We start from the raw sequence: 55,473 nt of genomic DNA on the forward strand, positions 1-55,473 counted from the left end.
ACAATTTGAAAATGTTTTACAAAAAATTGTGTATAAAAATGTTGCTATTTGTGTAGATTCTGAATAATAATGACTTTCTTTTATTTCCAATTATACCAAGGATGGCCGAAGAACCAGCAGAAATTGAAGGACTGGAAGAAATGTAGGCAATGTAAGTAATATTAAGTAATTTTGCTGTTTGTGGTGTTTCCTTTAATGTAGCTGGTTACCTCCAAACGGGACGACAGTCATCGATGTTGAGATGGCCTCCGTCGCTGACTCGCGAGGACGGGCGGCAAAAAGATGTTCGCAAGCGACCTACGACTGCTACAGGCTTCCTGCCTATGCCTGTAGAAGGGGACGTTGAGATATCATGCTGAAGTTTTCTGGAGATTATCTGGTTTTGTTTTTTGGAAACAGTCCACATGGAAAGACGATGCAGCCAAACTAAAGATACGCTCACTGGTAGAAGTGTGAGGATGGGTATTGCCCGTTGAAGTAGATTGTTTCATTGATTGTTTCTTTCTGACGTCCCTGTTGAAGAAGCAGAAAAATAGAAAAAAAAAGAGAGGGAAAATGTCAAATATACTCGGTATACAACAAAGAAATCCTTTTATGTTTATTGCTGTTCTTCATAATCAAGTTGACAGACAAGACCTTCAACAATTTGAAAATGTTTTACAAAAAATTGTGTATAAAAATGTTGCTATTTGTGTAGATTCTGAATAATAATGACTTTCTTTTATTTCCAATTATACCAAGGATGGCCGAAGAACCAGCAGAAATTGAAGGACTGGAAGAAATGTAGGCAATGTAAGTAATATTAAGTAATTTTGCTGTTTGTGGTGTTTCCTTTAATGTAGCTGGTTACCTCCAAACGGGACGACAGTCATCGATGTTGAGATGGCCTCCGTCGCTGACTCGCGAGGACGGGCGGCAAAAAGATGTTCGCAAGCGACCTACGACTGCTACAGGCTTCCTGCCTATGCCTGTAGAAGGGGACGTTGAGATATCATGCTGAAGTTTTCTGGAGATTATCTGGTTTTGTTTTTTGGAAACAGTCCACATGGAAAGACGATGCAGCCAAACTAAAGATACGCTCACTGGTAGAAGTGTGAGGATGGGTATTGCCCGTTGAAGTAGATTGTTTCATTGATTGTTTCTTTCTGACGTCCCTGTTGAAGAAGCAGAAAAATAGAAAAAAAAAGAGAGGGAAAATGTCAAATATACTCGGTATACAACAAAGAAATCCTTTTATGTTTATTGCTGTTCTTCATAATCAAGTTGACAGACAAGACCTTCAACAATTTGAAAATGTTTTACAAAAAATTGTGTATAAAAATGTTGCTATTTGTGTAGATTCTGAATAATAATGACTTTCTTTTATTTCCAATTATACCAAGGATGGCCGAAGAACCAGCAGAAATTGAAGGACTGGAAGAAATGTAGGCAATGTAAGTAATATTAAGTAATTTTGCTGTTTGTGGTGTTTCCTTTAATGTAGCTGGTTACCTCCAAACGGGACGACAGTCATCGATGTTGAGATGGCCTCCGTCGCTGACTCGCGAGGACGGGCGGCAAAAAGATGTTCGCAAGCGACCTACGACTGCTACAGGCTTCCTGCCTATGCCTGTAGAAGGGGACGTTGAGATATCATGCTGAAGTTTTCTGGAGATTATCTGGTTTTGTTTTTTGGAAACAGTCCACATGGAAAGACGATGCAGCCAAACTAAAGATACGCTCACTGGTAGAAGTGTGAGGATGGGTATTGCCCGTTGAAGTAGATTGTTTCATTGATTGTTTCTTTCTGACGTCCCTGTTGAAGAAGCAGAAAAATAGAAAAAAAAAGAGAGGGAAAATGTCAAATATACTCGGTATACAACAAAGAAATCCTTTTATGTTTATTGCTGTTCTTCATAATCAAGTTGACAGACAAGACCTTCAACAATTTGAAAATGTTTTACAAAAAATTGTGTATAAAAATGTTGCTATTTGTGTAGATTCTGAATAATAATGACTTTCTTTTATTTCCAATTATACCAAGGATGGCCGAAGAACCAGCAGAAATTGAAGGACTGGAAGAAATGTAGGCAATGTAAGTAATATTAAGTAATTTTGCTGTTTGTGGTGTTTCCTTTAATGTAGCTGGTTACCTCCAAACGGGACGACAGTCATCGATGTTGAGATGGCCTCCGTCGCTGACTCGCGAGGACGGGCGGCAAAAAGATGTTCGCAAGCGACCTACGACTGCTACAGGCTTCCTGCCTATGCCTGTAGAAGGGGACGTTGAGATATCATGCTGAAGTTTTCTGGAGATTATCTGGTTTTGTTTTTTGGAAACAGTCCACATGGAAAGACGATGCAGCCAAACTAAAGATACGCTCACTGGTAGAAGTGTGAGGATGGGTATTGCCCGTTGAAGTAGATTGTTTCATTGATTGTTTCTTTCTGACGTCCCTGTTGAAGAAGCAGAAAAATAGAAAAAAAAAGAGAGGGAAAATGTCAAATATACTCGGTATACAACAAAGAAATCCTTTTATGTTTATTGCTGTTCTTCATAATCAAGTTGACAGACAAGACCTTCAACAATTTGAAAATGTTTTACAAAAAATTGTGTATAAAAATGTTGCTATTTGTGTAGATTCTGAATAATAATGACTTTCTTTTATTTCCAATTATACCAAGGATGGCCGAAGAACCAGCAGAAATTGAAGGACTGGAAGAAATGTAGGCAATGTAAGTAATATTAAGTAATTTTGCTGTTTGTGGTGTTTCCTTTAATGTAGCTGGTTACCTCCAAACGGGACGACAGTCATCGATGTTGAGATGGCCTCCGTCGCTGACTCGCGAGGACGGGCGGCAAAAAGATGTTCGCAAGCGACCTACGACTGCTACAGGCTTCCTGCCTATGCCTGTAGAAGGGGACGTTGAGATATCATGCTGAAGTTTTCTGGAGATTATCTGGTTTTGTTTTTTGGAAACAGTCCACATGGAAAGACGATGCAGCCAAACTAAAGATACGCTCACTGGTAGAAGTGTGAGGATGGGTATTGCCCGTTGAAGTAGATTGTTTCATTGATTGTTTCTTTCTGACGTCCCTGTTGAAGAAGCAGAAAAATAGAAAAAAAAAGAGAGGGAAAATGTCAAATATACTCGGTATACAACAAAGAAATCCTTTTATGTTTATTGCTGTTCTTCATAATCAAGTTGACAGACAAGACCTTCAACAATTTGAAAATGTTTTACAAAAAATTGTGTATAAAAATGTTGCTATTTGTGTAGATTCTGAATAATAATGACTTTCTTTTATTTCCAATTATACCAAGGATGGCCGAAGAACCAGCAGAAATTGAAGGACTGGAAGAAATGTAGGCAATGTAAGTAATATTAAGTAATTTTGCTGTTTGTGGTGTTTCCTTTAATGTAGCTGGTTACCTCCAAACGGGACGACAGTCATCGATGTTGAGATGGCCTCCGTCGCTGACTCGCGAGGACGGGCGGCAAAAAGATGTTCGCAAGCGACCTACGACTGCTACAGGCTTCCTGCCTATGCCTGTAGAAGGGGACGTTGAGATATCATGCTGAAGTTTTCTGGAGATTATCTGGTTTTGTTTTTTGGAAACAGTCCACATGGAAAGACGATGCAGCCAAACTAAAGATACGCTCACTGGTAGAAGTGTGAGGATGGGTATTGCCCGTTGAAGTAGATTGTTTCATTGATTGTTTCTTTCTGACGTCCCTGTTGAAGAAGCAGAAAAATAGAAAAAAAAAGAGAGGGAAAATGTCAAATATACTCGGTATACAACAAAGAAATCCTTTTATGTTTATTGCTGTTCTTCATAATCAAGTTGACAGACAAGACCTTCAACAATTTGAAAATGTTTTACAAAAAATTGTGTATAAAAATGTTGCTATTTGTGTAGATTCTGAATAATAATGACTTTCTTTTATTTCCAATTATACCAAGGATGGCCGAAGAACCAGCAGAAATTGAAGGACTGGAAGAAATGTAGGCAATGTAAGTAATATTAAGTAATTTTGCTGTTTGTGGTGTTTCCTTTAATGTAGCTGGTTACCTCCAAACGGGACGACAGTCATCGATGTTGAGATGGCCTCCGTCGCTGACTCGCGAGGACGGGCGGCAAAAAGATGTTCGCAAGCGACCTACGACTGCTACAGGCTTCCTGCCTATGCCTGTAGAAGGGGACGTTGAGATATCATGCTGAAGTTTTCTGGAGATTATCTGGTTTTGTTTTTTGGAAACAGTCCACATGGAAAGACGATGCAGCCAAACTAAAGATACGCTCACTGGTAGAAGTGTGAGGATGGGTATTGCCCGTTGAAGTAGATTGTTTCATTGATTGTTTCTTTCTGACGTCCCTGTTGAAGAAGCAGAAAAATAGAAAAAAAAAGAGAGGGAAAATGTCAAATATACTCGGTATACAACAAAGAAATCCTTTTATGTTTATTGCTGTTCTTCATAATCAAGTTGACAGACAAGACCTTCAACAATTTGAAAATATTTTACAAAAAATTGTGTATAAAAATGTTGCTATTTGTGTAGATTCTGAATAATAATGACTTTCTTTTATTTCCAATTATACCAAGGATGGCCGAAGAACCAGCAGAAATTGAAGGACTGGAAGAAATGTAGGCAATGTAAGTAATATTAAGTAATTTTGCTGTTTGTGGTGTTTCCTTTAATGTAGCTGGTTACCTCCAAACGGGACGACAGTCATCGATGTTGAGATGGCCTCCGTCGCTGACTCGCGAGGACGGGCGGCAAAAAGATGTTCGCAAGCGACCTACGACTGCTACAGGCTTCCTGCCTATGCCTGTAGAAGGGGACGTTGAGATATCATGCTGAAGTTTTCTGGAGATTATCTGGTTTTGTTTTTTGGAAACAGTCCACATGGAAAGACGATGCAGCCAAACTAAAGATACGCTCACTGGTAGAAGTGTGAGGATGGGTATTGCCCGTTGAAGTAGATTGTTTCATTGATTGTTTCTTTCTGACGTCCCTGTTGAAGAAGCAGAAAAATAGAAAAAAAAAGAGAGGGAAAATGTCAAATATACTCGGTATACAACAAAGAAATCCTTTTATGTTTATTGCTGTTCTTCATAATCAAGTTGACAGACAAGACCTTCAACAATTTGAAAATGTTTTACAAAAAATTGTGTATAAAAATGTTGCTATTTGTGTAGATTCTGAATAATAATGACTTTCTTTTATTTCCAATTATACCAAGGATGGCCGAAGAACCAGCAGAAATTGAAGGACTGGAAGAAATGTAGGCAATGTAAGTAATATTAAGTAATTTTGCTGTTTGTGGTGTTTCCTTTAATGTAGCTGGTTACCTCCAAACGGGACGACAGTCATCGATGTTGAGATGGCCTCCGTCGCTGACTCGCGAGGACGGGCGGCAAAAAGATGTTCGCAAGCGACCTACGACTGCTACAGGCTTCCTGCCTATGCCTGTAGAAGGGGACGTTGAGATATCATGCTGAAGTTTTCTGGAGATTATCTGGTTTTGTTTTTTGGAAACAGTCCACATGGAAAGACGATGCAGCCAAACTAAAGATACGCTCACTGGTAGAAGTGTGAGGATGGGTATTGCCCGTTGAAGTAGATTGTTTCATTGATTGTTTCTTTCTGACGTCCCTGTTGAAGAAGCAGAAAAATAGAAAAAAAAAGAGAGGGAAAATGTCAAATATACTCGGTATACAACAAAGAAATCCTTTTATGTTTATTGCTGTTCTTCATAATCAAGTTGACAGACAAGACCTTCAACAATTTGAAAATGTTTTACAAAAAATTGTGTATAAAAATGTTGCTATTTGTGTAGATTCTGAATAATAATGACTTTCTTTTATTTCCAATTATACCAAGGATGGCCGAAGAACCAGCAGAAATTGAAGGACTGGAAGAAATGTAGGCAATGTAAGTAATATTAAGTAATTTTGCTGTTTGTGGTGTTTCCTTTAATGTAGCTGGTTACCTCCAAACGGGACGACAGTCATCGATGTTGAGATGGCCTCCGTCGCTGACTCGCGAGGACGGGCGGCAAAAAGATGTTCGCAAGCGACCTACGACTGCTACAGGCTTCCTGCCTATGCCTGTAGAAGGGGACGTTGAGATATCATGCTGAAGTTTTCTGGAGATTATCTGGTTTTGTTTTTTGGAAACAGTCCACATGGAAAGACGATGCAGCCAAACTAAAGATACGCTCACTGGTAGAAGTGTGAGGATGGGTATTGCCCGTTGAAGTAGATTGTTTCATTGATTGTTTCTTTCTGACGTCCCTGTTGAAGAAGCAGAAAAATAGAAAAAAAAAGAGAGGGAAAATGTCAAATATACTCGGTATACAACAAAGAAATCCTTTTATGTTTATTGCTGTTCTTCATAATCAAGTTGACAGACAAGACCTTCAACAATTTGAAAATGTTTTACAAAAAATTGTGTATAAAAATGTTGCTATTTGTGTAGATTCTGAATAATAATGACTTTCTTTTATTTCCAATTATACCAAGGATGGCCGAAGAACCAGCAGAAATTGAAGGACTGGAAGAAATGTAGGCAATGTAAGTAATATTAAGTAATTTTGCTGTTTGTGGTGTTTCCTTTAATGTAGCTGGTTACCTCCAAACGGGACGACAGTCATCGATGTTGAGATGGCCTCCGTCGCTGACTCGCGAGGACGGGCGGCAAAAAGATGTTCGCAAGCGACCTACGACTGCTACAGGCTTCCTGCCTATGCCTGTAGAAGGGGACGTTGAGATATCATGCTGAAGTTTTCTGGAGATTATCTGGTTTTGTTTTTTGGAAACAGTCCACATGGAAAGACGATGCAGCCAAACTAAAGATACGCTCACTGGTAGAAGTGTGAGGATGGGTATTGCCCGTTGAAGTAGATTGTTTCATTGATTGTTTCTTTCTGACGTCCCTGTTGAAGAAGCAGAAAAATAGAAAAAAAAAGAGAGGGAAAATGTCAAATATACTCGGTATACAACAAAGAAATCCTTTTATGTTTATTGCTGTTCTTCATAATCAAGTTGACAGACAAGACCTTCAACAATTTGAAAATGTTTTACAAAAAATTGTGTATAAAAATGTTGCTATTTGTGTAGATTCTGAATAATAATGACTTTCTTTTATTTCCAATTATACCAAGGATGGCCGAAGAACCAGCAGAAATTGAAGGACTGGAAGAAATGTAGGCAATGTAAGTAATATTAAGTAATTTTGCTGTTTGTGGTGTTTCCTTTAATGTAGCTGGTTACCTCCAAACGGGACGACAGTCATCGATGTTGAGATGGCCTCCGTCGCTGACTCGCGAGGACGGGCGGCAAAAAGATGTTCGCAAGCGACCTACGACTGCTACAGGCTTCCTGCCTATGCCTGTAGAAGGGGACGTTGAGATATCATGCTGAAGTTTTCTGGAGATTATCTGGTTTTGTTTTTTGGAAACAGTCCACATGGAAAGACGATGCAGCCAAACTAAAGATACGCTCACTGGTAGAAGTGTGAGGATGGGTATTGCCCGTTGAAGTAGATTGTTTCATTGATTGTTTCTTTCTGACGTCCCTGTTGAAGAAGCAGAAAAATAGAAAAAAAAAGAGAGGGAAAATGTCAAATATACTCGGTATACAACAAAGAAATCCTTTTATGTTTATTGCTGTTCTTCATAATCAAGTTGACAGACAAGACCTTCAACAATTTGAAAATGTTTTACAAAAAATTGTGTATAAAAATGTTGCTATTTGTGTAGATTCTGAATAATAATGACTTTCTTTTATTTCCAATTATACCAAGGATGGCCGAAGAACCAGCAGAAATTGAAGGACTGGAAGAAATGTAGGCAATGTAAGTAATATTAAGTAATTTTGCTGTTTGTGGTGTTTCCTTTAATGTAGCTGGTTACCTCCAAACGGGACGACAGTCATCGATGTTGAGATGGCCTCCGTCGCTGACTCGCGAGGACGGGCGGCAAAAAGATGTTCGCAAGCGACCTACGACTGCTACAGGCTTCCTGCCTATGCCTGTAGAAGGGGACGTTGAGATATCATGCTGAAGTTTTCTGGAGATTATCTGGTTTTGTTTTTTGGAAACAGTCCACATGGAAAGACGATGCAGCCAAACTAAAGATACGCTCACTGGTAGAAGTGTGAGGATGGGTATTGCCCGTTGAAGTAGATTGTTTCATTGATTGTTTCTTTCTGACGTCCCTGTTGAAGAAGCAGAAAAATAGAAAAAAAAAGAGAGGGAAAATGTCAAATATACTCGGTATACAACAAAGAAATCCTTTTATGTTTATTGCTGTTCTTCATAATCAAGTTGACAGACAAGACCTTCAACAATTTGAAAATGTTTTACAAAAAATTGTGTATAAAAATGTTGCTATTTGTGTAGATTCTGAATAATAATGACTTTCTTTTATTTCCAATTATACCAAGGATGGCCGAAGAACCAGCAGAAATTGAAGGACTGGAAGAAATGTAGGCAATGTAAGTAATATTAAGTAATTTTGCTGTTTGTGGTGTTTCCTTTAATGTAGCTGGTTACCTCCAAACGGGACGACAGTCATCGATGTTGAGATGGCCTCCGTCGCTGACTCGCGAGGACGGGCGGCAAAAAGATGTTCGCAAGCGACCTACGACTGCTACAGGCTTCCTGCCTATGCCTGTAGAAGGGGACGTTGAGATATCATGCTGAAGTTTTCTGGAGATTATCTGGTTTTGTTTTTTGGAAACAGTCCACATGGAAAGACGATGCAGCCAAACTAAAGATACGCTCACTGGTAGAAGTGTGAGGATGGGTATTGCCCGTTGAAGTAGATTGTTTCATTGATTGTTTCTTTCTGACGTCCCTGTTGAAGAAGCAGAAAAATAGAAAAAAAAAAGAGAGGGAAAATGTCAAATATACTCGGTATACAACAAAGAAATCCTTTTATGTTTATTGCTGTTCTTCATAATCAAGTTGACAGACAAGACCTTCAACAATTTGAAAATGTTTTACAAAAAATTGTGTATAAAAATGTTGCTATTTGTGTAGATTCTGAATAATAATGACTTTCTTTTATTTCCAATTATACCAAGGATGGCCGAAGAACCAGCAGAAATTGAAGGACTGGAAGAAATGTAGGCAATGTAAGTAATATTAAGTAATTTTGCTGTTTGTGGTGTTTCCTTTAATGTAGCTGGTTACCTCCAAACGGGACGACAGTCATCGATGTTGAGATGGCCTCCGTCGCTGACTCGCGAGGACGGGCGGCAAAAAGATGTTCGCAAGCGACCTACGACTGCTACAGGCTTCCTGCCTATGCCTGTAGAAGGGGACGTTGAGATATCATGCTGAAGTTTTCTGGAGATTATCTGGTTTTGTTTTTTGGAAACAGTCCACATGGAAAGACGATGCAGCCAAACTAAAGATACGCTCACTGGTAGAAGTGTGAGGATGGGTATTGCCCGTTGAAGTAGATTGTTTCATTGATTGTTTCTTTCTGACGTCCCTGTTGAAGAAGCAGAAAAATAGAAAAAAAAAAGAGAGGGAAAATGTCAAATATACTCGGTATACAACAAAGAAATCCTTTTATGTTTATTGCTGTTCTTCATAATCAAGTTGACAGACAAGACCTTCAACAATTTGAAAATGTTTTACAAAAAATTGTGTATAAAAATGTTGCTATTTGTGTAGATTCTGAATAATAATGACTTTCTTTTATTTCCAATTATACCAAGGATGGCCGAAGAACCAGCAGAAATTGAAGGACTGGAAGAAATGTAGGCAATGTAAGTAATATTAAGTAATTTTGCTGTTTGTGGTGTTTCCTTTAATGTAGCTGGTTACCTCCAAACGGGACGACAGTCATCGATGTTGAGATGGCCTCCGTCGCTGACTCGCGAGGACGGGCGGCAAAAAGATGTTCGCAAGCGACCTACGACTGCTACAGGCTTCCTGCCTATGCCTGTAGAAGGGGACGTTGAGATATCATGCTGAAGTTTTCTGGAGATTATCTGGTTTTGTTTTTTGGAAACAGTCCACATGGAAAGACGATGCAGCCAAACTAAAGATACGCTCACTGGTAGAAGTGTGAGGATGGGTATTGCCCGTTGAAGTAGATTGTTTCATTGATTGTTTCTTTCTGACGTCCCTGTTGAAGAAGCAGAAAAATAGAAAAAAAAAAGAGAGGGAAAATGTCAAATATACTCGGTATACAACAAAGAAATCCTTTTATGTTTATTGCTGTTCTTCATAATCAAGTTGACAGACAAGACCTTCAACAATTTGAAAATGTTTTACAAAAAATTGTGTATAAAAATGTTGCTATTTGTGTAGATTCTGAATAATAATGACTTTCTTTTATTTCCAATTATACCAAGGATGGCCGAAGAACCAGCAGAAATTGAAGGACTGGAAGAAATGTAGGTAATGTAAGTAATATTAAGTAATTTTGCTGTTTGTGGTGTTTCCTTTAATGTAGCTGGTTACCTCCAAACGGGACGACAGTCATCGATGTTGAGATGGCCTCCGTCGCTGACTCGCGAGGACGGGCGGCAAAAAGATGTTCGCAAGCGACCTACGACTGCTACAGGCTTCCTGCCTATGCCTGTAGAAGGGGACGTTGAGATATCATGCTGAAGTTTTCTGGAGATTATCTGGTTTTGTTTTTTGGAAACAGTCCACATGGAAAGACGATGCAGCCAAACTAAAGATACGCTCACTGGTAGAAGTGTGAGGATGGGTATTGCCCGTTGAAGTAGATTGTTTCATTGATTGTTTCTTTCTGACGTCCCTGTTGAAGAAGCAGAAAAATAGAAAAAAAAAGAGAGGGAAAATGTCAAATATACTCGGTATACAACAAAGAAATCCTTTTATGTTTATTGCTGTTCTTCATAATCAAGTTGACAGACAAGACCTTCAACAATTTGAAAATGTTTTACAAAAAATTGTGTATAAAAATGTTGCTATTTGTGTAGATTCTGAATAATAATGACTTTCTTTTATTTCCAATTATACCAAGGATGGCCGAAGAACCAGCAGAAATTGAAGGACTGGAAGAAATGTAGGCAATGTAAGTAATATTAAGTAATTTTGCTGTTTGTGGTGTTTCCTTTAATGTAGCTGGTTACCTCCAAACGGGACGACAGTCATCGATGTTGAGATGGCCTCCGTCGCTGACTCGCGAGGACGGGCGGCAAAAAGATGTTCGCAAGCGACCTACGACTGCTACAGGCTTCCTGCCTATGCCTGTAGAAGGGGACGTTGAGATATCATGCTGAAGTTTTCTGGAGATTATCTGGTTTTGTTTTTTGGAAACAGTCCACATGGAAAGACGATGCAGCCAAACTAAAGATACGCTCACTGGTAGAAGTGTGAGGATGGGTATTGCCCGTTGAAGTAGATTGTTTCATTGATTGTTTCTTTCTGACGTCCCTGTTGAAGAAGCAGAAAAATAGAAAAAAAAAAGAGAGGGAAAATGTCAAATATACTCGGTATACAACAAAGAAATCCTTTTATGTTTATTGCTGTTCTTCATAATCAAGTTGACAGACAAGACCTTCAACAATTTGAAAATGTTTTACAAAAAATTGTGTATAAAAATGTTGCTATTTGTGTAGATTCTGAATAATAATGACTTTCTTTTATTTCCAATTATACCAAGGATGGCCGAAGAACCAGCAGAAATTGAAGGACTGGAAGAAATGTAGGCAATGTAAGTAATATTAAGTAATTTTGCTGTTTGTGGTGTTTCCTTTAATGTAGCTGGTTACCTCCAAACGGGACGACAGTCATCGATGTTGAGATGGCCTCCGTCGCTGACTCGCGAGGACGGGCGGCAAAAAGATGTTCGCAAGCGACCTACGACTGCTACAGGCTTCCTGCCTATGCCTGTAGAAGGGGACGTTGAGATATCATGCTGAAGTTTTCTGGAGATTATCTGGTTTTGTTTTTTGGAAACAGTCCACATGGAAAGACGATGCAGCCAAACTAAAGATACGCTCACTGGTAGAAGTGTGAGGATGGGTATTGCCCGTTGAAGTAGATTGTTTCATTGATTGTTTCTTTCTGACGTCCCTGTTGAAGAAGCAGAAAAATAGAAAAAAAAAAGAGAGGGAAAATGTCAAATATACTCGGTATACAACAAAGAAATCCTTTTATGTTTATTGCTGTTCTTCATAATCAAGTTGACAGACAAGACCTTCAACAATTTGAAAATGTTTTACAAAAAATTGTGTATAAAAATGTTGCTATTTGTGTAGATTCTGAATAATAATGACTTTCTTTTATTTCCAATTATACCAAGGATGGCCGAAGAACCAGCAGAAATTGAAGGACTGGAAGAAATGTAGGCAATGTAAGTAATATTAAGTAATTTTGCTGTTTGTGGTGTTTCCTTTAATGTAGCTGGTTACCTCCAAACGGGACGACAGTCATCGATGTTGAGATGGCCTCCGTCGCTGACTCGCGAGGACGGGCGGCAAAAAGATGTTCGCAAGCGACCTACGACTGCTACAGGCTTCCTGCCTATGCCTGTAGAAGGGGACGTTGAGATATCATGCTGAAGTTTTCTGGAGATTATCTGGTTTTGTTTTTTGGAAACAGTCCACATGGAAAGACGATGCAGCCAAACTAAAGATACGCTCACTGGTAGAAGTGTGAGGATGGGTATTGCCCGTTGAAGTAGATTGTTTCATTGATTGTTTCTTTCTGACGTCCCTGTTGAAGAAGCAGAAAAATAGAAAAAAAAAGAGAGGGAAAATGTCAAATATACTCGGTATACAACAAAGAAATCCTTTTATGTTTATTGCTGTTCTTCATAATCAAGTTGACAGACAAGACCTTCAACAATTTGAAAATGTTTTACAAAAAATTGTGTATAAAAATGTTGCTATTTGTGTAGATTCTGAATAATAATGACTTTCTTTTATTTCCAATTATACCAAGGATAGCCGAAGAACCAGCAGAAATTGAAGGACTGGAAGAAATGTAGGCAATGTAAGTAATATTAAGTAATTTTGCTGTTTGTGGTGTTTCCTTTAATGTAGCTGGTTACCTCCAAACGGGACGACAGTCATCGATGTTGAGATGGCCTCCGTCGCTGACTCGCGAGGACAGGCGGCAAAAAGATGTTCGCAAGCGACCTACGACTGCTACAGGCTTCCTGCCTATGCCTGTAGAAGGGGACGTTGAGATATCATGCTGAAGTTTTCTGGAGATTATCTGGTTTTGTTTTTTGGAAACAGTCCACATGGAAAGACGATGCAGCCAAACTAAAGATACGCTCACTGGTAGAAGTGTGAGGATGGGTATTGCCCGTTGAAGTAGATTGTTTCATTGATTGTTTCTTTCTGACGTCCCTGTTGAAGAAGCAGAAAAATAGAAAAAAAAAGAGAGGGAAAATGTCAAATATACTCGGTATACAACAAAGAAATCCTTTTATGTTTATTGCTGTTCTTCATAATCAAGTTGACAGACAAGACCTTCAACAATTTGAAAATGTTTTACAAAAAATTGTGTATAAAAATGTTGCTATTTGTGTAGATTCTGAATAATAATGACTTTCTTTTATTTCCAATTATACCAAGGATGGCCGAAGAACCAGCAGAAATTGAAGGACTGGAAGAAATGTAGGCAATGTAAGTAATATTAAGTAATTTTGCTGTTTGTGGTGTTTCCTTTAATGTAGCTGGTTACCTCCAAACGGGACGACAGTCATCGATGTTGAGATGGCCTCCGTCGCTGACTCGCGAGGACGGGCGGCAAAAAGATGTTCGCAAGCGACCTACGACTGCTACAGGCTTCCTGCCTATGCCTGTAGAAGGGGACGTTGAGATATCATGCTGAAGTTTTCTGGAGATTATCTGGTTTTGTTTTTTGGAAACAGTCCACATGGAAAGACGATGCAGCCAAACTAAAGATACGCTCACTGGTAGAAGTGTGAGGATGGGTATTGCCCGTTGAAGTAGATTGTTTCATTGATTGTTTCTTTCTGACGTCCCTGTTGAAGAAGCAGAAAAATAGAAAAAAAAAGAGAGGGAAAATGTCAAATATACTCGGTATACAACAAAGAAATCCTTTTATGTTTATTGCTGTTCTTCATAATCAAGTTGACAGACAAGACCTTCAACAATTTGAAAATGTTTTACAAAAAATTGTGTATAAAAATGTTGCTATTTGTGTAGATTCTGAATAATAATGACTTTCTTTTATTTCCAATTATACCAAGGATGGCCGAAGAACCAGCAGAAATTGAAGGACTGGAAGAAATGTAGGCAATGTAAGTAATATTAAGTAATTTTGCTGTTTGTGGTGTTTCCTTTAATGTAGCTGGTTACCTCCAAACGGGACGACAGTCATCGATGTTGAGATGGCCTCCGTCGCTGACTCGCGAGGACAGGCGGCAAAAAGATGTTCGCAAGCGACCTACGACTGCTACAGGCTTCCTGCCTATGCCTGTAGAAGGGGACGTTGAGATATCATGCTGAAGTTTTCTGGAGATTATCTGGTTTTGTTTTTTGGAAACAGTCCACATGGAAAGACGATGCAGCCAAACTAAAGATACGCTCACTGGTAGAAGTGTGAGGATGGGTATTGCCCGTTGAAGTAGATTGTTTCATTGATTGTTTCTTTCTGACGTCCCTGTTGAAGAAGCAGAAAAATAGAAAAAAAAAGAGAGGGAAAATGTCAAATATACTCGGTATACAACAAAGAAATCCTTTTATGTTTATTGCTGTTCTTCATAATCAAGTTGACAGACAAGACCTTCAACAATTTGAAAATGTTTTACAAAACATTGTGTATAAAAATGTTGCTATTTGTGTAGATTCTGAATAATAATGACTTTCTTTTATTTCCAATTATACCAAGGATGGCCGAAGAACCAGCAGAAATTGAAGGACTGGAAGAAATGTAGGCAATGTAAGTAATATTAAGTAATTTTGCTGTTTGTGGTGTTTCCTTTAATGTAGCTGGTTACCTCCAAACGGGACGACAGTCATCGATGTTGAGATGGCCTCCGTCGCTGACTCGCGAGGACGGGTGGCAAAAAGATGTTCGCAAGCGACCTACGACTGCTACAGGCTTCCTGCCTATGCCTGTAGAAGGGGACGTTGAGATATCATGCTGAAGTTTTCTGGAGATTATCTGGTTTTATTTTTTGGAAACAGTCCACATGGAAAGACGATGCAGCCAAACTAAAGATACGCTCACTGGTAGAAGTGTGAGGATGGGTATTGCCCATTGAAGTAGATTGTTTCATTGATTGTTTCTTTCTGACGTCCCTGTTGAAGAAGCAGAGAAATAGAAAAAAAAAGAGAGGGAAAATGTCAAATATACTCGGTATACAACAAAGAAATCCTTTTATGTTTATTGCTGTTCTTCTTAATCAAGTTGACAGACAAGACCTTCAACAAATTGAAAATGTTTTACAAAAAATTGTGTATAAAAATGTTGCTACTTGTGTAGATTCTGAATAATAATGACTTTCTTTTATTTCCAATTATACCAAGGATGGCAGAAGAACCAGCAGAAAGTGAAAGACTTGAAGAAATATAGGCAATGTATGTGATATGTTTGGTTAACGCTATCAGTTCTTATTTATGTGAAAATGGGTTTGCAAATAAACAACATGCAATATTTTTTTGTCAAATTTTAAATTTACATAAGGAAAAAATTTTGCTATTCTTTTTCTGTTTTTTTTTAATATTCAATGCATCATGATTGTCAAATTGTAGAACAACATAAATCTTGAATTGAAATTGATTTAAACTAATGGTTTAAAGTAGGATTTTGTAACAGAACATTAATTTGTATCTGAAAAAAGTTTGCTATAGACTGAACAAATATCAAATGATCATTTCAGAAATACATTGCGCTTCTTGTGCTGCGTCTTTACTAACATTTAACATAGTTGTTCTTTTGAGCTAGTTCTGATTGGTCAGGTTTTATTGTCTGTTTGTTGCTTTTGTTCTATGGATGGTTCAGTGGTTTCTATGTATTCAGGATATGGTGTTTGTTATTCAAAGGGATCTTTTAATGTTATTCTGAAATGATATACATTTGATATTTGGTTGTTATTGAGATCGAAAAAAAAAAACAATATTAGAGCATTAAGCTTTTAATTTTGTTTATAATTTTCAAAATGAAGTTGCAAAACATTTTATATCAAAATCTAGTTGTATTTGACACATTATGATGCATCGTAATCGAAAAAGAAGGAAAAAAACAAACGCACTCTGAATATTACATTAAATTTAAGCCTTCTAAGTAAAAGTTAATTCTGTACGGTATATTAAATTGAATTTAAACACAAGTTGAAAAAATCCAAAAAGTATATATTTACATCGGCTTTTTATTTGGTTCTGAAAAGCCAAAATGGCCACGAAGGAAGAAGACCTGCAGTAAAAATAATATTTAATAAGTTTACATAAGTCTTATGTGAATTATCTGGGTACTTCACATATTTTCTATTGCTTCAACGGAATAGATCTAAAATTTCCAATACTTTCAGTCATCTGAAACTATCATCTTCCAGTAATCTTTATAATTCACACATGAGTTATCTCAAACCTTGGGTTAAATTTCAACTTTTACCTTCAATACTAGGCTGCCATCTATATTTTCTCCATACATTAGATGGAACATTTATTCAGGTATTATTTTGAAATTAAACTTGTGTATGATTCTCATTGTGAATAGTTCCTTAAACCATTTAACATTGTGAATGTTGAAAATGTTACATAACCATTCTTAAAAAATCCCCCAGGTTTAAAATTCAAAACTTGAAGAAATATAGATTGTTCCTTCGAATCAAATCTGAGATGACATTTCTCCACTTTAAACAGTTATTTTTTTTATTTTAAAAGTGAGGCTTGAAATTTAAAGTTTCACTTTGTTTTCAATATTTTCTGCAATTGCCAAGTTAAAGGTTTAAATTTGATGCATAAATTTTCATACTGGAAATCTATTTTGTTATTTGTTTAAAATTTTTTAGGCAATGTCACTAATCCTCTTTTGTCATATTTGAAATTGATTATTTTTAAGGAAATTCATGTTTAATGTTAAACCTGTTTGATGTTTTTTAAAATTATTTTTACTATAGAAGTTGTAATAGATTCTACTCTTAAATTAACTACAAATCCAAAGTTTAAAGTAAACTTATTTCTTTTTTTCTTTTTATTGGGGGAGGGGGATTGTAGGGTTATACTAAAAACTAGTTCACAGGAGGTAAGTCATCAAAACAAGGAATTATTTGAATCTGGAATAATTTTGAAAATTGATAAGAAATGTATGATGAAAACTAACCTAAATAAATAGGTTAGCCATGCGTGTATGGTAAATTTTACTTTCACTGATATTTCAGTATGAACTAACTAACCCCCCTTAGCCTTGCATGCATGGCTAACCCGCCTAAATTGTGATAGTTTTCATCATACTTTTCTTATCAATTTTCCAGAATTCAAAATTATTCCAGATTCAAATAATTCCTTGTTTCAAGGTTTCAATTTTATTCCGTGTGTTTATTTTCACATTATATTTTGCTGTAATATATGAAGTTCAAAACCACTTTAGATATTTCCATTCTCATTGGTACCAACTTGCATGATTTAGGCGTGCATTACAAAATGTTAACCGCTTGTCCCAATTGCACTATCTTGATCATAACAATAGCCCTGAAACATAATTTTGTAAGATCTACATGAAAATGTTGATTTCAGATTTTGAATAATTTGCAAGGGAGATAATCATGATCAGAGATAATAAGTCAATCAAACCAGTTTTCCTAGATACTTGATTTCATATTTCGTAATTTTGACAAATTCTGCATACAAAAAACAAATCAAAAAGGCAAATTTTATTTTGTTTCATAGTTTCATCTATATCCACAAAATATGTAAAACTAAGTACACTTAAAAAAAAGTGAATCCACAGTATTGTTTTTGCTATCAAACTTTATTTTAAATCTGGAAAATTTTATACATTTTTAAAGAAATAATTTTTATTCCCCTGCTGTAGCGGAAGGGGGCATATATGTTTACCCTTGTACATCCGTTTGTACGTCCCAATTTGGTTTCAGTTCTCCAACTTTAGTTTGCCTCATCCAAATGTTATGAAACTTATACACAATGCTTATTACCACAAAAAACAGATCAAGTTTGATTTCAGTTGGCATCACTTTTACAGTTCTTCAGTTATGTCCCTTTATAAAGTTGTATGCAAGTGGGGGCATCATCTTTGTCCCATGGACACATTCTCCATTTATTTGTTTATTTTTTGAAGTAACTTAGACTGCTGTTAATCACTATGTGGTAAGGGAGATAACTTGCTCATCATGCAAATAAGTGAACCACAACAATCAGGAAATGTGTTTAATTACCATAGGAACCATTTTAAGTTTGTTGAATTTTAGAATAAGAAATTTGTTAGTTTTGAATACATTTTGTACTTTGATCTTTTAAAGAAAGCATATTATTCTCAGAGCATAAATAATTCCTCCTTGGAATCCAAACCAATTTGTCTTTTTAATATTATTGCAAACTATTTTGTAATGTGGATTTTTGATATGACTCTAATTTCAATTTTATTGACACTTTATCTCTATATTTGTAGAAGACACAATTTATTCATGGCTATACCATGAGTATGCAGCACAAAATTATATCTAAGTGCAGTATTTATCAATCAATGTTAGTACTACTGAAAGGCAGAGGTATTGTATTTAACTAGGCTTCAAAATTTAAGAAATGGTTGATGATTTATTTTGAACAATTTAATTTTGCTGTGCATTTTTTTTGTCTAGTCTTGAAAATTAAAGATACATTTAGAAAGAGACGGTCAACAAAATTAATGATTTTTAATTTTTAATTTCATACCATCACCGACATGTTACTGACTAAATGTATCATACAAAAGCCTATCACTACAGGTACTGTGTTTCAGTTGTGATGGATGTGGAGTCCTAACAGGCTGAAATTAAGGGCAAGGGGAGGTAATACCCTTATTTAACTCCTTTTACTGGAAGTTCCTTCAGTGTAGGCAATAACGATGTTTATTGATTATGTCTATCATATGTGTATAAGTATTTATATATCAGATGTCTGCTAACTAGTCTATTGCTATATTATATAGAGATAAAAATCACTGTAAGCAGACATAGATAATAGTATTAAAGGGTGGAAGAAATTGTGGGTTACAACCAACTTTTCGGAAATTTTCAAAATATTTTATATGTTTTAACGCACATCTGGTACTTAATAATTGCTATAATAATCCAGTAAATCATCTTTATCGGAAAAAAGAAATTATTGTAAGAAAAGAAATAAACATTTTTGTGACTAACTACTATATTATTAGATATTGTGATTGAAGCAGACATTTCAGTTATTCAAATGGACAGTGGATTTTGATATCATAAAAACCAATGTTGAAAAACACTTAAAAGCAGTAAGGAATCAATAGCAGCTCCAAGGAAGAGATGGTTAAATAGATCTTCAAACCAAGTCGGAGATTTTACCATAACGAAATCAGGCAAGTTTATGTAAGCCCTACAATTTTTTTTAGATTCTATACAAATGAACATGTACATTCAAGTACAGTCTAGACAACAAACAATATGATTATTTTTATCTTTCTCGTTCATAACATCAATATCCAGTTCATTTACCATTTTCATATATTTTATAATAAGTTAAAGAGGTATATGAAAACAATTATAATATCAAATTATCTTTAAGGGGAGACAAGTACAACAAACATACAAACAATGTTTCATTCAATGGGAGATTACTCAGATAATTTTTGTGCAGTTGGAAATAAAATCAAACCTTTTCCCAGCTCTTAAATTCCTACACAGACAGGACTGATGCTATATTATTGGGTACTAAGAAACAGAAAAACTTTTATAAAGTTTAAGGATGATAGTTTAGTTAAATTGGAAAAATATATATGTGTTAAATTTTAATTCCTTTTAGGTTATTTCTGGGACATGTTTCATGGTATTGGGAGTAAGGCTTGGTGGCTTACTACAGCTAAGATATAAGTAGGTTTATAATTCCTTTTTTTGAAAAAAATGATATGTTCATTATACTATAAAAAATAAAATATAGGGAAAATAATGTGACCTGAGGATTGAAAAAATATGTAATCAGGTTACAATAAACCTTTATAAATAAATATAAGGAGATGTGGTATGATTGCCAATGAGACAGCTATCCATCCAAGTTTAAATGAAGTGGATGTAGCAAATTCTAGGCAACCAAATGGCTTCAACAATGAGAAAAACCCATACTGTATAGTCTGCTGTAAAAGGCCAGACATGAAAAAATGTGAAACAATTCAATAGAGAAAACTAATTGCCTAATTTATAACAACAATTTACTATAAACAAATATGACAGAAATAACAAATACTGCCCGTCAATAATTTTAAATTAGAATAACTCAAATAACACATAGCTGTGATGTAGATAATGCAGATTGTCACTACTTAAAAAAAAACATGGTCATCTTTGGCTTTTCATTGGTTGACAATGTTATATTCTGACAGCTATAATGTCAAATAGCTGTGAAAATATAACAGATCAATTGCAGCACCGATAGATTTCTTTAACAAGTATGTGTTATTAATATACTGTTTTGTTAAAGAAATCTATCGTGCTTGGATTGGTCTGTAAAAGGAACATTTCAAATAAGTGTATTTTTTTTATTATTTGTTTTTAGGCTGATGTAATGACAATGATTTCATGGTGTTGGGAGTAAGAATTGGACATCTGATACTTCTACATATAATATGTTGGTAGGTATACAAACATTTTTTAATCTTAAAGTGTTTGATGTCGCTTTAATAGTGGTTCAGGTATCAGAAAAGATTGAATGACATGGAGATATTCAGCTCCAGAGGAAATAGGGTACATAATTGTCCAAAATGGTAAAAATACTGCCAAGCTTAGAAAGAGAAATTGTTTTTGACGTTTTTTCTATTTGTCAAGTTTTAAACTGAATACCATCTGGATTTTGTGAGTAATAGTGAACCACAAATTTAAATGCAACGAAGTACCAATTTTCTATCAATCAACTTTCAATCAAATATCCACAGAAATCCATTTTCTCCTCAATCCCCGTTAAATTTAATGAATCCACAGAAATCTGATTTTTTCTCTCAATCCCCATGAAAATCAAATTGAATCCACAGTAGATTATTTGGAAGAGTTTAAATAACTGATTCAACTTTGTATTACAGGTTAGCATCACAGCTTGTCCTTAGGGGTACTGGCTGGGGTAGCAATTGGATATGCTTCGAGGTGAGACTATATTTATTTGCCACACACAAATTTAATTAATTGATGTAATCCTATGGACAGTTTAAATTTCTATAAATCTTTATTGTTTGCAATTATATTTCATCTTTATATTTTCTACTGTAACCTTAATAGATGTAAATCAGATGTTTTTATAGTTCAGAAGGTTTATAGTCCTTTTTAACTACTTTCTCTTATTCAATCTTTAAACTTTTACCTAATGACCATGTACTGAATCATAAAGAGAACCATTGTTTTTATGACAATAAAGAATTGTGTTTACTTGAAAAGGGGAGATACCCTCACATTCATTTACAATGAAATGGCAAGTGCTGTCACAAAGATAAGATGTCTTTATTATATTAAACTTTGCTTCTTGTTCAGTTTTCTATTTCTTTCGATACAAATTTCCAAAGAATTAATTTTTTCAGTCAATATATGGAGAAAACAAAGTAAATGTCATAAAACTTGAACCAAACAAGGATAGTTTATCAAAATAGCCTGTATAATTTTATCATGTATGTAAATATGCAAATTTTCAGTTTAAAAGCTTCTGCACTTGTCTGACACTCAATGAATGATTAATGCGATATCGGTAATAGTGATTTTAACACCTTGAAAATCAAAATTGGTATATTAAGATGGCTTTCCATTTTATAACAAATTTAGCTGCACGATTTCTATTGCAATATTTTTTGGTAAATCAATAAATTTGAATAGAAGAAAACAAGTATTTTTTGCATAAAACAATATCTGTCTATTTAAAAAAAAAATTGCCACTCTTAAACATTCCATAATTCATATATTTTAACATTACTTAATTACTATGAATTGTCAACAAATGAAATATTATTTTATTTCTTTTACAGGTGTATTCCTGCTGCTGCCTTGTGTGGTCAATCCTGTGGACAATAATCATGCCAACCACATATATATTGTGTTTTTGTTTAATAAAATTCTTAAATAATAATTCTCAAAGCCAAATGATTAATTTTTTAATGCTATTATTTTTTTCCAATTGCTGTAAATTCACAATTTTTTTTTTAATGCTGTTATTTATTTTCCAAGAACTGAAATTCACAGATTTTTTATTCCTTTTTTTACTGAAAATTGCTACACCAGGATAGATTTCGCAAAAACAAAATTATATTTAAAATTTTGATAGCTGCATTATTTATTTGCAACATGTCCTTAAATGACAATAATTAATTTAACCTTTTTGTCCAATGTTTAACAATCCCAAGCAATGAATGCTTGCAATTTTTTTTTTTTGAATTTACAGTATAAATATGTTTTCATTATATATATATTCATGATAGTATTGTACATTGTATTTTGCTTTATAATAAACAAAAAAAAAAAATTGTATAAAAATTGTTAGTGTACTGGTATACAAAGCATCCATTAGACTTTCATCAGTTTACAAACGTCATTAAAGTTTTGCATGTTGGCACAATGGAACATGGTGTGTCCGTTGAAGGTGACGGCGTTTGATATGGGTAGGCTTTAGTTTAAAATAAAATGTTCCACAGGGCGCAGCTTGATATGACCTGAACAGTTGGAGCAAGTATGGACACAGCATTTAAGTTTGATACAGCTCTGAATTAGGATTATGATTAAATATTTGACACAGCATAGGTTTCTGACACACAATGAATGTGATCTAAGAACTTAAAAATTTGAAATTGGACATTTACTTATTATGGTCCAATATTCAAAATCTAAATGCATGGTTTAGAGTCGGCATATCAAAGAACCGAAAGAATTCAATTTTTGTTGACCCCTTGGACCTCAGTGTGAACCAATTTGATAGCGGTCCCAAAATCTAAATACATGGTTAGATTCAGCATATCAGAGAACTGCACATATTCAATTTTTGATGAAATCGAACAAAGTTTAATTTTGGACCCTTTGGACCTTAATGTAGATGAAATTGAAAACGGTAGCAATAATTCAAAATCTAAATACAGGGTTAGATTCAGCATATTAAAGACCGCAAGAATTCAAGACTTTGAATTAAACCCAAGAAATACTGTAAATTCAGAAATTATTGCGTGCATTTATTATTGCGAGTTTTTTAAAATGGACAAAATTGTGATATTAATTATTGCGGTTTCAGGAAAATCTGCATACATATCTTTGTATCAGATATAAGAATGTGAGTTCTTATTATTTCAATCCTCAATCAGTTGCATTATTCGCATTAATAAAAACTTCGCAATTATTTCTGAATTGACAGTAAGCAATGTATACAAAGTATTAGAAAAGTATTGTTTTTGGCCCCTTATTCATAAACAGTCAATCCCCAAAATCAATCCAAACTTTTCTGTTTTGGTATGGAACCTTGTGGTACAAATTCATAGAGATCCATAGACTTATACTCAAGTTATTGTCTGGAAACAAGAGAATCCTTGTTTTTTTTGCCCCTTTTTGTACCTTTAAATTCCTTAACAGTTTGGGCCATTACCCTCAAAATCAATCCCAACCTTCCTTTTGAGATATAGAACTTTGTGGTACAATTTCATAGAGATCCATTCACTTATACTCAAGTTGTTATCTAGAACCCAGATGTCTGTGGATGACAACACAGACATTGCCATACCATTATACAGCAATTTTTTTCTAAGAATACAATACTGAATAATTGGCAAAAAAAAACACTTTCAAGTAAGAAATCCTGTTTCAGGCATCTGTATTGAGTAACTTCTATAGTGTCCTATTGTGTAAGTACCAACCTTTGAAGAGTTCTATATTTTGAACAATTATTTTTCAGTCAAAAGTCTAATGTGGCCTACTCTTCACCTTCCTCAAATTTCATTTAAATCTCGCTTTGACTTTATATGCTGTGCTGGATGTATAGATACACATCCACATCCGATCAGGAGGGAAACGTTAAATCCAATGCCTCATCCAGGCGATTGCCACACACACTGCACGTTAAAGAATCCTTGCAATATCTGCTTAAGATGTCTGTAATTATTGGTGGCCTGTTGAAAGGCAAAATTTCTGCCCTATCTCACACATCCTCTTTCAAAAGAGGCAGTTTATTGTCTCGCCTTGCTGAAGTCAAAAAGCGAGACATAGGTATGCTGTTTCCGGCGTCAGCGGCATCACATTGTATTAGTTTGTGATTAGGTCTAGTTCATGGTGAACCACTAGTGGTAGGTCAATGATATTTGGTATGCAGTTGTATTAGCATTGGCACATCCCATTACCATGGAGAATATTTGGCCCCGCCTCCTCAGTCAAGGTCTATTGACTTTGAAACTTTGCTTAGTTTACATGTATTAGTTTGTGATTAGGTCAGTTTATGGGGAACCACTAGTGGTAGGTCAATGATATTTGGTATGCAGTTGTATTAGCATTGGCACATCTCATTACCATGGAAATTATTTGGCCCCGCCCTCTCAGTCAAGGTCCATTGACTTTGAAACTTTGCTTAGTTTACATGTATTAGTTTGTGATTAGGTCAGTTTTTGGGGAACCACTAGTGGTAGGTCAATGTGCAGTTGTATAAGCATTGGCATATCTCATTTCCATGGAGATTATTTGGCCCCGCCCCCTCATTCATGGTCTATTGACTTTGAAACATTTGCTTAGTTTTCATGTATTAGTTTGTGATTAGGTCATTTTAAGGGGAACTGTTGGTGGTAGGTCAATGATAATTGGTATGCAGTTGTATAAGCATTAGCACATCTCATTTCCATGGAGAATATTTGGTCCTTACCCCTCAGTCATGGTTTATTGACTTTGAAACTTTTGCTTAGTTTACATATATTAGTTTGTGATTAGGTCAGTTTAAGATGAACCACTAATGTTGTCAATGATATTCAGTACGCAAATGTATTGGCATTTGCAAGTTTCATTTCCATGGAGATTATATAACCCCACCCCCTAATTATGGTTCATTGAATTTGAAACTTTTACATAGTTTACAAGTTACTGTTTGTGTTTAGGTTTGTTTAAAGGGAACAACTTATGAAAAGTCCATGGTATTTGGTATGTCAGGCATTTCCTTTTGTAGAAAATGGTGCGTTAAACCTGGTTTCATTTTTAACTAAGAAATACCTACTAAAAATGATATATCTAGGGTACATAGACATGTTTTGACTGAAAAAAAACAAGGAGTGCCACGCTGAAATGTCTTGCCTGCTTTACTGACCATTGATTTTATGTTAATAGTCCTGAATATAAAGCTTTATTACAAGTATCACATAAACTTAACATGATCCAAGAAAATGAGGTCAAGGTCAGAATAACCAAACCTGAAATACATGTACATCTTACAATCATTCTGTACACCAAATATAGTTGACCTATTGCTTATAGTTTCTAAGAATCAAATTTAACCAGGAAAACTTAATATTGACCAATGAATAGATATAACTTGCCCGTAGCAGGAGATTCCAAGCTGAGGTCGGAATTCCGAGCTATGACCTCGGAGTTCCGAGCTACATAATTCGGAGAATTGTACTTAGTTTTTTTTTAGCTTGGAAAAAGTTCGGAAATTTGTACTTTGTCAATTTTTGGCTCGGAAAAAGCTCGGAGCTTTTGACTTTGCCATTTTTATATGTCGGAGATTGTTCGGAATTTTGGACTTTGTTGTTTTTATAGGTCGGAGATTGTTCGGAATTTTGGACTTTGTTGTTTTTATAGGTCGGAGATTATTCGGAATTTTGGACTTTGTTGTTTTTATAGGTCGGAGATCTTAGAGATTATTCGGAGTTTTTGACTTAGTCATTTTTATAGGTTGGAGATTGTTCGGAGTTTGGGACTTTGTCATTTTTTGTAGGTCGGAGATGATCTGGAGCTTTGGACTTTGTCATATTTGTAGGTCGGAGATGGTTTGGAGGTTTGGACTTTGTCATTTTTGTAGGTCGGAGATGGTTTGGAGGTTTGGACTTTGTCATTTTTGTAGGTCAGAGATGGTTTTAAGGTTTGGATTTCTTGATAAAATTTTAAAAGTCATACATCCCATGAAAAGATTTTTTTTCATGATTAGATGTGTGTAACGTATTGTCCTCCTGGTATTTCTTGCGATTTTTCAATAAACATTAAACATAAAACATTTCAATGAAAAAAATTTAATAATTTCATATTAAATCATTCAGTTTATACAATTACCATGTTGATTGAAACCTTTCAACACACAAATTAATTCATATATACAATATAGATGTACCATAATCTTTATACTTTTGCCAATTACCTCTTCTCCACAACATACATTCAGTCAAATACACACACAAACACACACAATCACACAGCTTTCCATAAAAATTGCATGTAAATAGTTTTTTCTCTTTCTAAGCCAGTATCTTAACTACAATATATATAAACACTTTATAATATATTTTAACTATATAACTCTTTAAATAAATTTGCATTGAGGTGGTTATTCACAAATTCAGATTTTGAATTTTTGCCTATGTTAGAAATCATTATCAATTGAAAAATCCTTTTAACAAAAATTTATAATCATTAACCAATTAAAGAACATGTTCAAGTTCAACTAAATATAAAAATATTCCAACTGGGCAGTTAAAAGGCCAATATTAAATGGATCAATAATAATAAAAAAAAAATCACAATGGCTGACCATTTTCAACAGTGTTTGGATCAAATGTAATATATAGTGTTTTTTTTTTTCCAAAATGTAAAACATGTTAAAATGTTAGTATCTTATAACAGTTTCCTTAAAATTAAATTAATAGATCTTAGTGACAGGTTAGATTAAAATAAAAGACAATTGTTAAATCAACATCAGCATTTAACATGTTTAAATAGCAGAGAATTTTCAAATTATAAATATATATGAAACTAAAAGACAGCCATTAAAAAAAAGGAAGAAGCAATTTGGATATCTGACTCGTCATTTTTTTATAATCTTGATAATACATGTACATGCACATTGCAAAAAATGCTTTAATACACATCTATTATTCAATCTTTTGTGACCACATGATGAAATCACAATATTTTTTTTTAAATGGCAAGTCTAATAAAAATAATTATTTATTATAACAGAATGCTTGGTACATTTGACAGGTTTTTTTAATAAGAGAACTAATTACATTGTGCAAAATACAGAATACCCTTTTCTAGCTTTGATCATATTAAATTTATATTTTGTAATAAGCAAATTTTTAAACTTTTCTTGTCAAAGTATGAAAATGACTATTCTAATAATTATCCAATGAGGAAAATTTAATTGAAAAAATAGCTTGTTTATAGTATTTTATATATCTGGTACATGTATTTTAGCTTTAGAAGAGAAGAAACAGCTAGAAGACAGTCTTAAAGGTGACCAGTTCAATCAGCTTGTCAAGAAGTATGTCAAAAAAGATAAAGAGAAAAGAACAGAAAAGATCCCTGACAAGGTTTTTATCTTTAATATTGCATGGAAAGTCAAGTGTCAAGTTTAATTTTTTCAGGGTTCACTTTAAATATAATCATTTACATCCGTTACAATATTAAGCACTAAAATAAACATCATATGCAAATAAAATTATTAATATACAGCTCTCACAAGCTTTCATGACCAACAGAATTATAAACAAAAGGTACAAATATTTAAAAGAAATTTTTTGGGGATTATTGACCATTCGATTTTCTAATCTCAAAATAAAAAAAAATGCATTCTATATAAGTAAATGAGACATAGATATAAGAAGATGTGGTATGAGTGCCATTGAGACAACTCTCCATCCAAATCACAATTTTTAAAAGTACCCAATAATAGGATAAAGCATGGTCTACAACTAGGAGCCTTGGCTAACACCGAATAGCAAGCTATAAAGGACCACCAAAAATGACTAGTGTTAAACCAACGGTCTAATCTAAATATAGAAATGAGAAACGCTTATGAACCACATCAAAAAACTACTGAACATCAGATTCCTGACATAGGACAGGTGCAAACAAATGCAGCAAAAAGTTATTATCATATAAAACATTATTTTTTGTATCTTTTTTAGACATCTTCCAAAACTTCTGTAGTTGAGAAACCTGCAGTTCCTGCAAAAAAGCGCAAGACACAACAAGAAAAATCAGCACCAAAACCAGTACAGGTATGTGTTTTTTCGTATGTATGTTGAATCAACAGAATATTTTTTTCCTTATGGTATGATTATTTTTGTTGTAAACAACACAAGTAACAAACTTACCCAAGTAATTGGGTGTTAAGACATATGTGAAAGTTTCATTAATTTATCTTCTTTTTAGTCCCCTACCGACGAAGTCGAAGGGGACTTTAGGTTTGCACTCTGTCAGTCCGGCAAATCAGTTTTCCAGACTTTTTTTCTTCATGCTTGAAGATATTGATTTAATATTTGGTGTAATGTTTTATTATGACAAGTTACAGGTCAAGTTCGATTTTCACGATTTAAGATTTTCTCCTTGTTCAGTTAAAGCCCTTTCCCTAGAAATACTTATTAATTACTAGATTTCTGTTCAAAGGGAAATAAATAGATTTGTAAAAGACACTGTATTAAGATAAATGACATGTTGGATTTTTTTCCTTTTCTTTAGTAAATTGTTTGAAGAATTTCGTGGTAGGTTTAATTTGCTCCATTACAATGAATTTTTAACCAGTAGGGGACTATGTATTGCCATGCAATACTCACAGAATGCTTGTTTTTTTCTATTCTGGCACTATTTTGATGCTAGAATTGCATAATTGATTATAGTCTTTTTAAAAATAAGAAAATGTGCCATGAATGCCAATGCTCTATCCAAGACACAATATGAATAAGAAGATGTGGTATGAGTGCCAATGAGACAACTATTCATCCAAGAAACAATGTGTATTATGTTATCAAAGTAAGAATTATAGCTTTCAATGCAGCCTTTAATCCAGAGCCTTCGCTCACACCAAACCTCAAGCTAGAAAGGACCAAAAGAGACAATTCAAACAAGAAAACACACTGTCTTATGTACAACAAAAAGATAAACAAAAAACACCATTGACCTATATCTTAAATTTTCAGAAAAACCTTGAGACAGTTGCCAGAGAACTTGAAGTAACAGAGCTTCACCAGCAGCTTGAGGAAAACAGGTAAGTACATTATTTGTAGATATGTCCAACCCACAACAGTAGGACATAAATTGATTTCTTGTATGTATGGGTAACTCCACACTGACATAAATCAACTGAATTTTATTTGAATAAATAAAAAAAAATTAAAAGGAAGACATTAATTACTGTATGGTTACACTTAAGGATCTTTACTGAAAATAACTGCATGCTTAAAACAAAAACAGTATGCATCATCTCAACTATAAAACCATAAAGACATTGTCAGATCTTTGATATCATTGAATGTCAATGAAAATCAATAAATTGATTTTAATATATATATATATATATATATATATATATACATATGTAACATAACACATCTATAAAAGTTTTTATCTATTTAAATAATATTTTATTTTAGATCCAAATCAGCAAAAAATGCTGTTGCTCTATGTTTTTGTCCCAACATAACAATTTTAAAATTTTGTAGGTACTTACCAATCAGCCAAGTTGTAAGAGAGTCGATGGATATTTTGGTATCGGATTGTAGGCCTGGAACACCGGAGCGTGACGTTTGTATTGACTGTACAGTTCTACAGGAGCAGGTACAGTCCAACACCAACCAGATATGTGGTCTACAAAACCAGCTTCAGTCCTTTAATAGCAAGCTCCTTTCAACAAAGAGCCAACTGCAGTCTTCACAAAACCTCAACCAGAGCTTACAACATCAACTTAGTAATCTCCAATATTATGTGCAGATAATGTGGAGTAAGAATCAGGTTAGTTTTATTATGTATCTTTATACCAATAATTCTTTTCCTCAGATTTATACTTATAGAAATAAAAAGTTCCTCCATAGTACCCATCTTGGTGAAAATAACATTATTAGAATATTTGACAAATGATTTCATGTTAAAAAAAAAGACCAAATATTTGTAAAAAAAATTAGTGTGTCTAATAGGAACATAAATATTCAATTATGTATTTTCAAAGCTAAAGCTTGAAAATGTGTCATAAAAAGCATTGCAGCAACTTTATAGAGATATCAAAATGTACCAGGCTTATAATTTTTGTGCATGTCAGACACATGTTTTGTCTATACAAGACTCACTAATGACTCTCAAATCAAATTAATTGAAAAATATACTACAAGTCATTTAATTGATCAAGTCAAATTTTAGGTTGAATATCTAAATATGGATGATAAAAGCTATTTCAGGATCACTGTATACATGTTAAATAATTGAATATCATTATTTTATTATTTTTTTTAGTTAGATGTGCCAGAGTTGTACAGATTATTAAAATAATTATTTATTTTAGTTAGATGTGCCAGAGTTGTAAAGATTATTGAAATAAGCAAGTTGCAAGTATTATGGTTATGAATTGTATTTTATATTTTTCTTTTATATTTCAGGGTTGGCATAATTCCTCATGCAATGAGCCTGGTACTAGCAATAGAGGTGACAGTAGCTATCAACAAAATAGTAACAACAACCAACAGATATCAACAACTCAGTCATCAACTACTCAGTCATCAACTACTCAGTCATCAACTACTCAGTCATCAACTACTCGGTTATCATCAACTCAGTCAACTGACCATCAATTATCTTCAATCTCAAACCAGCAGACATCTTCAAACAGTATTGCATTGGCCACATCGCATGATGAAACTCTTGACATCAGTATTCCAGATGATACAACACCTATAGAATCTGCCAATTCATCATTTATTCAGGTATCATATCAATTACAATTTTTGAAAACCTTGAAAAAATTTGTCTATCTTTTAAATGTTAAAATTTTCTTATAAATCAAGAATAATTATAATGGAAACTGGTAAAAATTATTAATGAAAATGATCATTTCTTTTTTAATACAACATTATTTACACTGAAATAATTAAGTGCAAATGCTATATATAAAAAGGAGGATTTGGTATGTTTGCCAAAAGAGACTATCCAAGAGACCAAATGCCACAGAAATTAACAACTATAGGTCACCGTACAGCCCTAAATAATGAGCAAAGTCCATATCTTTTTGTCAGCTATCATGGCTATAAAAGGCTCTAAAATGCTTGGAATAAGAAGGCTGCTGGTATCACTTGTGATGCTTATTTTTAGCAACAACAAAAGAAACAACAGTACTAATTTGAAAGAAACATACTTTTGAACTCCTTGAATTGAAAATGCAATCTTTCTGATTTTTTAACAGTTTATTTTAATTTATAGGATACAGCAGCCTCTTCCACAGTTGCCTTTTACAACAACTACACACAGGTATTATATTTTTTATGCCCCACCTAGGGACATCATGTTTTTGGGTCTGTGAGTCTGTTTGTTCGTCTGTCTGTCCCGCTTCAGGTTGAAGTTTTTAATGAAGTTGAAGTTCAATAAACTTGAAACATAGTACACATGTTCCTTATGATATGATCTTTCTAATTTTAATGCCAAATTAGAGTTTTAAACCCAATTGCATGGTTCACTGAATATAGAAATGATAGTGCAGGTGGGGCATCTGTGTACTATGGACACATTCTTGTTTATAAAGATATTGGTAGAAATCAATGCGACAGCAACCAAACTTAACATTAAATAAGAAAAGAGATATGTTAATGTATCCATAAAAAATAGTCCACATGAAAATATTGCTTGTGTCTGATTTAATAGCATATATTAATACTAATGAAACTATACATTTGAAACAAAATGCATTTTGATATATTTAGTAATAGTTTCTCATTGTATTATACTTTAAGTAAGTCATTTTCAAAAAAGCATTTATATATAAATCAATGTTATGTCGTTGATAGTTATATCTCATTAGTTAAATTATGATTTAACATGATTATGTATTAATAAGCTTATGACTACAATATTTTTTTTTAACTTCAGGAAATCTTAGAAGCCAAGGTTTCGAAATTAAAAAACTATAGTAAATGTGCAAAGGTATTACTGAGGCTGCTATACAGTGACCAGGAGCGCCAGGGGAGAAGTATATCTGGTGTTGCTGCTAATTCTAAGTATGAGGCCAAACCAGCCCTACAACACCCTAACCGAATTCAGGTTATTTATGGTATGATTGAAGTTTTTATCAACAAGAATTTATTTATATAAAATTATTACTGCTGTGAAGTCTTTAAACAAAGTAACTAAAATCTATGTGCTACACATTAAAACTGCTTTCTACAGCTATACTGTATTGTGTTCTGATGTTTTTTGTACAAACTTTAAAAATACACAAAAGGACCTTGAACTTATTCAACTTTCTGGCCTCTTCACAGATAATGCATTATCCTGTGAAAAATTCTGCAGTGTTATATAACAATTTAAAACCAATTGACAAGGGAGACATGATAAATAATTCTCATCCTAGTACATTGTACAAGACAGAATAAAAGGCAATATGCAATATTTCTGATATTTGCAGTATGATTAGCTATGCAGATTTTTTCTTGAAATGAATTCATAAATTGCTTTTTATATGGTTACAACATCTTATAAACTTGATTTATATTGATTTTTAATTTTTTCAGATATCATATTCAAGAAGTGGCCCAATGTGTCCAAAAAGGATATCAACGGCAAGCTAGCCGAATGCCTAAAACCAAGTGCCAGCATTGCCAAGTAATCCAGTTTGGAAGGAAAAAAATGATTTTGTTTCCATGGTTGATGATCAAACTGTCTTTTTCAAATAGTGCGATTGATGATTAAACTGTCTTTTTCAAATAGTGCATTACTTTGTAGACATATATATATATTTATTCATAGTACTTGACATGTATAAGTCATTTTCAAATGTATGTTAAAATAGAGCTTCCCTTTTAGTAATTTCTTATGTGACAATTGCTTGTATTTATTTTTCTTGTATGTGATATTGTTATCAGATGTTGAAGTTTAATAAATTTTATTTTTCATAGAATTGTTTCTCAATAATATTGAATTATGGGATAGATATATTTTATTTCATATTGATATCTTCAAAAATCATGACAGAACGAACAAACTAATTATCAATTATTCCGAAAAATTGTCAAATAATTTGGATTGGTTCAGAAATTCTCTACAATGTTGGAAAAGTTTTTCCGAATGATTTGGAGAATATTTCCGAATGATTTGGAAAATATATCTGAATGATTCGGAGAAATTTTACGAATGATTTGGAGGAATTTTTCTAATGATTAGGAGAAATTTTCCGAATGATTAGGAGAAATTTTCCGAATGATTCGGAGAAATTTTCCGAATGATTTGGAGAAATTTTCCGAATGATTCGGAGAAATTTTCCGAATGTTTCGGGGAAGTTTTTCCAAATGCTTCAGCAAATTTTCCGAATGATTTGGAGAATATTTCCGAATGATTTGGAGAATATTTCCGAATGATTTGGAGAATATTTCCGAATGATTTGGAGAATACTTCCGAATGTTTCAGTGGATTTCCAAACTAATAATAATTTTCCGACCTTACTTCGGAGTATTTGGACAACTCCAACAGATTTTCCGAGGTCAATTCGGAGTATTTGGACAACTCCGACCTATTTTCTGAGGTCAGTTCGGAGTTTTCTCACAACTCCGAATTATTCTACGAATATAATGCGGAATTTTAAATAAATCTCTGAATAAAAGTTTGGAATTCCGAATAAATGCGGAGAACAGCTTGGAAATTTTTTAAAAAACTTCTTGTTTCGCATGAAAATATTTTTTCGTAGCTCGGAAAAGTCCTAATACTCCGAACTTATATTTCCGAACTAACATTCGGAATTTCCTGCTAGAGGAGAAGATGTGGTATGAGTGCCAATGAGACAACTCTCCATCCAAGTCGCATTTATAAAAGTAAACCATTATAGGTCAAAGGACGGTCTTCAACATAGAGCCTTGGCTCACAACGAACAGCCAGCTATAAAGGGCCCCAAAAATTACTAGTGTAAAACCATTCAAACAGGAACCATGAATATGAGGTCAAGGTCCAATGATACCTGTCAGACAGACATATACACATCATACCATACACCAAATATAGTTGACCTATTGCTTATAGTTTAAGAAAAACAGACCAAAAGTGAAACCACAAAAACCTTACACTGAACAAATGAACCGTGAAAATGAGGACAAGGTCAAATAAAACCTGCCAGATTGACATGTACATCGTAAAATATTACCATACACCAAATATAGTTGACTATTACATATAGTATTAGAAAAAAAAACCAAAACACAATAAGATGCTCCGCTGGGGCGCAGCTTGATACGACCGCAGAGGTCAACCCTGAACAGTTGGGGCAAGTATGGACACAACATTCAAGCTTGATACAGCACTGAATTTGGATTGTATTTAAATATTTGACACAGCATAGGTTTCTGACACATAATGAATGTGGTCTAAGAACTTAAAATTTTTTAATTTACCTATTCAAACCATATCATTATTATTTTCTTTTATATATAAATCAGAAATAACCAATTTAAAATGGAAAATTTTAAAGAAAAAAAGAAAAAAAAATCCCCCCCCCCCCAATTTTTTGAACCCCCTTATGATTCATCACGCCAAAACTCAATCCAAGCCTTCCCTTTGTGGTATGGTACCTTGCAGTACAATTTCAGAGAGATCCATACACTTGAACACAAGTTATTGTCTGGAAACTAGAAAAATGCTTGGTTTTTGGCCCCCAAATTCCTAAATGTTTAGGGCAATTACCCCCAAACTCAAACCCAGCTTTCCCTTTGTGATATGGAACCTTGTAGTACAATTTCATAAAGATCCATACACTTACACACAAGTTATTGTCATGAAACTAGAAAAATGCTTGTTTTTTTGCCCCTTTATGGCCCCTTATTCCTAAAATTTTGAGGGAATTACCCCCAAAATCAATCTCAGCCTTCCCTTTGTGGTATGGTACCTTGCAGTACAATTTCAGAGAGATCCATACACTTGAACACAAGTTATTGTCTGGAAACTAGAAAAGTGCTTATTTTTTGCCCCTTTTTGGCCCCTTATTCCTAAACGTTTTGGCAATTACCCCCAAACTCAATTCCAGCTTTCCCTTTGTGATATGGAACCTTGTAGTACAATTTCATAAAGATCCATACACTTACACACAAGTTATTGTCATGAAACTAGAAAAATGCTTGTTTTTTGCCCCTTTTTGGCCCCTAATTCCTAAAATTGGGAGGCAATCACCCCAAAAATCAATCCCAGCATTCCCTTTGTGATATGGAACCTTGTGGTACAATGTCAGAGAGATCCATACACTTACACACAAGTTATTGTCATGAAACTAGAAAAATGCTTGTTTTTTGCCTCTTTTTGGCCCCTAATTCCTAAAATTTGGAGGCAATAACCCCCAAAATCAATCCCCGCATTCCCTTTCTGACATGGAACCTTGTGGTACAATGTCAGAGAGATCCATACACTAACACACAAGTTATGTCTTGAAGTTACAAAAATGCTTATTTTTGGCCCCTAATTCCTTAACTGTTGGTACCATAACCCCCAAAATCAATCCCCACCTTCTTTTTGTGGTATTGAACCTTATGGTAAAATTTCAAAGAGATCCATTCACTTAAACTAAAGTTAGAGTGCGAAAACCAATGTGTCTACGTCGGACGACGACGCCATCATCATACCAATATACGACCGCAAAATTTTTTGCGGTCGTATAAAAACTTAACTTTAACCACTGAACCATGAAAATGAGGTCAAGGTCAGATGACACCTGCCAGCAGTTGGACATGTACACCTTACAATCATTACATACACCAAATATAGTAGACCTATTGCTTATAGTATCTGATACTTGGACTTGACCACGAAAATTTAACCTTGTTCACTGATCCATGAAATGAGGTCGAGGTCAGATGAAAACTGTCTGACAGGCATGAGGACCTTGCAAGGTACACACATACTAAATATAGTTATCTTATTACTCATAAGAGAGGAATTAACAGTACAAAAATCTTAACTTTTTTTCAAGTAGTCATTGAACATTAAAATGAGGTCAAGGACAATGGACATATGACAGACGGAAACTTCATAACATAAGGCATCTATATACAAAGTATGAAGCATCCAGTTCTTCCTCATTCTAAAATATAAAGCTTTTAAGTAGTTAACACTGCCACTACCGGATCACTATCCATATGTTGAGCTTTCTATTACAGATAGAAGTTGCAGGCTCCTTTTCATTCAACTAAAAGTAAATTATCAATGGCAATAACTTTTAAAAATAGTGTCAGTGCATCTGTTTAAATAGGGGGAAAATAAACATGGGCAATAGCGAAATGAATATTAGTTTACTACTATAACATAGAGGGTGGATTAGGGGGCTGCCTTCATAAATCATCTGAGAACGATTAAAAAAATTATAAAATGTGTCAAATATCTATGATAAAAGTAAAAGAAATGCAAATTTAAAGTCACCTAAAGGAATTTGGAAATTGAGTCAAACAAATATTTAATAGGATTTGAATTTGTTTGTTACAGTTACATTTTTTGTATCCAAACACATACTAAATTGATAATAAGTTTTAAAAGTATCAACAAAATCAATAATGGCAAAATGAAATATCATAATGATCATATTTATAAATTTTTGAGAGTCAAAGATTTATAGAAATGTTTTTAGTCAAAAAGGAACAATAAAGTAGGTATTGAGTAAAGGGTTGAATAGAAATAAGAACATGTGGTATGAGTGCCAATGAGACAACTCTCCATCAAAGTCACAATGTGTAAAAAGTAAACAATTATAGAAGCATTTATTTTATACCTCAGAGTAAATTGTGAACCTAATAGAACGCATAGCAACGTGTAATTACATTGAAACTATGGATTCATATGTACAACTATATCACTGGATGTACCTGTAGAATAAATATACTGTCCGTGGTAGTATATATAGCCAGGCCATGCTTTCAATGGGGATGACAAGGCTTTTTAGCTTGACATATATATTTATTGTTGACTTCATAATCACCATGAAAAATGCCATAAGTGAGTGTTTACTGTGAATGACATATGGTCAAAGTAAAGTGCAGAACTTTCTTTTTTCAGGGGGGAGCGGGGGGATGTTGAAAATTTACACCGAGATCAAATGTCCATGGGATTCAAAATACCATATATGACAAATATTTTATCATGACATCACTAATTGACAATTTTGTTCAAGTAAATGATGCTGGAATTGTAGACCAATGGTTTTTGTGTAATATAATAACTTATTTATACTGGACCCTTATCTGGACATACTTAAAAGTCTGAACTAGTAATCGGCCAGTCTGTTATAGTCTTAACCCATTCTCAACCTGTACTCAACCAGTTTTAAATATCAGAACCATACTTGACCAAATGTTGACCTGTATTCAACCAGTTTTACATTTAAATTTTGTCAATCTTGATTTTGTATAGTCTGTTATAAATAATTAAATTATCTGAAATTTTAAAATTTGAATTTAAAAAAAGACCCCATTGTAAATCAATCGCAATGCCATTTTTAACCAATGGCTAATACTTAACCAACCAAAAAGTACTGGCTAATTTTATCCAGCGGATAGCACGTTTTATCCACTGGATAATTTTTCAGCAATAGAAATAATCCATTGGTTTAAAGTTAACCAGTGGATAAGCAGTTCAACCACTGGTTAACACTATCCAAAGTTTTGAGCAACCCAATCAAATTGTTAGATTGACTTATTATAAACAGCACATCATTTAAACTCTCCATTCGTTCATAAGTTTGTTCCATGTTAAATTCGATTTCACAATTGGACAATGTATTGAACTTGTGTTAAAGAGGTACTAAAACGCTAAAATCATGTTTGTCTTATTCTAAAGTTCGTATTTAACGTTTAAGAATGCAAAAAACCCGATAAAATTCCGTTTTGTAATTATCGAGATATTTGCAAATTACTGTCAGTTTGTCATTTGAACACCTGAACGATTTAGTAAAACACGCCACTACAACTCACTACTTATATCCAACGGAAGTGACGCATAGTGGGTCATATACATTAGAGACAGATTGTAAACAGGTCAGTTCGCAAAGTGAAAGTACTATCGTAAAGGTGACATTGCATTTAGAATATTTATTGACGTTTATTAATTTGTTATATTCCCATAATTAACCATGGGAAATATTTTTTACCATACAAGGGATTAAACCAAAGACTTGCAGCTGTTATAATTATATGACTCTAACATCACTGGATAGCACTGTGAGGTACTGGTATAGAAATGAAGACAAAGAAATGCTATTATCTTTCATTTATTATGTTGTCAAATGGAGAAAAAAAATCAAATTTGATCATTAACAATAAAACACACTTTTTAATACTTCAGTTACACTATTATAATCATTATTTAATAAAAAAAAAAACAACATAGGCTACACTTAAATATATTTATTTCCTTAATATTTTTAAGGAGGTAGACAAAAAGCAAAAAGAGATGTTCATTAGTAAATCGAAAGTTTTTCCAGGAAGAAAAAGAAAGGTAGCATGCTCTTGAAAATACTTGAAACTTTGTAATTCAGCAGTAGAAAATCAAAAACTTGCTTTATTCATTGAAACAAGTCTTTTGTAAAAGTTTTCCTTCTTCAATTGTAAGAAAATTATACAGAGGATTCATTAACCCAAAACAAAATTCAACAACTGAAACCAAATAGTAACTAAAGATAAAGTATTTGTGGCCTATATCTAAAATAGCAACAATTATCTGACTGTACAATTGTCATTTCAAAATGAAAAAAAAATATCTGATTAGCTTAGTGTAGTAATATATGTGATGACAATCAATTATACTGCTTCATAATTCTTGGCCTTTTCAGATAATAAGTGAAACTTAACAAGCTGTGGAAAGTAATTTTTAAACTGTTTTATATGAGAACAAAATGAAGGTAGTTGCATCAGACAACAGGTTCTGATTAAGAACTTAAGATATTCAAAAGAGATTAAAATTTTATCAATATTTGACAAAAGGAAAAGGTCAAATGTGTTTGCTACAACCTAAGGGATGGAATTCAAGGTAATTCAAGAGTACAGTAGGTACCTCTGTTATCATGCTAGTTTTTGAAGTTTCAAGCTAGGACTTTAGTTGTGTTTTTAGTTTCAAGCTAAGACTTTCATTTTTGTTTTTAGTTTCAAGCTAAGACTTTCATTTTTGTTTTTAGAGTTTCAAGCTAGGACTTTAGTTTTGTTTTTAGTTTTAAGCAAAAACTTGAGTTTTTTGTTTTTAGAGTTTCAATCTAGGACTTAATTTTTGTTTTTACAGTTTCAAGCTAAGACTTTTGTTTTTAGAGTTTGAAGCTAGTACTTCAGTTTTGTTTTTAGAGATTCAATCTAAGACTTTAGTTCTGTTTAAGAGCTTCAAGTGAAGACTTTTTAAAAAAAAATGTGAAATCAGTATAAAAGTAGTTAAAAAGCTGCAGTTTGGTAGCATTAATTAAGTTACTGAAATATTGAAAAAATAGAAGCTAGATTTTAATAAGTTGATCAAGATTATATTTCAATGGTTGTGGCTATTTTGAGCATTACAATTTTCTGACTTTCAATCGGAAACACATGTCTCCTAAATTACGCAGACAAGTAATACCATCATCTGTGTAATAGGAACTCAAATGTTAGTAGAAATCACTTTAGAGATGACGTAGGAAACAGGCTTAAATATATTAATTAGATAAACAAGGTAATCAGTGTCAAAAAATCTAAAATGATGAGTGGTTGAAAAACTTGATCATAATATTTTAGGCAGAAGCTACAGTTATCTGCAGTTATCTGCAGCCAAGATAGATTTATCAGAGCCTCCCTCATTAGGGGGGCACCAAAAGGCAGCCTACTTCCATATCTTTTTAAGTGATATTTGAGGAATAACAAATTTGCCTTCATCTCACACATTTTATAATAGACAGTTTTGTTGCAAGGACATTGAAGATAATGCAAATTCAGTCTATGTACATCTAGTATTTACAGTATGATACTGATTGACTTCTGGTTACTGTTACACAATGTTTGCTGTAAAAAATTTAAATGGAATATTACAAAGTTTCATAATTTCTGAATTCTTATTACAGTCTTAGCTTGAAAATTTATGTATATAAACACAGATCTTGTACCCATTTCAATTCCCTTGAAGAAAAATTTCTATTAACTAGCCAGGACAGGACTGCATTTGGTCTTTTTTTTTCTTTTTTTTTATAAAAAAGAGGTTCTATTAGTGTATTGGTAATTTAAATTCTTTTAGCTGTAAAAATGCCATGAGGTTACGGTTCACATATAAACCCTAGAAGCACTTAGGACTCTCATATAATTTCAAAAATGATGCTTGGATAAGGGGAAAAAAAGGTACAGTTAAAACTTTAAATTTAATTCTAAATCTTTTACATGATAATTTATAGATGCCAATGAATTCAATCATTCATACACATCAATTTCATTAAAATTAAGACAAAGCTATGGTAGCTTTCCAATGTACATTAAATTATAAAGGTATTTATACAGACTATCACATACATAGCTTTTTTTTTGTCAAAACACACATACATACACATTGTCTAATGAAAGACTAAATCGATAATAGAAAAAATAAAAAAAGAAGTAAAAATGTTGACCAGAATTTCATCACAATGATTGTTCTTACAATGCTCCTTTTAAAGTTTGCTTAAGAAAAAAACTTCAAAATAAAGAGGGGTGGGGAATTATGATATTCATGTCATCTAAAAATTGTAGTTGTACATTTTTCCCATCACATTAAGAGGGTTTTTTTCATAGGGGATAATCATCTGATCCTGTCACCCCAAAAAAATAAATGAAAATTAAATGTCTGATCAAATTTAAAAATCTCAATAACATTAATATTCAATCATATTTTTAATTAAATTGAAATAAGTATTATGTTTTCAAAAAATTTGCCAGATCCCTGTCCTTGGTCTAAATTAATGGTCATCCTTAAAACTATTGAATTTCATATTCAGAAGTCATGCATCAGTATTCCAAATATAATATTTACAATATCAAACTATTTTTTTCCATTAAAAACACATTTATAAACATCAATCATAAGATTTCAAGCTTCATAAGTATAAATATCACTTTCTTTGTAATATGAAAAAATTGTAAAAGTAAACATTTTGAAAATATAATTTTAAATAAATAATAAACATATTTATAAATATAACCATACACAGGCAAAAACTAAAACTTCTTAAGTTAATTATCATTGTATAATGATTATCTGAAGGATCACAAAATTAAACAGCACTTTGTAATAAATTGGAGATGCCAAAATGTGAGCTTACTATAAATCGATTTTATTGCACATGACGACACTTTCAAAAATATCAAATCAGCAATTCCAGTTTAACTAGCTATAGGTTAAATCTATGAATGTGTCCAAATAATTGAAAGAAAACTACCAATTTTGATTTTTTTTTTTCATTGTCTCCTATGTAACAACTTAAAAAAAACGTTGAAAAACAATAATTCTATTCAAAACAAAACACTTAAGCAAAATGTACTTTCACTTCAAACGGATAGAATTCCAAATCAGATACAGACTGGCGGAATAGCTGGGTATGTTGCCATGAACTATCTCCCTTCCCTTCACTCAGATCTGCTGTGATTGTCATACCATCTTCTCCTTCAAGGTCATGTACTGTCTGAAATTCATTACTTCCTGAAAAGAAATATTTAGCCTCGTTAAAATAGACCAATCATACAAAATTCAAATGGAAAACTAATTCAGTTAAAATGCTTTAAGTTTAAGATCAATGCAAGATCATGACTGATTCATTTATTAAAACATACATAGCATCCAGGGAAATCAATAACAATCTCAAGTTTATGAAGACATAATAAAATGCTTCGATGAGCGCAGCCTGATACGACCGCAGAGGTCGAACCCTGAACAGTTGGGGCAAATTTGGACACAATATTCAAGCTTAATACTGTATGAATTTGGATTGTGATCAAATTTTTTACATAATTTAGGTTTCTGACACAAAATAAATGTGGTCAAAGATCTTATAAATCTATTGCGCAATACTGTGCAATTGAAGATTTCTTCTTGAAACTTTTCAAAAATTCGAAATTTTAAAAATTTTGAAAAAAAAATATGAATCACTTTAAAAAAATTAAAACTCAATCCCAGCCTTCCCTTTGTTATATGGAACCTTGTGGTACAATTTCAGAGAGATCCATACACTTACACACAAGTTATTGTCTGGAAACTAGAAAAATGCTTGTTTTTGGCCCCTTTTTGGCCCTTAATTCCTAAACTGTTGGCCCCCATAACCCCAAAAATGAATCCCAACCTTCTACTTGTGGTATTAAACATTGTGGTACAATTTCAGAGCAATCGAAATACTTATACACAAGTTATTATGCTGAAACTAGAAAAATGCTTGTTTTGGGCCCCTAATTCCTAAACAGTAGGGACCATCATCCCCAAAATCAATCTCAACCTTCCTTTTGTGGTATTGAACCTTCTTAAAAATTTCATAGAGATCCATTCACTTAAACTAAAGTTATTGTTCGGAAACCAATGTGTCTTCGGACAACGACGCAGACATCATACCATTATACGATCCCAAAAAATGTTTTGCGGTCGTATAAAAAAGCAATTTCTTACTTTATAGGGGTACATACAGTAAATAAATATACGTAATCAAAGACCGCCCATTTGGGGGAGAGCTTTGTGGATAACACTGAAGTCCTGTGCTCTTCTGATTGGTAGATAATGTTCATAATAAATATTTTTTGATAGATGGATCAAAACTAAGGTTGAAAAAAATATAAAAATAAAAAAATGAATGGTGAATGCACTTAACTTTTTTACTACAGGGTTGAAAAGTAATAGGGGTCAATATAGGAATTTAGTGCAAATCTACAGTATTTGTAAACAAGGCCATGTTCATTGCCCAAAAATGTCGCATTGCAAAAGATGGGACTACATTTGTATTTTAATGAATGATATATATGAAAGCTTCTGATTTCTAAAGGTAAACCTGGCAGGTATAAATTTAATTCAAGACATAGGTTTGCATTAAAGCCAATGGGAGATTTTTGACTGAATTTACCCCTATAAGAAATTAGAATAATAATATATTCTTTTCGTTCAACAAGGTTAATCAAGCCACTTTAAGACTTTTTAATTTTTTGTAACAAATATTTTGATTTGTTGGGATGGACATAAATGTTCATGTAAACCGGGGTACCCTTTGTAATGTTTCAAGGTTTGGGACATTTGGGGATATCATGTGCATACATGTATGTATGCAACTGCTCATTGGTAAAATTTTGTATACATGTACATACATTGTACAATACATTAATTTTTACATTTATTATTTTCAAACTGATATTTCAGACACATCAAGTCAACAAGATAAAATCCTCCTACGGTTAAAGGGTTAATCATCAACCAAACAATTCTATCATTCTTATTTTTACATCTTTCCCATACACAAAATGATTCAAAATCAAGGTCATGTTTTATCTTTACTGAATACATATCTTAAATTTATGTGACATAAAATCGATCAAATTCTATAAAGACTGTTTGTTAACTTTAAATTATTATATAGTTATAAACTGTCACAGATTTCTTTTGATGTGGAAAATAATTCAAACAATAGCGATAAATTATACTTAAGAAGTAAAAATATACATGGTTTAACTGCAAGTAAATTTTATAGGTACTTGTATTACACAGTAAAATGCAGTTTTACCTTTTAACATTGCACATTTTGAATCACTACATAGCCGCCAAGAGATCACACCATTTTCATACACTGCACTACTAATTCTTACTTCTAGTTTGCTAATCTTTAGACCTGTAAAATAACTGTATCTTTAAAATGAATCCATTCCATCATTCTCTAAAGGGTTTTAAATGTTCTAAATTAAATATTCCTTTTATATTTGGATCCTCAAGCATATACAAATATTATAATAGCTGTATTAAATAAGTAATAGCAATTTACTGGTACATACACATTGAAAGTCCCTTTCTTTTCATACATAATCAAAGCTGTCAAAAAAACATGCTCAATATAAAATTTTAACAAAAATATTTAAATACTGTACAGCTGAAGTTTTATCATCTTTAATCTTGAAATGACTAGATTTCTGCTATAAATCTAGATTTTATTTCCCATTTTCTGTTTAAAAAAAAATATCATAGAAAAGTATGATTTGACATTGTCATCAAATTGAACATACATGTAAGTACTATTTTACATTTGGCAAATCCGCAATCTATACCTTTGAAATCAAATTTCCATGTCAATGATGACCTTGGTGACCCTTCCTTTCTTGCAAGGTAGACCATCTTCCAATCTTGTTCCTCCTTTCTAAACATTTCCTCACATTTAAACAGACATGAAGAAAAGCCTACAACTTTATCTGCATCCAAATCACTCATTCGTACATATTCATCTTTTGCACAACTATATCTTATATGGAATGTTTTGGATTTTTTCTCGTCTTCCGTCATATTGAACACATATTCAGGTTTGGATTCAGCAGAAGTTGTACCTACTTCACCTCTGGCTTGTCGCCATGCCAATGATCCAGTTGTCCTTCCTGATAGATTCTGTCCTTCGGTTGACTTAGGGGTCATGAATTCCACTAACTCTGTTAATAATCTATTAATCATTTCTTGTTTTCTATTATCAGTTACACTAGATAACTTGCCATTCCACAGCTTATGTAACACTTGAACAAGCCATGTTTCTCTACATTCATGTCTTCTAGTTAATAATTCAGAATGTTTAGACGAATATCGCCATGTGACATCTTGAACTTCGTCAGCAGAAAAAGCCAGAACATAAGTTAACTGCTTCCCCCAGCCAGATTCATACAAAAGAGGTTTATCACAGATATTTTCACAGGGATCACAATGTAACCACCGTTTTTGTGAAGGAGAATACACTTCTGTCCATACATGATCTGTCCAGTCCAGCACATATCTAGCTTCAAATCCCATAGCTCTACAACAAAGTGTAAAACAGTTTGCCCATTCTCCACAACGACCACATCTGGTTTCCAACAATTTCTCTGGACTGTTATATCGGGGAAATCGTATAAACTTCTGACACTTTTCACATTTGTAATTTTCAACACGACCCGCTCCCCACCTTGAATCATCAGCAGTAGGAGTTACCATTCCAACACTTGTTGGTTTGCTATCACAAGTATCACATGGAGGTGCATCAACCCATTTAAAAAAGGAGTTTTTAAACCATGCTAAAAGTTCTAGGATCAAACAATCTCGTATTCCAATGTCACCTACATTACCAGACTGTGCTAATGCCTGAAACGATTTCTGTGCTTTCTCTATTAAATGCTGTGTTGGTATAACATGTCTTGCTTTGGCCTGGAGACCCTGATTTTCATATTTCAAAACATGAGACAAGTTACTCTCAATCTTTTGGAAAAACTGACGTTCTAATTGCTGAAAGAAACAAGAGAGTATTGAATAAACAAAAGAATTTCAGTTGAATATTTGCAATAAATCTAACATTCATCTTCATCTTTTGAAATTATTTTTCTAGAAAACAACAGTATAACAAAACATATCAGAAAAAAATCTCAGTAAAACCCCTTAATGAAATAAGTATTAGTATGACCTGTAGAAGATGTCTATGGTTAAACACTGACAGTTTGCTATTCACTAACAGTGCCTGTTTCAAGCAAAGAACAAGTACTGTGTATCATTATTCGTTGGATACCAATTTTGTGGATTTCCTTGCTACAGGTCAACCTCAAATTCAAATGGTCAAAGAATTGAAAAAAGTAATAAAGGCTTGTATGCAGACTTTGGAACAACCACGAAATAAAAAATCCACGAAAATCCAAGTCGTTCTCAATCCAGGAAAATTGATATCAAAGAAGAAAAAAAAATTTACAGTAATATTCCAATAGTTGTATATTAGTTTTGCTACATGTGTACATGCACTTGTTAATGATGTTTATTGAAGTTAGCTAACTAAATCAGATTGTAACACATAATATTTTTTAACTTCTTCCATTTATTTTGTTGGCTTTTAGAGTTTGACATAATGTATGTAATTGAAGTTTTCGAACACAGGCAAATTGAAAATTTTAATTACCTGATGATTTATATGTAGGGAAACAATTTCACCTCATCTCCTTTTTAAATAATGCATTAAATTTCATATACAGATGACCAAATGTAAGGCATGCTTCAGATGCAAATGAAACTAGAGGATCTAAAGAGCCTGTGTCGCTTCCCTTGGTCTATATGCATATTCAACAAAGGACACTCTCCAACATTGTAGACGAGAATAGAATTCATGAAAAAAAATCTCTGTTTTGTTGATCTCATATTGCTGATCATTTGGTCTGTTTAGTTTTTCTCTATCTTCTTTAGTTTTTGCTCAAAACACAAAAAAGGGTAAAAAAAATCCTCATTCAAGGGCAATCGCTCCTATAAAGAGTGACAGTGTACTAACTATATGGGCAAAATTTGACTTGTTAGTAGATCTTGCCTTGCTGATAATGTTTTGTGATTTATAGTGTCTACTTATCTATTTTAATTTTTATCATATAAGGCACAACGCAAAAAAATGGTAAAAATCACCATTAAAGGGCAGACAATTTCATTTCCTTCATGTTGTCTTATTAGTAGAACTTGTCTTGCTGATCATTAAGGAATGTAAAGTTTCTCTCTATCTACATGTATTATAGTTTTCAAAATAATAGGCAAAAATGAAAAAAATGGTAAAATTTGTCATTAAGGGCAATAACTCCTATCAGAAGTCTTCTGACAATTTTGACATATATAAACAATTGGTAGAGCTCAACATTCTGAACATTTTTGCCCGTCAGATTTTCACTATTTATAACAGTTTTCAAAATAATAGTCAAAACTTGCATTTTACCCTTATGCTCTATTATTAGCCATGTCGACCATCTTGGTTAGCAGGCGGGGTCATCGGACACATTTTTAAACTAGATACCCCAATGATGATTGTGGCCAAGTTTGGTTAAATTTGGAACAGTAATTTCAGAGGAGAAGATTTTTGTAAACAGACATCCACGCTGACAGACGGACACTAAGTGATGAGAAAAGTTCACTTGACCTTTCGGCCAGGTGAGCTAAAATGCAATACTGTACCATCAGCTAACTCAAAGTTTTTGAAAAAAAAATTTGTAGTTATATCATATTTTGACTTAATTTAATACATGTACATATACATTGACTCAAACTAAAAATCTTTAAATATCTATCTTATTTTAGTAAATAACTATGACAGTTTATTCCATTTAAATTCACTTGAAGAAGCAAACAAAACATTTTAGTCATAAAATTGTGTCAATGTCAATAGTTGGCCATAATTTAAGATTCCTAATTCAACAATTGTACATATATATTTCTTTCATGTGTGATTTCTATTTTATTTAAAAAGACATTGTGTATATGTAAACGGTTAAAACCAGTGTAGTGTTTCCTGTGATAAGCTGAAGGAAGGATGTTTTGTTATCTCTTAAATTTTATCTTGATTTATAATATTTCATTTTCCATTAATCTGTCATTTCAAAGACAGATAAAAAATCTAAAATACATTAATTTGGTTTGTCCCTGTACTTTACATAGTATTTTTGTAGGTAAAAAGGGATGTTTTTCCAGTCTAATGGCAATGCATGTATATTTTTTTTTTACAAACATTTCATCATTTTTTTTAGTTTAATATTTAACTGGTTCAAGTTTTTGATGATATGGAAGTAGTGGTAATTTGTTACTTCTAATTATAAGTTGATAAGTTTCAGGTACAATAGGGTTTTTTACAAGTCTATGTACACATAGGAGTAACCTATAATTTGGAGGTAATAAATGTGGCCTTCTTTTATTTTAGGGGTCCCAACCCATTTGAGCTATACAAAACTATCATTAACCCTAATTCTTATTACATAAACCCATACAATGAACCTGTTTTAAGCAAGTGGTTGTTGTTCTTGATTCATGGTTTGTAGATGTATATGCACGTTACCTGATAATTTTGAAGTATAGCAGAAGAAGTTGAAGGTCTTGGTTGAGAAATTGGTCTGGCTGGTTGTACACTACCACCTGCAGCTTGAGGTCCATTTATAGACATAGGTGAAACCTTCTGTATTTCCTGAAGTAGACTGTCTCGAATGGTCTTAACCTGAGAGGTTGGAGAGGTTCTTGGCAATGTGAGATATTCTCCATCCTAAAAATAAAATAAAACATTAATGAAAGCCCATACCTACATGTACTGAACAACAAAGGATGCAGAAATTGTTTCACATAATTCCTATCATTTTAGGAATTATAAGTCATGGTAATTTTTTCAAAGTGTCAAATTCATACCAGAATTCACAACATAAAGCCAAAATTTGTTTTCCAAACTCATTCAATTCTCAAATTATAATTTCTTGAAAAGCTTTGTTTTCCAAAGTTCCAAACTCTTCATTGAACTCATAAATAATAATTTCTGGCAAAGCTCCCTGTTGGGTCTCCTCTTCTGAATCTTCCTGTTTGGCAGCCTGGGAGAAGACACTTTTCCTTTAAATTTAGAAGTGTGGTGACCCCTGGTCTCTGCTCTTACTCCTGAATGGTGCGTGCTTAGCAGAGAAGCAGCAAATATCAGTTTTAGTGTCTTTGGTTTGGTCAGGCAGGGGTTCCAGCCCAAGACCTGCACTCAATGTGAGTACACTACTACAATACTACCTAGGCAGTTACTTGTGAACTGAATGTTTTAAGACAATTTTTACATACAAAGGGGAAATAACTCAATATTTTATTCAAACAATAGCCAGATTCCCATTCAGTTGTTTCCACATTTTCTGTATTCAGCGTCAAGAAATCTAGATATTAATTATTTCAAATCATTAAATATAAAACATGCATAAAAGTGTGTTTTTCAATATACGTGTATTCTAATTATTCTGATAGAAGAAAATGATCATTTCAATTTGTTCAAGACACTTAATATAATCAGATGATGGAGGGATTAGCTCATCCCGTATGCTCTAAATTGCTCTTATATTTACATCATTAATTTACTTCACTGTTGTGACACCGTTATGATTCTGTGATTGTAACAAAATGTTCAGATTCATAAATACTTTTAAAATATTTGATTGGCACTGATTTTAGAACTTGTCCCAGACATTTCTGATATAAACCTATGATATAAGTTTTATAAAAATCTGTACAGGCGAGAGCGCTAACAAGACCTGACAGACAGAGGCATGGACATACACCCAGTACTTCTATGTCCCTGCAACGGGTGGTGCAGGGGCAAATAACTGTAATGAATTGACTTTTTTTAATGTGAATTTACTGTTTTTTACTTTCTTGTCGCTAATTTTTTCTTCTTGTTGATAATTTTTTCCTTCTTGTCAGTAGTTTTTTTCTTGTCGCCAATTAGTGAGACCGACAATTAACAGTTGATACATACTTTTTCAAAACACATATATTCAATTAAAATTAGTCTGGTATAAACAGAAGGATTAATGGAATTTGATGAAGCCAATTGACATGATTGAATGGTCAACAATGTGGTGTTTTTGACATAATTTCTTGGTAAATACCTCTTGAAATCCCATTTCAAAGATACATTCAAGAGCTCCGACAACCGGTAAAAGTTTGGTTTCCACAGTTGGATTTCCTAGTCTTATTTTGCGATATTTTTCTTCATTTGGATTACTTAGTATATTGTCTGCAAATTTCAAAATTATTTTAGCTGCCTGAACAAAATCGTCTTTCGAATTTTCAGTTGAAAGAGATCTTATACTTTGAGGGATCGGTGCCATTCTTTACCGGAAGTGTACGTGTTACCAAATGGTATGAGTAAAGGAAAGATTTTTCTCGGACGACTAGATTTTCCGGGGAAGCACGATCGTCGATCCTCCGAACTTTCCCGAGACCAAGTGACACTATATTCATGTCTGTTCAAATATACCATTTATGGATAATATATTATAAAAGGGAACTGGACAACAGACAAAGTCTATATAAATCATCTCTCATAACAAGGTGGAACAAGACATCTGATATGTACCTGAAATAATTAACACCGTCATATGGGAGCACTGATTAGTCAATCCACCAGTAATGGATGTGCTTAATTTAAATCCAGGTCATTTGACCTCTTTTTGAAAGTCAATTTGTCTCATTGGCAATTATACCACATCTCCTTATTTTATATATAGATGTAATAATTTTTCAAGACTCAAAATTTAAACACGCTGGCAGACTAAAAGGCATGATAATCTGAGTCGAAATCAATAATATAATCATAAAAAAGAATACATTAATGGTGGAGCTAAGGCAGATTTAGGGGATGCAGGAGGCCCATGCACCCCCTTATGGAGCTAAATATATGTATTTTAAGTTAATGCATAGACTTTTCACTATCCCACTCCAGGAACATATATATTGACTGTTCCCAGCCCACTCCTAGCTTTGTCTTGTTGGTTCCCAGGATTTTTTTTTTAAATCCCGCATCTGTGGAGTGCCGATAATAAAAAGGCTTGCTGATGATGCATTCTTCCTGGAATGCCTACATTTTATAAAATATCTATTCCTCTAATGACAACACAATAAATTGAAATGCATGAAATAAACTTTATAAATTTCGTTCGTTTACCATCATCAGAAATGCTCAAACCCAAATATTTGAAAGTCTGGGATGTATCATACTAACATAGAAAAGTAAGGAGCGAAAGAGACATAAAAAGAATAGCCAATTAAATTCATCAAAGGTCAAGGTTGCCCGAAGGAATTGGAACCTTACTTTCTTCATAAATTTCCTACATCATCGGGCCACTGTGTGAGAGAAAACATTAGAATTCGGTAAACACGAAGTTGATGAGTGATGGACGTGAAATCGCATCACAGGTAAAGCATAGTTGATAATTTCTGTATCATTTGGTCTCTTGTGGAGAGTTGTCTCATTGGCAATCCGAGACATACCACTGATGATCTTCTTTTTTTGATAATCACATTGGTTAAGCATGTTAAGGTTGATAACAAATTTCAGAAAGCAGTCTGATTAATCATTTGTAGTTTTTGATAAAAATGCAACGAAAATGACGGACTGGACGGGCACGCAGTTGGACGGACCAGGAACATATATATATATATATATATATCGGGGAGTCCGAGATTTTATCAATTTTATACTAAAAAGCCTGTCAGATTCATTTCCCGTTAGATATACTGTTCCCAGGACGGACAGAGCCTACTCCAGCATGATAAACCCCTTTCGGGTGGGGATATAAAATGACATACATTTGAACATTAATCGACATTTTATACAGATTTTTAAAATATAACAATCAATTCGAGGAAAGTGAGACATAGATAGCCAATTCTATATCAGTCACTTCTTCAAAAAGAATAATTATTTTTTCAGTGCTGGGCATATGCATATTATTATGAATATGAATGTAGCTAATCTAAACTCAATTACACGTGTTTGGTGGTTTCCTAAGCAAATCGTGCTAAAATCAACCGGTTTCATAATAGTATCTATGTCTATGACACAGTTTTTCCTAACTAGATTAATCCATTTTAACGAATTTATACAATTACTTCCCTTTATACGGCTGTACAAAATCATTTTTATTTAAATGAACAATCTTTGTAATACTGATAATGTTCGGAATAAGTATTTAAATGAAATAATATTTAGTACTTTATAAAAATATGTTCCGGGTATAATTTTGTTGTATTGTATTTTAAGTTGAAGAAGTTTTATTACAGAAATACCTTTTCACTTTCTGAATTCGAGAAAAATCGCTTCATTTATATGTCCATATTACAGCGCACATCTAAGCATATTAAAAATATGCACATCTACATATGAGTTTTTGCATCTGTCACTATTTAAATAGTGACTGGACGACATTTAAATATCTCCATTCTGTTTGAATACGATTTCCATCATGCATTAAGGCTGTTTTATCAGTAAAATAAATAACGAAATTCCTCGAAAAAACACAACAACAGTTACCCATTGACAAATTTCACGACAACAAACACAAAGCTGCAGTAAAGATTGAATAAGGAAACAGTTTGATCCACAAACATTGAATTTGTAGACAACAGTTTTTATGGAATTCCCCATACGAGGAAACAAACGCTTGGACGAATGGCATTGTTGGAGTTTTCGTTATCTTATCGGGAAGCAAATCAAATCGTTATAGATTTTTTATTTGATTTGCATATTGACATTAGGTCTTCAAACTTCTTTGATTTAATGCAACAGCTAGGGCATAAACTGCCAAAAATAGCCTTATTTTGAGATCTTGACATCGATATTCAGATATCAAAAACAGCTTTATCCAGAAGCCTATTGTTTAACCTGTTCATTTATCAATAAATTGTAATTTTGAAAGGCTTGAGTAATTTTACCATATTGTAAATTAAGAAATTATTGCTGCATATATAATTGCGATTTTCAAATGAACAAAATTGCGAGATTAATTATTGCGATTTCAGGAAAAACTGCAGAGAGATACATGTATCAGATATATGAATGTGACTTCTTATTATTGCGATACTTACCAAGTCACATTATTGGTATATAGTAGTCTCAGTTGGCATTAATAAAAACCTTACAACAGTTTCTTGATTTTCAGTATTTGCATTTGCAGATGCCTCCTCTATGATCCAGCCTAATGTATTTTCATGAATTAGCTAACCAAATGGCATGCTTCAAATCTGAGACTACTACAACTGTTATATAGTAGTCTCAGTTCAAATGAAGAAAAAAATATATATGCACTGAATTTTTAAGGTACATACCGAAGACATTTTCTTTCATTCCACTGTTAGAGACCAAGTTTGTTACTGTTTACTTTTTCCACTAATTTCAGAAGTCCAGAGCTGTGGTTTCGATTTTCAATGTTGCAAATTAGTAATCCATGTTATCTAATTGGTCCTTTGAATAAACATGTTCTTACAGGTTATCAATTTAACATCAGGTATGAGTCCAGGATTTTGAAAAAGGGGGGACCAACCCTTGGCAAGCCACAGTTTGGAGTAATACTTGTAAAATATCTATGCATTTATCACATATGAAGCTCAATAAGGGAGGCTGTCGCCCCCCCCCCCCCCCCCCCCCCCCCAAAAAAAAAACCCTGCTTATGAACATTGTGTTGGTAGCTGGACTTCTGAATTTGTATAAAGTGTACAGTGACAGATAGTTTGCTTGAAATTTACTAATCACAGAAACTTCAGGATGTTCAATGAACCATAAAAATGGGGTAACAGTCAGGTCTGAGACTACTATAACACATGTGTTATAGTAGTCTCAGGTCAGGTGAACCCTGTCATACAGACATGAACACCTTACTGAGTCCTTATGCATACTTCAGTTGATCTATTACCTGATTACGTTTAGTTCTTAGGAATTTAACCAAATCCTGAACACTTGAATGTTGATCCTTAAACCATAAAAAAATAATAACTAGAGGATCTAAAGAGCCTGTGTTGCTCACCCAGGCACATGTGCATCTGCAACAACGGACACTCTCCAGCATTGTGGACGAGCATAGAATTCATGACTAAAATCTCTTCTTTGTTGATCTTGTATTGTTGATCATTAATTTTGTTTATAGTTTCTCTTTATCTTCTTCATACTTTGACAAAAACACAAAAAACGCTAAAATTGTCATTTAAGGGCAATCACTCATTTAAAGAGTCTACAAACTATTTAGGCAAAATTTGACTTCTTTGTAGATCTTGCCTGGCTGCTAATTTTTGCTATTTAAAGTGTGTCTATCTATCTTTTATAGCTTTCAAGACAATATGAAAAAACGTAAAATATTGGTAAAAATCGTCATTAAATAGCAAGATCTTCAATAAAGAGGGCCAGAGAACACAGTTATTTTGTAGTGCATTTCTTTTAGACAATAAATTTGAATTAAAAAAATCGCACCTGCTCTCTCTCAAAAATATTTTTAGTGTAGTGTACTACTTTTAGGACAAATAATACCAAAATTATAGAAAAGTCTACCAGCTCTAACTCAAAATATGGACAATTCTATGTAAGGGGGTCTATAATTCAGTTTGACACCTTCAGGAATACTAACTTTTGACCTTTTTTATCTGGACCAAATCACTACTTTACATAAAAATTCATCACCCAAATTTTTTAACATGTAATTTCATCCCCCTACTTAAAATTTCAAGCATAAAATATAAAGAAATAAATTTGGAAAGTGTATGAAAAAAATTTGCAAGTTTAATACAATGTCCACACTAGGGACTATATTCGTAGACAACGAAAATCAAAGTAAGATAACTGTGTCCTTGGACCAAAGTTGACTGACGATTTCGGCTATAGTTGACTTATGTGTAGATCTATTCTTGCTGTTCATTTTTGCTCATTTAGGTTTTTATCTGTTATACTTTTCAGATAAATGGCAAAAATGCAAAAAACTTGGAAAAATCTTCATTAAAGGGTAATAACTCCAATAAGGGGTTGTCAGACGATTTCAACAAGTCAACATTTTTATAGATCTTGTTTTGCTGATCATTTTTGATTATTTAAGTTTTCTATCTATTTATTATAGTTTTTCAGATAAAAGACAGAAAACACAAAACATTAGTAAAAATGGTCATTGAAGGGCAATAACTATTTTTTCTATTTAAAGTTTGTATCTATTATACTTTCCAAGATAATAAGGCAAAAATATAAAAAATTTGGCAAAATTCCATATTTAAGGGCAATAACACCTGTAAGAAGTTGTCTGACAGTTTTGATGTAAATGGGTAATAGGTAGATCTTATCATTCTTAACGTTTCTGCCCATGTCAGATTTTCTCTATTATGCCTCGTTCACACGTACATTTAATTCGAATTGAATTCGAATCAAATGCGAATCGAATTCGCTAATCGCGTTCACACACTCTTCTTTTTTAATTCGAATTGATTCGAATTGGCTAAATCGCATTATCCAATTCGCATTAGAAATGCGTTTTTGTTAATACGAAATAAAAAGTTAACGTCGTTAGGACAGTAAAGCGAATTTGACGCGAATTGTAATTCGAATTAGAATTTACGTTTGGACGTTAAACGTTTCGAATGCGAATTAAACTAATTCGAATTAGTTAATGCGAATCGAATTCGAATTACGTGTGAACGCAGCATTAATGACGGTTTTGAAGATAATAGACAAAACTTGCTTTTTACT

At 33.4% G+C, this 55,473-nt stretch overlaps 2 protein-coding genes and 1 long non-coding RNA gene across 4 annotated transcripts; 2 read left to right on the forward strand and 1 right to left on the reverse strand.

The window, feature by feature from the left end:
- Window positions 1–19,954: 19,954 nt before the first annotated feature.
- On the forward strand, window positions 19,955–22,188 carry LOC127734738 (uncharacterized). The gene is made up of 4 exons (XR_007997733.1): window positions 19,955–20,018; window positions 20,698–20,773; window positions 21,218–21,278; window positions 22,145–22,188. It is a non-coding gene; the product is annotated as an uncharacterized LOC127734738 (long non-coding RNA).
- Window positions 22,189–27,303: 5,115 nt separating this feature from the next.
- Window positions 27,304–32,736, forward strand: LOC127733501 (uncharacterized). Its single transcript, XM_052242854.1, has 9 exons — window positions 27,304–27,310; window positions 27,540–27,655; window positions 28,253–28,345; window positions 29,264–29,331; window positions 29,786–30,074; window positions 30,713–31,036; window positions 31,530–31,577; window positions 32,193–32,363; window positions 32,728–32,736. Exons 1-9 carry the CDS (start codon window positions 27,304–27,306, stop codon window positions 32,734–32,736), a joined length of 1,125 nt encoding a protein of 374 aa, XP_052098814.1.
- Window positions 32,737–38,534: 5,798 nt separating this feature from the next.
- LOC127734703 (peptide-N(4)-(N-acetyl-beta-glucosaminyl)asparagine amidase-like) lies at window positions 38,535–52,366 on the reverse strand. Of its 2 annotated transcripts, none has more exons than XM_052244710.1 (5): window positions 52,044–52,366; window positions 48,295–48,495; window positions 44,543–45,734; window positions 44,008–44,112; window positions 38,535–41,954 (listed from the first exon to the last, which is right to left on the reverse strand). In XM_052244710.1, the coding sequence occupies exons 1-5, from the start codon at window positions 52,077–52,079 to the stop codon at window positions 41,782–41,784; spliced, it is 1,707 nt and encodes a 568-aa protein (XP_052100670.1). In that variant the 5' UTR covers window positions 52,080–52,366; the 3' UTR covers window positions 38,535–41,781. The 2 variants fall into 2 exon arrangements, with proteins under 2 accessions (XP_052100670.1, XP_052100669.1); XM_052244709.1 differs by lacking the exon at window positions 52,044–52,366 and adding an exon at window positions 49,862–50,119.
- Between the last annotated feature and the right edge of the window lie 3,107 nt (window positions 52,367–55,473).

Source organism: Mytilus californianus, unplaced genomic scaffold (assembly GCF_021869535.1).
Source record: "Mytilus californianus isolate M0D057914Y unplaced genomic scaffold, xbMytCali1.0.p SCAF_3, whole genome shotgun sequence".
Taxonomy (NCBI): domain Eukaryota; kingdom Metazoa; phylum Mollusca; class Bivalvia; order Mytilida; family Mytilidae; genus Mytilus; species Mytilus californianus.

What these genes read in the sequence shown, in the direction of transcription:
- LOC127733501 (XM_052242854.1), top strand. An exon ending in TAATGTGGAGTAAGAATCAG is followed by an intron (nt 30,075 to 30,712) that starts GTTAGTTTTATT and finishes TTTATATTTCAG; the next exon opens with GGTTGGCATAATTCCTCATG. An exon ending in TTTACAACAACTACACACAG is followed by an intron (nt 31,578 to 32,192) that starts GTATTATATTTT and finishes TTTTAACTTCAG; the next exon opens with GAAATCTTAGAAGCCAAGGT.
- LOC127734703 (XM_052244709.1), bottom strand. Translation starts at nt 50,083, where the DNA reads ATGGCACCGATCCCTCAAAGTATAAGATCTCTTTCAACTGAAAATTCG. An exon ending in ATGGAAATTTGATTTCAAAG is followed by an intron (nt 44,113 to 44,542) that starts GTATAGATTGCG and finishes GTTATTTTACAG; the next exon opens with GTCTAAAGATTAGCAAACTA. An exon ending in AAAATGTGCAATGTTAAAAG is followed by an intron (nt 41,955 to 44,007) that starts GTAAAACTGCAT and finishes ATTTCTTTTCAG; the next exon opens with GAAGTAATGAATTTCAGACA.